Below are 71357 nucleotides of genomic sequence, written 5' to 3'. Positions count from 1 at the left end.
TCCTAAAAACAACTAAAGGTAAATAATAATCTAACTTTGAACAAGTTAAAAGATTTCCAAGTTCAAGACTCAGTCTTGATCAGTCAGCTAACGTATATAGGATTTAAAGTGAATAACTCATTCACGCAATATAGATTCAAGAATTACATTCTAAAGAAGAGATGGTTCTAGAAAAGAACAAATTATATCACTGTACAAGCAACAAACTAATGAGACAAGTTATGATTAAATCAGAAGTACTATGGAGAAATGTGATAATAATTACTCAACTTTTCGACCACTTTTCTTTTCCACCCTTTCACACAATTTAATTGGATTTGCATTTTTGCCTTTCACCACCACTTTACTGGCCTTGTAATCCGTCCATTACTCCTACTCCTGTCCATTAAGAGATATTTACAGCTATGTAATGCTAGCTTCAATTTAATACTGATAATATAAAATTATTTTCTATTTTCAATGTATATAACTTAAAATCGTAAAAATTATACCTAGAAAAGCATCAATGTACACCACATAAAGACTTTATTTGTGGAGGCATCCTTCTACGATAGACTAGTGGCACAGTAATTACAAAAGCCACATACGTCGTTTGACAACGAGGAATTTGTCTTGCATCGCGTCACTGCTGGAAGATTGGAATGACTCAATGGAAATAAAAATCATGTTCTACTTTCTTCACTCTTCGTCGTTAATTTTCTACTCTTTATGATTTATGAAATTCAGTTTTTATAAATGTTAGGGTAGACGTTTATTATTTAATGATCTCAAAAATGTATTCTATTTGTATGCCATAAAATTACATTAGGTGGTATACAATTTGGTGGCATGCATGAGATATGTGGAAAATTATTTTCAAGGTAGTAAGATACTTGAAAATTATTCTTGAGATCATGAAAATATATGTATATAGCAATTTGAAAAATATATATATATATATATATACGGGTTACAAAAGGGTCAGTTAAAAGACCTTTTATATGTATATGTTATTTACTTTCTATGTTGGGAAAGAGTTCCGTGAAGTGTTGCTTGCGGTGGTACCTTCAAATAATTAAGATGAAATTATTTCTGGAAACATATGCATCATTTGAATTGAGAATTTGGAAAAGAAGGTACTGTATGTGTCTAGCCCTTCCGTATTTTGTTTGTGGGAGACTAAATCCTAGTGATTTCTATTTCCGTTTTGGAGACTAAATTCTACGAATTTGCCACTTCGCTGTTGAGATTAAAGTCTTCGTGACTTTCTACTCATTTTTTATTCGGTTTGAAGATATAAAAACTTCACCGAGTAAATGTATTTGGCTTGAAGATATGAAATTTTCGCTGTGTTAAAGTCTGGCTACGGGAATAGAGAGATAAAAAAAAAAAAAAATACTCTTTTCAAGAGATAAAAAGTTACTCTTTTCAAAAAGAAAAAGTACCCTTTTTGGAGACTAAAATCTTTGTGGTTTTCTACTCCACAGTTTGGAGATTAAAATCTGTGTGATTCTCTACACCTAAGTTACTACTCGATTCAAAGAATATAAAAACTTTATCAAGTTAGTAAATTTGGTTTAAAGATTATCAAAACTTTAAATTGTGTTGGTTTGAAGAAATAAAATCTCGCTGGTTCTCATCGTATATAAAAGTATTTTTTTCCAGAAATAAAAGTACTTTTTCCTGAGATAAAGAAAAAACCTACTTTTTCAGGAACAAAAAGTATTTTTTAGGAGACTAAAATCTTCGGATTTTCAACTCTAGTTTTGAGATTAAAGTTTTGGTAACTTTCTACTCATTTGATTACTCGATTTGAAGATATAAAAACTTAGTCGAGTATATATAAATTTCTGCATTCGGTTTGAATATATTAAAACTTCACCGATTTATTAAATTTGTTTGTGTCAGAAATTATTCGGTTTGAAGATATAAAAACTTCAATGTTTTAATCTCTGGTTAAGAGAAGAGAAAGATTATGATCGTAAGGATGTTCATTGCACGGGAACTAAGCGCATACATGTTTAATGATGATGTTGCACTGTGAAGGAACGATTTGACATAGATGGTAAATACTTTGTTAATAAGTTCTTGTTTATCCCAAAAATGTGAGGGGAGATGCTATCCTTACAGCGAGCCGAATACTTAATGAGTGCCCTATAGGAAAAGAGCAACCTATTCCATATGAAAAATGGAAAGGAAGAAAGTTTATTTTGGAATACTTCAAAGTCTGGGGGTGTTTGGCCGAAGCGCAGGTTCCTAAACCCAAAGGGGTAAAAATAGGACCTAAAACCATTGATTGTGTGTTTCATAGGATATGCCACAAATAGTAAAGCATATCGATTTCTAGTTCACAAATCAAAAAATCCCGACATTCATACCAACACGATAATAGAATCAGATAATGCCGAATTTTTGAAACTATTTATCCGTATAACGGTAAATGTGAGTCATCGGGCGAAGGATCTAAACGATCTCGGGAAGAATCAAAGGAAAATATATTAAGTAATGAAAATCCCAGGCATAGTAAACGTCAAAGGACGTCTACATCCTTTGGATCAGATTTTTTGACATTTTTGTTGGAAAATGAGCCTCAAAATTTCAAAGAAGCTATGACTTCTTCGGAAGCTCAATATTGGAAAGAGGCAGTCAATAATGAAAATGAATCCATATTAAACAACCATATATAGGAGTTGATTGACCTTCCACCCGGGAACAAACTTTTAGGTTTCAAATGGATATTCAAAAGGAAGATGAATGATGATGGTACTATTGACAAATATAAGGGAAGATTTGTTGTCAAAGGATTCAGACAACGAGAAGCTCTAGATTATTTTGACACATACTCACCAGTAACAAGAATAACATCTATTCGAGTGTTAATAGCTTTAGCTGCTGTTGGTGTTGACACCCGATTTTGTCCCGTCTTCCCTAAATATTTATTTACATTTCTACTATTCTTGGTAATTTAAGCAGCAATTATTTATATTTTTGCTATAATTATTAGCTTTTATTAATACTGGCGTTCATTATCCTTTTGCAGTCACTATTGTTATTTTATTACTGTCACTAATGTTACTATTATCGTTGTTATCATTATTGCCATTTTTTTTACCAGTATTATCATTATCATCATTATTATTATTATTGTTATTTTTATTACCGGTATTATTATAACCCGCATTATAATCATTTTAGCATTTTACCAGCTTATGCACGCACATCGCATTTATCTTCGCGTATTTTAATAATAGTATTTACTTACTATTAAATTTTAAATATATATTATCGCACGATCATTACGACATCATTTTATAATCTTATCCGGGATCGATAATTACATAGGCTTTAATATTTTAACACACGTTAGCATATTATTAATTTAAATGGTCTTTTATTTAAATTCAGGAGCTAAGTTGCTCAGCCCACATTTTAATTCATCATCCCAACCATTTTATATTCACTCAACCCAGCCAAAAAATGAACTCAGCAGCCCATTATCCACTACCCGCCCCAATTAATTCCCCAACGTTCGGACCAGTCCGTTTAACAATTAGCCCATCACCCATTTTAATACCCAACCCAACATTTTATTCACTACCCAGCCCATACCCGCAACCCGACCCGAGTCCTTAAACATTAATGAAACATTAGGTTTTCCTCCTCCTCTTCAGCGCCGCGCCTCCCTTCCCTTGCCTCTCTCTCCCGCCCCATCGTCTCTCTCCCTCTCTCTTTCCCCTTCCTTCCATTTCCGACTAAGTCCACCATCCCTTTAACGAAGACAGTTTTGACCGTTCCTTTTTCGTGTAAGATTCGTTTGTCATGAACTCCAACAGACCCGTCATTTTTGCTCAACAAATATAGCAAATCGCAGAGCGTCTTTCGATTCTACAGGCCATGCGTGGCCATTTGAGGAAAAGATATTAATGCTCTGTACTCCCTCGTCAGTGTTTTCAATCGTTGACGAGTTGAGGCTTTTGTTGGTTTCCTTTCTCCTCTGCTTCGATCTGAAAACCTTTTAATGGTTTTCGTCGATTTGTGAGGTAGGTTTTTTCTCTTATCAGCTGCTTTTCGTCTTGCAAGTACCAATGTTTAATGGGTTCTGTCTCTTCATCTGTGGTTTCTGGTTGAAGGCAGAAAAAGCCTAATGTTGATTTGAAAAAAAGGGGGTGTTGACTTAGAAAAACCCCGCCCAAATTTTCGTTTCAAACCCTAGAGAAACCCTAATTCATCCCTATAAATAATCGTTAGGGAGTCATTGAAAGGCAGTGCTTTTGGCGGCAGAAATCCCCTCTTTTAGCCACTGAAAAATTCCTTAAAAAGCTTAGTTTGCAGTAGTCATATATTGCGGGTTATCGATAAAACATATACTAAATCATTTCTGTCTTTTTTTAATTCTGGGTATTGGTTTGAATCGATACGAACTCGGATTTTGGTAGTGTTCGAGTGGACGTCGAAACCCCCGTACCCACTTCGCTGCACCCGAAGCAGGTGATTTCCCCTTTTCCTTTTATTGTGCATTTATGTGTCTAATTCACGATAATTAGTTGTTGTGTAGTTTGTTTAACTCGTCATGTCTAGCTTCTGTTTGCTTGGGCTCATGTTTGTATGACATATCATTGTCTATGGTGACTGATTTTCTTGTTTTATGATGCTTAGTCCATGGAAGTCAGTTCCTTAATCTTGCTTAGCTTGTCATGTTTAGATTATGGTAGTTGGTTTCCTGTTTTTGGTTAAGTTTATAATGTGCAAGTTATGGTAGTTACTTCCCTGTTCGTTCAGTTTATTATGATAGGCTTCTGGCATTCGCTTCTTATTTGGCTTAGTTTAACATGCTTTAGTTTGGTTGTACCATTTGTGGTTCAATAGATTTGAAGAGATTAGTTTTCTTTGGTTTGACTGACTGATGTTAAGGCTTTACTGGTTGATGTTAATCTCTATCCTAATCAAATATAAATGGCTGCAAGGCTTGTGTAAAATAGGAGGACTAGTTCAATTCGGTTAACCAAACAGCTGCTTATCCAATTTGTCCCCTGTGTGAGTGAACTGACCCAGTCAATCACATTCATGCATTAATTCAGTTTTGTTAATGCTTTGGATAAAGTTTAGGTAGTTGAGTTAAAATGATAGCATGGTCTCTTTTGTCACATATGCGTGTTCTGTGTCTTGTTCTGACGCATTTGTAAACCAAATAAGGGCATGTCATCGAAGGCTGCCATAATTGAAATGAGGGCATGATTAACATGTTAGTTCCTTTTCTATTATGCTGTGAGATTAGCTTAGGACGTGCCAATTTATAAATGTCTTGGGGTTTAAATTGTTTGTTTGCTGTCTATTATATCCTGATCGTTTTAAACCTTGAAGAATAGCCAGCTTTAGCTTGAATGATTTCTTCTCAAACTCATTTAAGCTTCGGGTCTCTCTTTGAATTAATAAAGTGGTAAATTGATGGAACAAATCCGACCTAAAGTTAGTAAATCGTATTTGTATTATTAGTGTTTAGTGTGATGTATGAATCTGTGATTTATGTAAGATTAAAAAATGCCATTTGTAGTTTTAGTCGAGTAGAATCGCAAGCTACTAGTATTGATGATATTTTGCCATAATTATTAGTATTTTGTTTTGTTAATATGAAAAAAATGAGAATTAAAAAAGTGCCTTGCAATACTTCAAGCGCCTACCTGCTTGCATTTTGAGAAATCTGTCCGTGCTTTGCATGCCCAATCATCATGCCTTATCATGATATAAAACTCTATTGTTGTTCAAGCAGTGAAGTCATATACCTATATACATGAGATATACTCGAATATATAATATATATACATAATCCATCGAATTGCCTTAAGTTTACATTTTTAATCTTTCATTGATTAGCTACTAATCCTTTTCTTATTTTTTTATGCATGACCACCGCGGGTGAGTCCGAGGGACTCGCTCTCCTCCTGTATTCGGTGTTGGGTTAAAAGCCCAACATAATCCCATCGGGTCATCTTCCATGTCCAGCCCATCCGCAGCAATGCATAAAATCTCTGCTGGGCCGAGGCCCAACAGCCGCAAAAAAAACAGATCCGCAGCAGCCTTTTAAAAAATGGGCTGAACCCATTCCAACAGCAACATGACTAACAGTTCGAAAATGGGCTGAGCCCATTTAACAGCATTTGCCCTCTAATTTATTTTTATGCCTTAAATTTTGTATTGCACAATTGATACTTTACTTTGTTTCCTTAGATAAAATGAACCTTAGCAAAATTAGTGGGTTAGCTTTAGCATAACGGGTAGTTAATATAAGAGAGAAATTCATCATTAGTCCCCTAAGTTTCTTTTTTATATTTACGGCATATAAAGTATTTATTTTTATTGGAATAATTGATTTGCAAAATAGCATGCCTACATATTTTGGGTTAAAGAAATTATTTTTATTCTTACTATCTTAGGAATTTCAGAATTTCACTAATACGCAAATATATTTTATAAGTAACTCTTTAAGTTTTGAGTCAATTAAGCATATCTTTAAGTATAGTTAATAAAAGGATAAAGAAAGCTCACATTGGCTGTTTTTATTTTTATTTTTGTTTAGGCTCTTAAATCGCAAAATCAATTAATATCTCACCATTTGAGTTGTCTCAAATACTTATTAAAACACTGCACAAACCCGCGTTTTCTTCTACTTATTTCATGCAAATCTTATTTAAATAGCATTATTATTTAAAGTCTTTGCAACATTTATAAGTTTATTTTAAATGGCATTTGAAGTTTCCTTTTATGCAAATTATTATATTTTTTACAAATCTCATTCTAAATAGCATTTTTTATTTAAAGTCTTATCAACTTTATAAGTTTTATTTGAAATGACATTTAAAATCTTCTTTTATGCAAATTATTATATTTTTCTCTAAATCTTATTTTGAGCAACATTCTTATATTTTCTTAAAAAACCTTAGCAACATTTCTTAGCTTTTTTTAAAATTTAAGCACTATATTTAGCTCTAATTAATTAACCTAAGTTTGGTCGTGCTTAGTAAGTTAACGGATCCTAGAGGATGCCTAACCCCTTCCCTTTAGGATAATTAGAACCCTTACCTAGAATCACTAATTAAGCAGACCATTAGCGGAGGTTTAGTTTAGGCTTTACCTTAGTTAATAAATTAGGTGCCCTAATTCACCTTAAAATCAATTAGGTGGCGACTCCTTAAAATAAGCAACATAGGAATCTCCAATATGTTGTACTCTACTTTAACCAGTTTAAAATGGGGTATAACACTGTGTATGGCCTTGAAATCTATCAAATTGACGTTAAGACAACTTTCTTAAATGGAGAGTTAGATGAAGAAATCTACATGGAACAACCCGAAGGGTTTGAAGTTTCCGGGAAAGAAAAGAAAGTATGTCGACTTGTTAAGTCTCTGTATGGACTAAAACAAGCACCCAAACAATGACATGCAAAATTTGACCAAACGATGTTGGCCAATGGATTCAAGATTAATGAATGTGATAAATGTGTTTACATTAAGAATACTCCGAATCATATAATCATTGTTTGTTTGTATGTTGATGATATGTTGATAATGAGTAAAGATATTGCTGATATAAATGTCACTAAGCGTATGCTAGCTAGCAAATTTGATATGAAAGACTTAGGAGTTCCCGACTTAATTTTATATCAAGATCCATAAGACTCCTCAAGTTTAGCACTGTCTCAGTCTCATTATATTGAAAGATTACTTGAGAACTTCAAGTATTTAAATTTCAAAACTGCAAAAACTCCAACTGACGTAAACCTTGCTCTTGTAAAGAACAAAGGTGAAAGTGAGTGTCAATTGGACTATGCTAGGGTATTGGGAAATTTAATGTATATCATGAATTGTACGCGACCAGATATAGCTTGTGCTATAAGTAAACTAAGCCGATACACGAGTAATCTCAATCAAACGCATTGGACGGCAATGGAAAAATGAGTTCTTGGATATTTAAAACATATCCAAAACTTTGCCTTGCATTACAATAAATATCCCGCAGTTATTGAAGGATACAGTGATGCAAATTGGATCACCGGATCAATAGAATCCAAATCCACAAGTGGATATGTATTCACAATTGGTGGAGGAGCGGTGTCATAGAAGTCGTCCAAACTGACATGTCTTGCTCGCTCTACAATGGAGTTTGAGTTCATAGCTTTAGATAAAGACGGTGAAGAAGCTGAATGGCTCCAGAATTTCTTAGAAGATATTTCTTTCTGCCCCAAACCTGTGCAGCTATATGCATACATTGTGATAGTCAAGCGGCAATAGGAATAGCAAAGAGCGTTATGTATAACTGTAAATCTCATCACATACGATGGAGACATACCGTTCGACAACTACTCTCTAGTGGAGCTATCACAATTGACTACGTAAAGTCAAGAGATAACGTGTCGGATCCACTTACAAAAGGCCTAACTAGAGAGGCGGTTGAAAAATCATCGAGGGGAGTGGGTTTAAGGCCTAGGATAAGTCATTATGGCGGTAACTCTACCTAGTAGACTGGAGATCCCAAGAGCTAAGTTCAAAGAGATCAAACAAAGTTATGAATGATGGTTCAACATTGTCAAATAACTAGACCTATTCTCATGATGAAGACAATGTTCAGAAATAAGGATAAAACATTAAGGCTTTTTAACGAGTTAATAAAGCTTAAGTTTTTAATGGTTTCTAAGTTTGGCAGGTATGACCAGATAGTGTATCTACGGGATGACACGTTTAGGAATCACCTATGTGAGTGTGAAGTTTAAGCCGCTTCAAGAAGTATGTTAGGTAAAGGCCCATGCTCTACGCACTCATGAAACCAGGCGGTGTTCATGGCTGAAACGAACACAACAGTGAGAACCAAAGACAGTTAAAGGGTTAATTGTGTGACATGTGGTTGTCTAGGTATACACCAAAGCTCGACGGTTCAAAGACATCAAATCTACCGATTGACTGAATATATCCGACATATGTTCACTACGGAAAGTTCAAAGGGAAACCTACTTATCCAGATGCAATTAATTCTTACTTACGAATCACACATTTTTTATGCATGTTTTAATCATAGAGTCATTCCCCATTCATGTGGGGGATTGTTGGGATTTTGAGTTGTGAATGAGAAATGAGAAAAGGTACCTTTTGGAGTGCACCCCAAAGGCGCCTTTTGGATTGCACTTATCCATCTCGCCCTTTCATTGTCTATAAATTCAAAGGCTTGGCCTCAGATTTAAAACACCAAAAATCTGATTTTTTTCTCCTCTCTAAATTGTTCTCCGCATTTGTTTTCTATACAAAATAATAGTAAAGTCGTGTGATTTGTTGCCAAATTTGTGTTCGACGAAGTTGGTGGGGTTTGAGGTACCGCTACGCCATCAACAGGTATATCTGTTTTATCCTGGGAGGAAGTAATCCGTAACCTCGGGTACAGTGAGGGGATTAAATTTCTTAAGGACACACAGTAAATTCTGTGGACTCGGATATTTTCAATTTTATGCATTTTACGTTTTTTAAGATTAATTCATGTTTCTGGTTTATTGGCTTTGAACACAGTTTTGGACAACAAAACTTTCATCAAAAGGTACTTATAAATTATCTCTTAAACTTTAGTTGTAACACAAAAGATAACTGAAGTTACTACTTTATTCACTAAATTCTTCATCAATGGAAAATTTTGATGCAACTTTTTCTTTTTGCTATTCCATTTTTCTCGTTGTTTACATTTGTGGTATGTATGCAATTATAATTGCTACTCCTATTTACTTTTCGACTTGGACATACAATGTTTGTTCCATGTCAAGCATATCTTTTTTATTTTCTTGTTTTATTTGTTAATGATATTTGTGATAAAGAATAGGTAAGCAACAGGAAGAGTCAATATTTTTTGTATTTACATTTTGTACTAATTTTTTCTTAAATACCACTCAATCGTCAATAAAGTAGAATAAAATTATATCAAAAAAATTGGGTTTAAATCTTACTGGAGATAAAAGGCGTTGTGTAATTTGTTCACATATATTTAAGTTTTGATGGATAGAATTGTATATTCGGATAACGAGTGAACAAACCCAAACAACACACTTATGACACCAAAATAAAGAAAATAAATAAATGTATGTGGGTAAATACCAATTATTGTAAGAGAATACATTTAATCCATAATCATGTTCTCTTATTAAGACCCACTTATGAGCATGAATTATTCGACAAAATTTGATGTCATTTTTGCATTTCTGTCTTACAATTTCTGAATTATAAAAATTCTATATACTTTTATAACACTTTTGTATTGCTTTATTTGTAGCCATGTTGGTAATGACTCAAGTTCTCCCAACAAATGGATTATGTGAATCGCTAGTTCGTGGCCCGTGTAATCCAACAAATCCATTTTGTGAAGGTCCTTGTCTGATTCTGCATGGACCAAATCTTATTAAGACAGAGTGTGTGCAAAATATAAATCACGTTGTTTTTTGTGCGTGCTTCTACCAGAGTGATGAACCATGCCCACCTCTAAAGATTCAGTAGAATTTGCATTACTTTCCGAAATGATGTTATGCAAATAAATATTTTTTTTAATTCCTATCTGATGATATTATCGAGTATGAATGAAAATATTTCAGCAAATGTGGGCTTTTGATTTTGCACCCATGGGTTCACGATATTAAACAATACTCATGTTAGGTTATATAAAAATTTATGTATTTACTTAGGATAGAATATGGACTAGGAATACATTATCGTTTGCCAAAAAACAAGAAAGAAAGAGAATAAACTAAGGGTCAAATTGTAATACATAAAAGAATATAGTGAAGATTACAAAATAATGTATATACTAGATTGCAAAATGCAAATTAAGAGCTCTGATGGCAAATGAATAACCATTCAATGAGCGTGATGCAATTTTATTCTGAACCATTTTGCACGAAAGTATATTGGCATAGCCAATTGTTTTGAGTCCGGAGCCAAAAGGGTATAAAAAATACACGGTATAAGCTAAAAGGGGACAGCCAAAAATTTATATACCAAAAGGGGTATAACATGGATCAGCCCACGTTATACCCCAACCTTTTTTTTTTCATTTGTCAGATTCACCAAACCGAAAAAAAAATAAAAAAAATTTGCGTATAACGTGGACGGATCCACGTTTTACAAATATATTTTGTAAAACGTGGATCCGTCCACGTTATACGTTTCATTAATTTTTTCCCCACCGTTTTACAAATAGTTTGTAAGACGTTGCCTCTATTTAAATCATATTCGGCTATGTTTTTAATAAAAAAAATTTATTGATTTTTTTAATTTTTAAAGCATATAGTTAATTTTAGTGAATAACTCAAATAAATATTTTAACACATGCAATAATTAAATATGTGTTATATATGCGAACAGAAATAAAAAATAAAATATAAGTTAAATAAATGTCACACATTAACTAAGTAATAAATGTTAAATTACATGGTAACTATTAAACGGCACAAGACATGTTTATATATTCTTGGAAGATTACATAAGGAAACAACAATCGTACAAGTTAAGAAAAAACATAAAAACCAACAAGCAACAACAACTACTGATTTCTGTCGGGGCAGCGATTCTTGTTATGACCTGTTTGCTTGCACGTACTACACTTTCTAGCCATACGAGCAGGAGCTATATCCATTTCATTCCTCCTTCTAGTTGTAGTCCGCGTTCCTGAAGTTCGCTCGTATTCAGTGTTTGCAATTAAACTGAAGGGAGAAGGTGGCCAATATGCCTATCACCCAATCCAAGTGAAAAATTTTCACCGTACGTTTGCTTGTAAAACACCGCAGAATCGTAGTACTTGCTAACATAGTCCTTTGATTGAATTAGCGGATATCACAAAATTTAATTGCATGTGAACATGGCATATGGTAGTTTCTCCACTTCCCACACGAACACTTTTTCCCCGGCGGAGACTTTATAGATATTTCTTCCCTTACCTTCGTGTGCAAATGTCGAAATCTCAAAGACCCTTCGATTGCATTGTATTCTTTGCGTGTCGATGCTTTAGGGACCTCTCCCAGTATTCATCAAACTTCTTTTCAACAGCGCGAGGCCAAAACTTTTTATCCGCAATCAACAAATCAGCAAGGGTGCTTCTCTCAACAAATCGATCAACAAGATTTTTAAATATATAACGGACCATGGCAGTAACGGGCAGTCCACGAGCTTTCTTCAATAAACCGTTGTAAGACTCGGAGACATTCGTTGTCATAGCCCCCCACCTATGACCGTTGTCCTTATGCCATGTCCATTTCTCCTTCGGAAGAGATTTTAACCACAGATACGGCTGAGGTGACATTGTTTTGATTTGTTCCATCCTCATTTTATATTTCTTCTTCGGTGCTACGTAGCCGTCAACCACATTAGGTTCTCAAGGTCAAATCGTTGAGGAACTTTTTATTGAATTGCTTTTCAAATGCCGAACGCAAAACCTATGGTGTGTGGATGGTGGTTGTAACCAATCATGTGTTTGGACACATTGCGAAGATTCACGATGACGGTCGAGAAATAAGTCCAATTCCTTGTCTCTCACGAACAATATGTCTCCACAACAACACAAGGAACCACGTCCAGGACTCAAAGCTCTCACGTGCAACAATAGCATATGCAAGTGGAAAAATGTTATTGTTCGCATCAATTCCAACAACAATTAGCAGTTTCATCTCATACTTACCATACATATGAGTACCGTCTATTGAGATGACAGGCCTGCAACTTTTGAATCCATCGATGCTTGGTTTATAAGCCCAGAAAAGAAACTTGAAGATGTGTTCACCTTGCGTTGTAGTTGATTGGTGCTCCCACTCAACAACGGTCCCAGTTGAAATATTTTAAGGCGACCATGTATCGGGGCAATGTCTTGAAAGAGGTTTCAAAATCACCAAATACCATTTCAATAGCTTTCTTACGCCCGCTTTTGTGCTTTTCTATAACTAGGAGTAAACAAATGCAATCCTTTTATTTTTTTCTGAACCGACTTAATACTTGATGTATGGATCGACCATAATATATGGTATCAACGTAGTAGCAATTAGGTATTTGTTCAAATTGAAATGATCCTTTCGTAATCATCCGTGAGACAACCGTGGTGGAGATCCGCTTTGCCCTTCCACATACCACTTGAAATTTCTCTAAAACGGATCATCCACTCACATCCCAACATATGACGCTTGCAAATAACCCTCCAAAATTTACCTTTGGACCGATCACAAATGAACTCTTTCTTTTCTTTGAGACAATATTGTCTCGCTGCGCCTTTCATTTCTGCTTGTTACGAAATAACATACCTAATTGCATAATACAAGGAAAATTATCAACCCCTAAAAATGGGCCAACAAATAAAAAGAATATTCATTGTCACCATACTAACTTTGATATGATAAATTCGGGTTTTTTTACAATCCCAAAGTGCGGGATCGAACCGGACCGTCATCTCTCGTGAAAGCAAAATCATCCGGGCCTTCTTCCGTGTTATCCAAATATGGAATCGCATTAGAATGGTAGCTAACGTTACCATCACTTCGAGCAGTAATGTCTTCATAAGAATGACCATCATCATCAGATGAGTGATCATCTTCTGTTTCTGTGTGATCTAATGGGATATCACTATCTCACTCACCGGAGTGATCAGTAGCTACATCATTATTGCTAACAATTTGTGTGAGCTGAGTTAATACGGGATTTTCTTCAAAATCGTTACACCTACAAACATAGGAAAATTCAAGGGGTTCAAATCTCAGAAACAATTAGTTAGAAGTCTCCTAGTTTAAGCGAAAAAAACATCGTTATATCTACCTTTCTGTAAATGACTCTACTTGAGTAGGGCGATATCGAACTATACTCCCGCCACCTAATTCACTTGTATCAGGAGCACTACTCGGTCCAGGAATATCACAGCTCTGCATAGTCCAACCAAAGTTATGTGATTGGCTACCAACTCCTACCATTGTTTCTTGTTGAAGTGTACCTCTTTGAAGCCCAATATTCATAGCGGGAAGATACGTAGTATCCCGAATATCAAACTCATCGTCAGTGGGTGTGAACATTAGTAGAGCGTTCAACGGTTGCATACATGTCAAGTGTCGCTATCTTGATATGATTGCTAAATATAGCGAGGACTTCGAAAAAATAACGATAAGTAGTCATCGTCCGAAATAAGAGTTTCCTCGTTTTACAAATATATTTTGTAAAACGTGGATCCCTCCACGTTATACGTAATTTTTTTTTTCTTTTTCGGTTTGGTGAATCTGACAAATTAAAAAAAAAATTGGGGTATTATACCCCTTTTGGTATATAAATTTTTGGCCGCCCCCTTTTAGTTTATACCGTGTATTTTTATACCCTTTTGGCTCCGGACTCCAATTGTTTTGCTACAAATGAAATACATTACGTAGACTATTCGCTATTTTTTTGTTGTCTACATATTTTTTAGCAGCGTCTATTTATTGATTGATACTTTAATGAGAACCAATGCTTGAATGGCTTGAAAATTAGATAAATAACTTTTTGTCAATTATGTGCTATATATAAAAAGAGCGAAATCAAATTTTGGTTGATGGAAGTATTTATCTATTGAATTTATATACGAGCAAATTGTATTAGAGTTGTGCTAAGAAAATTAATGAAGCATTCGTGACACAAATCTCTGTATATAAATAAGCCAAACTAATAGATTGGTCTTCTCCTTATGCAAGTAAAACCGAAATTTAATATCGGTAGCGGCGTGAAGATTCAAATTGCAGGTGCGGTTTTTGGAGAATTGTTTAGCAAAAACCAAGAAAAGTTGATATTGAGATAATAGCGCAAGATGAAATCTACTTCAAGTCTAATTACATATTCGTGGAGCATCAACCAAGATCTCAAATTAGCAAAATAAGGGGTTCAAAAAATTCAGGAGTCGTTTGGTAGTTGGTTAGAGTTATGCGGATATTAGTAATATAAAGATTAATTAGTTATCAGAGAATCTATGTATTTATTTTATAGAGAGATTAGTTATGTAGAGTTTAATTATTTATATATTAGTTATTTCACCTTTTATAATGCATAAAATAATACGTACATTCTTCCATAACTTAGAGACATATAATAGTTAATTATGCGGGTTTCTAAATTATAAATCAAACACTTTATGAATTTTATACATGAATAACATATCACCTAACTAGCTAACAAATGTAATATTACTTGTGTTATGAATTTTATACATGAATAACATATCACCTAATTAGTTAACAAATGTGATATTACTTGTGAAAGATTTAACACATGCATAACTCACCTCCAAACAACTACCAAATGACCCCTCAAAATGTTGACAGACTGCCTATCAAACTTACCGAAAGAGGAGTCGTCCTCTTAGGGCTATTCTTGAAAATCTTAGATATTTACTAGCAAAAAATAAAGTCAATATCGATACACATACCAAGAGAGACAAACCAACGTGTCGATTTTTTAATAGAATGAAGGCCACAAACCTGAAGAAAATTTACTAATGACGCCTCAAGTAAATGGAGTTAATCCTCCTCGCATTCTTAAGTTATAACTTACGAAAGATACTACTCCCTCCCTCTATTCCATATTAGTTATCTTGGTTCGATTTTCGAGAGTTCAGTTGAGTAATCTTCGAAATTAAATTTAATTAGATCAATTTAATATTTTAAAATTATAATTTAGATATTTAAAAACTACATGAGAAATACTATCAGTTGCAATTCTTTTCATATTAATTTGGTGAAAAAATATATCTCAAATATTAATTAAATTTTATATAGTTTTTTTTTTTTTTTTTTTAAATGAGCAAGTAATGTGAGACGGAGAGAGTGGTAAGAATTTCTTTTTATTTTTTTCATTTTCAATGTACCATAAATAAGAGTAAACTTAATAATTTATTTAAACAATCCATTTAAAGTCATTTGATTAGGACTAATGCTTGACAATTTGACATTACGTACCTCTCATCCAAACTAGTTTCAAGATTCCGCATAAATTCCCTCTCTTTCTAAACTATTCTTCGTTCCCAACAGTCCAAATTCATAAACCACCGCTTTCTTCCACCATTATCGCTTTTGTTAATAACCCTTAATCCATAATCCAATAATTTATCTTCTTAATTATTCTTCTCTACAAACAATTAACTCAACCAAATTATGCTTCGAATTCTTTGCAGAACAAGTCGCCGGTGTTGTATACGCCGTCGTTCCCTCTCTTCATCTTCTTCTTCAAATTCAAATCATAATAATCCCAAGAATATCCCTAACAATATCAATAATCCCCATATTGTCCCTTCCCCAATTAAACAACCCTACATATTTGCTCTATCTGCAACTCTTTTATCAGCCATTATTGCTTCTTGTGCTGTAATTTCAACACGAGATGACGATGATATTCGAATTTACGATGAAATTGAGAATGTGGTTGAGAAATCGAACGATTCGTTTAAGAAAGTAGTGTATAGGATGAAGAAAACTGGGGCAGCAGCTTCTGTATTATGGAAATCGTTAAGGTCAGTTATGTCATCGGCTAATCACGAAGTTCGGGTCGGGTTTGAGCTTCGGGTTGCGGCTTTGTTAGCCGACATTGCAGCCGCTAGTGAGAGCCGGAGGGCGGCGCTGGTGGCTGCAGGGGGCGGCGCGGTGGTTGATTGGTTGTTAGAGACAGCTGCGATGACGACGACAGGAGAGAATTGTTGGACACAAGCTGAGTCAGCTAGGGCTTTGGCTTATTTGATTGCTGATCCTAATGTTTGTGAGTATGTTTTAGGAAGACCTCATGCTGTTCCGTATCTTTTGAGGTTTATTTTCTCTGCTCAGCCTCGGAGATCGAAAAAGGTGAGGTGTTTTTCGTGGTTTTTTTAATTTTGTTTTTTCGTTATGATTGAAAGGGAGGGGTAAGGTCTGCGTACACACTGGTTGTGTATTTGATTGATAAGTAGAGGGGAGATATATGGACATACTGCCCTCACCGGACCCCACTTGTGGATTACATTGGAATGTTGTTGTTTTGTGATTGAAAAGTAGGGGTAAGATATCTGGACATACCACCCTCCACGGACCCCACTTGTGGATTACACTGAAATGTTGGTGTTATTGTATTATGATTGAAAGGTAGGGGTAAGATCTCTGAGCACACCATCCTCCCCGGACCCCACTTGTGGATTACACTGAAATGTTGTTGTTGTGGGATTATGATTGAAAGGGATCCAAATAGAGTAGAATGGACATTGAGTTGAGGATTTATATGGCCGACATGCTAGATTGGGATTCAAGCACAATACTAGGTTCTTTTTCATCAGTGTTTAAATGCAAAGCTCCATTGAAATGTGGGATTGAAGGAAAATGACAGAAATGAAGGGTGTGTCTGGTATGGAGGAAAATGTTTTCTTGGAAAACAAGTGGGTTTCTCACTCATTTTCTAGTTTTTGATAACTAAGCAAAACAAAAACTATTCCAAAGCATTTATATGTAATCTAGCGAAACAGTATGGGGGTAGAATGGAATGGGGTGGGGAGTGGGGAGTGGGGAGTGGGGTTCGGGGGTGGGATGGTTAAGGGGTGGGGTCGGGGGCATTGGATGGGTGGGGAGAACACAATGAATTTGGAATCACTTATAGAACCTGTTTTCCCTACTTCGTGAGGAAGTCATTTTCTCATTTTAAGGAACTTGTTTTCCATTTAGAGCTGTTTGGATGGGCTTAAAATAATGACTTTTATAAGTGGGAAGTTGGGGTAGGCATTATTTTTTTTACCTCATTTGTTTTCACTATAAGTTTTCTGATAAGTCAAATGAAAATGTTTTCCAAGATATTTAACTTATAAGCCAATCCAAACGGGCTCTTAGACTGACCAAACATGAAAAGATGTTTTCCTCGATACCAAACACACCCCAAGAGAAAGAAAATCTATATGTGTGACTAGAGAATAAGGCTGAACAATAATGATATGGAATTAACTAAAAAATAGTTATCTATATGCGCAACACATATTATTTATCTATTAGTTAAAATTTAGTGAAATATTTATCTATATGCACGATACATATAAAGTTCTTTGTGACCAGGCAATTAAAATTTATTGAACTGTTATCTCATTTTATAGTTTTGGTGTTTGATGTGGAAATGTTTAATTTTGTTGGAAGCAGCATACAAGACGTAGTTCATTCGATCTTTCTGATTCTTTGAAAGGTAGGAGCATGCTGGTTGCAGCAATTATGGATATCGTCACTTCCCATTGTGATAGTGCAGACAAGGTTTCATTCAAGCCTACACTACCCAAAGATGCTGAGATGAGAGATATTGCTGCAGCTATTGAAGTAATTGAGGAAGGTGGTATGCACTGGGATGAGCCACATGGGGAGGATGATGATGATGGTGGAGAAGGGATGAAGGGTATTGGGATGAAAATTCTTGAAGGCACGACTGCTGTAGGACTTTCAAGAACTAATGGGCTTGTAGAGATGGGGCCTCCTGACACTAGCCAGACAGTCAAATATACGCCTAGTAATATCTTGTTTAACAAAATAACTGATAGTTCATCAGCACGATCAAATTTGTCTTCTGCTGTGGTTCCTGGCCTTTGGGATGATTTGCATTCTGAACAAGTTGCCGTTCCTTTTGCTGCGTGGGCATTAGCAAATTGGGCAATGGCTTCGGAAGTTAATAGGTATCATATTCAAGAATTGGATCAAGAGGGGCATGCGGTCATGGCTGCTTTAGTGGCACCTGAGAGATCTGTGAAATGGCATGGAAGTTTGATGGTTAAACTGCTTTTAGAAGACCACAATCTGCCGCTAAGTACTTCTGTTTCTGATTGGACTTCTAGTCTTCTGTCTACTGTTTCACATGCAAGTAAAACTCAAGACATCCCCCTAGCTCAGATAGCGTTGTCTGCATTTTTGGTTTCTCTTGAGCGAAGCCCTTCGGCACAGGAGGTAGTAGCGGAAAAGGGTCTTCATTTGATGAGAGAGGCTGCTAAACAGACCACAAAGCATTCTTCGGTGCAAGAAGCATTGGCTAAGGCGTTGGAGTTACTCTGTGCTAGGGAATGGCATATGTCCCTGGAAGAAAGCCAGCATTGGTCTGGAGTTCTGCTCCCTTGGGTCTTTGGACAGCTATCCTCTGATGCATTACGATCTTCAGCAATAAGTATCCTTTCACGCATTCTTGAAGATTATGGACCCTCATCCATACCAATTTCTCAAGGATGGTTAACTGTTATGCTAAGTGATGTTCTGGAATCCAAGAAAACAGCATTAAGCAAAGGAAATAACCAACCAAAAAGTGATAAAGTGAAGGTTTGTCACATTGATCTTTTTTTTTTTTTTTTTGTTTTTTGTTTGTTTGTTTGTTTCAGGACGGTGTGAGAGTATTCTCTTTTACTTGTAAGTATAAACATCTCGTGTCTCATTGGTTTCTCTGTGGTTCATGAATATTCTTAATTTTTTGCAGACCCAAATTGATCAAGCAAATGTAGTTTTGGCCACACAGATTTCTAATCAGTTGGCAGGAGCAGTTGTCAATTTAGTAGGAATGCAACTAGGAAGAGTTGCCAATGCTGATGATACACATCCCTTGGCAGATCTTCTATCCCTGGAACCTTTTGCTGGGCCACTAAAAAATCTTAAGAAAGACAAATTGCCTAAGATCAATGTTGCAGATTCTGCAGTGGCCACACTGAAAGGGATCAAAGCGCTGACAGAAATATGTGCTGAAGATACTCTTTTTCTGAACAAAATAGCTGATTTTGGAGTCCTTTGTTTGCTTAGGCGCTTGTTATTGGATGATGATTATGAACAACTGGCTGCAATCGAAGCATATGATGCGTCGCGAGCATCGGAGGGACAGGATCGGGTGCCCACTGTTCCTGGTGAAGCTTCTACTACTGCGAATTCCAATGATGCATCCAGTCTACGTGTTCCACCTACTGGTCATATTCGGAAGCATGCAGCACGGTTGCTAACTGTACTTTCGGTTCTTCCAAAAGTCAAGAAAGGACTAGTTGGAGATAAAGAGTGGTGTGAATGGCTTGAAGAATGTGCTAATGGAAGGATTCCTGGTTGCAATGACCCTAAAGTTCGAAGTTATGCGAGGGCAACACTGTTGAACATATTCTGTGATGATGAAGCTGGTGAAGATTCTGTAAATGGTGATGTTCTTCATGGAAATCTTTCCAACAATGCACATACTTGCCCTCGTTACGCTGATATGATACTCCTGATAAATCCTGAATTACCGCACTGGAAATGTATGGAAAAGATAATGCCAAAATCATTGGATGGGTCACCTCCAGGTGCCAATGATTCTGCTGGGAGTGAGTGTACAACAGATGAAGATATCAATAATGATATATCATCGACATCTGCAAGTGAATCAGAGAGTATCTCACGATCTGAAGTACCTTTAGTTGATGTTGTCTTTATTCATGGCTTGCGTGGGGGACCCTTCAAAACGTGGCGTTTGTCAGATGACAAGTCTTCGACCAAATCTGGCCTGGTTGAGAAAATTGATGAAGAGGCTGGAAGGGAAGGAACATTTTGGCCTGGTGAATGGCTTCCATCTGATTTACCTCATGCCCGTCTGTTTAGTGTCAAGTACAAGGTTGGTGCATAATCTGTCTATCCTTTTGAAGTTTATCAAAAAAAGTTTGCCTTGTTTTCTGACTTCAAACATGGAGTTTTATGCAGACAAATCTAACCCAGTGGTCTGGAGCAAGCCTACCTCTTCAGGTTAGTATACATTTTAAATTTTGTCAAATTATCTTGTGTGTTGAGGTTGTGCTCATTGCATCATGCAAAACAGATTTTTATGCTAAGCCATTATTTTGCTCAGCCCTAGCTTTTTTCACTTTTCCATCTCTAATACTTCTGTTCAAAAATTATATTTTTGGGTGGAAGAAACACTGGCTTTCTCCCCTCATGCTCTCAGTTGTTTATATGGCTGGCTATTACTAGATGTAACAAGGATACAGAATTGATACCCTAGGCAAGGGGAGGTGGGCCATATTGAAATTGTAATGCAAATCTGATGAGTATATACCGGCTTTTCCATGTTTCACTTGTAAAATCCGTCCAGTTGAAGTGTTGCACATGGCCTCTGTTTCCTGAAAAAGAAGGAACTAATGCTTAGTATGCTAATAAGTGAATAGAAATTCTATGCAATTCTTTCTGTGAGAAAATTTTGACATCTTTTTTTATGTCATTTATGACATTTTTTTAAACCCAAAAAAAGAAGCCGTAATGATATTTTTCTTTTCAGTTTAAAAAAAATGTCATTCACACTTTTGGGCTGCAAGGTGCCGGATACATGTTTAAACATCATTTTGAGACCTGTAACCGACAGTGCTATAATTCATAAAGGTAGTTGATTTCTGAAATGTAAAAACGAAGGTAGGTAATAATAAAACTACAAACTTTCCATGTAAGGTGAATACTAGGACAGTTTGGAAAAAATATCTTAATTGCTAGAACAGGTTTCTTCATCTTGAAGAGTTCTGTTGGTGCAGAACCCCTTGCATGTTTTGTTGTTCAATTGGTTCTTTAATCTGTTGTGCATGCAATTCAGTGGCATCAGATGTATTATGCATTTAATTTTCTTAAACTCGCAGGAAGTAAGTGCCATGCTGTTGGAAAAGCTTGTTGATGCAGGCATTGGCAATCGACCAGTTGTATTCATTTCGCATAGGTTGGTCCTAATCAAACTGCGTACTCTAAGCTGTTAGATTACTTGGAGCTTGTGATTATCTGTACACTCTTAATTGGAACTCCTTTCATTATACTTTCTGTTTTTGGGCTGCGTTAAATTTATCACCTCCCATTGGAGGGATGTTTTAGTTCATGCTATACAGCACCTCTGCTGCTTTTTTCAAGAAACTTTCCTTTTGTATCCAACACTTAGGATTGCACAATTTTTTTTGTCTGGCCTGCACATGTTCGATCTAGCTCATAGTACACATTGTTAACTATTATCTTAATAATGGTATCATAACTATTTTATCCTCCTAATAGTGCAAATTCAAACTAAACCAGTTATTTTTCAAACTTAGTAATGGCATCTGAACCTTTTTGCATCATTTTCTTAAATCAATTTTAAGCATCTAGTCAAGCTGATATCCTGTAGCTATATATATGTTTATTGACACAAAAACACTTTTGGTTGCAATTGGCAGCATGGGCGGCCTAGTTGTCAAGCAGATGCTGTATCAAGCAAAAGCAGAAAAGAAGGATGACTTTGTCAAGAATACAATTGGAGTCGTATGTTTGCTGCTTCCTATCAGATGATGAATTACAAGTCATTCTACCAATTTTATATATTTGTTGAATTCGTTTATTCATTGATTTTTTTAAAAATAATTGGGTCAGGTATTCTACAGTTGTCCTCATTTTGGCAGCAAACTTGCAGACATGCCCTGGAAAATGGGTCTTGTTTTCCGCCCTGCACCCACTGTTAGTAAAACTTTCATGCTCCCTTTATTTACCTTGTTATCTTATTTCTCTCTTAAAGTTACCTTTTTTCCAAGAGTACTTCAGTTTCTTATTTAGAAATATGCACATGAGATTTGAGATTCTTGTTGCGGGTGCATGTGGTTGTGAAATTTTACTACTTCTTGCCATTACTAGATTGGGGAGCTGAGAAGTGGATCTCCAAGATTGGTTGAGCTAAATGATTTCATGCGGCAGCTTCATAAGAAAGGGATGCTTGAGGTCCTCAGTTTCTGTGAGGTACTAATATTTTTCAGTCATTGAATTCGCTTAGAAAAATTTCACTTCTGTGGTTGCCATTCCAATATTGACTGATGATTATTTTGTAGACAAAGGTAACTCCAATTGTTGAAGGCTATGGAGGCTGGGCTTTTCGAATGGAAATTGTACCATTAGAGTCCGCATATCCTGGATTTGGAGAATTAGTTGTAAGTTGCTCAAAGATGATTACCAGATACCTAAATTTGTTACAATAGTTTGATATTATCATTATAATTGTTTGCACGGTGTGGTAAAGTATATCGGACCATATTAGTGTTCTTTAAAAAATTTGATGAGGCAGATCATATTATTTAAGTCTTTTCGCTGTTTTCTTGTGTCTAATGAATTTTTTGACTGCTGTATATAAATAAATATGGTAAAGGGAATGTGGAGTTAATTATCATCTTTAATGGAGATTAGCTGACACACTCTTTGAAGTGGTTGTCGCTTTAATTGTTTCTCAGGTTACTAAAAATTTTGTGGCTGAATGGAAGTGAAGCTTTTTGAAAAGGTTTTCATTGTAGGTAGCAAACAGAACCTGAATTAATGGAGAATGGGATTTGATCTTCTTATGCTTGGCTTTAATTGTGAATTTTGATGGCAAGAGGGCCCTGTTTAAAAGCATGCATCCTCCTTAGCTATTGCACAATTTTATCCATTCTTCTGGAGTTATGTAGACAATGTGATGTTTTGATTTAACTGTCATTGAACTTTATTTTCTGTGCCTCATCTTTGTCCACATTTTGGTGCAGGTTTTGGAGTCAACTGATCATATTAATTCCTGCAAGCCTTTGAGCCGCAGCGATCCCTCTTATAAAGAGACACTAGAGTTTTTGCATAAATTGAAAGCTCTTAGTAGACGATGATAGCTGTACATATACGGGAAATTAAGGATGATAGAGATTTGACATTCGATTTTCCTCCATGATTCACATGCAAATAGTGTAAGTAGTCGATATACTAGGGACTTGGAAGCTCTCGTGACCTTGATTAGTTAGGTAAGGCTCACATGGAGGTACCAGTATCATAGGTTGAGTTCAGAGATTACTTGTATAGTGATAGTTTCTACTAGGATGTACGTTAGGGAGAGCTAACAACAGTATACTAACCATTGATTTCTGCTAGCAGATTACTCTTACGTAAATCATTCTTGAGAGAATGTTGTATTACAATTTCTTCTGTAAAAGTTGTATCATTCACTGTTATGTAGTATAATATTTTACCCCAAATGATGACTTTCCTTTCTTTGAGTACATCCACTGTTATATATATAATTTTTTACCCCAAATGATGACTTTCCTTTCTTTGAGTACATCACTGAAATATATTGTTTGTCCCGTATCGAAACGATAAGTACATCCTCTGTTTATTGGTACTTGTTTAATAAGCTGTAAAGATTATTTTCCTTCTTTTTTCGATGTCTGTTCTCCATTCTCCATTTTTATTTCATTTTTCATTATCTATAGCATTACGTCTTACTATATGGTTAATGGTTCTGCTCTTCTGCAGATGTACGTTTATCTAGTTTTGACTGAACCAATCAGTTGAATATAATTCTTTTGTTGGGTCGATTTTCCGTATTGATTTTAAATAATTAATGTGGTATGGTTTGAAAAAGGGATACTCTTCCAACAAGCAATTAATCCATAATATCATTCATTGTCGGTATTATTAATTATTTTGAATTTTCTTATGTTTTTAATTTAAAGGAACAGAGAAGGGGAAATGAGTTAACATGCCTCTACAATGTATTTTTAGATCTCTTATAAAAGAGACGTATAATTAAAAATAAATTTATAAAAGGCTAAAGGCTACAAAATCAGTTATCTCGCAGTTAAAGTTGTTGACAACATTTCTGATTTCTCAGTGCTAAAGGCCAAAGGCTACAAAAATTATCATAATTTTTACTCGCATTATTTTTCAGCCCAAACTAATAAATTTTTTTTTTTTTTTTGATCCATATTATTTTTGATTTTTTTTTTTTTTGGGTCGGATTGAGTTATTTTAGTGGGTAAAAAAATTATTTCTCAGTTGAGCGCAAAAAGATAACGAAGGGTGCATTTTTTATTTCTTGCTTATAAATATTTATAAATTTATCATAATTATCAATTATTCTACCACCTAATTAGTCTTGTGATATGTTAAATTTGTATTATTAGAGTTGTATAATAGTCACTTATAACATATTTTCTTCATAAAAAAATTAACATATTTCAATTAATTAAAAATAAATATGTTACGCAATATATCACATTAAAAACAGAATGTATCAATAACTTTAAACAAAAAATGCTACTATTATCCCCGATGCTTTGGTGTAATCCTGAAGGCATTGGTGTGTGCCTCATTTATTTGAACAGAATAACAATGGCAGCAACAAAGCTAAACCCTTGACAGACAAAAACACTTCACAAAAATGGCAACACTGACATGCTACTCCTCATGTACTTCACCTCCAGTACCAAAACCCATCTCAAAATCTTCACTTCCTTTGCTCCTTAACATCCCAAATCCACAAATTTATACTAAACATTCCTCTACCCTATCAATTTCCTCAAACCAAAAATGGATACACAGACCTCCCATTAATCTTCAATGTTCAAACTTCAACACAGCTTCCTCCTTTACATTTCAAGAATCAGAATTAGAAACCGAAAACGAAACTGAAACTGAAAAAGATGAAGAAGGAGATGACGGGGTTACATCAATTTCCAAGATTCCAGTGAAGAGGAAAAGGAGGAGGTATAGGAAGCAATACCCAGGTGAGAAAAAGGGTATTACTGAAGAGATGAGATTTGTTGCAATGAAACTTCGTAATTCTAAAGGCAAAAAAATATCAGAGAGTGATGATGAAATGAAAGATAGTGATGGGTATGAGTCAGAAGAGAATGATGAGGATGATAATGGTGGTGGTGGGGAGACTTGGGAGCCAAGTATGGAAGGGTTTATTAAGTATCTTGTTGATAGTAAGCTTGTTTTTAGTACAATTGAGCGAATTGTTGATGAGTCCAGTGATGTTTCTTGTAAGTTGTTTTAAACTCTAAATTCTCTATGATTTCTCTGTTTATTATGTTACATCAACCATAAAGTCTTCAACTTTCAGTTTGTTCCTTTCCCTGTCCAAAAAAAAAAAGACTAAGGGTGTGTTTGGTTTGAAGGAAAATGTTTTCTTGGAAAACATGTGAGTTTCTTACTTAATTTCTAGTGTTTCGTAATCAGTAAGCACAAAAAATAAAAAAATAAAAAAAATTATCCGACAATATTTATATGTAATCTAGCAAAACACCATGGGGTTGGGATGGGTGGGGAGTGGGGATTCGGGGTTGGGATGGTCTGGGGCATTGGGTGGGTGGGGTGAGATAATGAACTTGGAATGTTACTTATGGAACTGGTTTTTCCTACTTCCATTACGGAAGTCATTTTCCTCATTTTTAAGAAACTTGTTTTCCTAGAGAAAATATTTTGCCAACCAAATATGGAAAAATTGAAAAACATTTTCTCATACCAAACATACCCTTAATTTTGGCTATTTTATTCTTTAGATTCTTCGCATCATGTAAAATCTTGTTAGGACTTCTTGGTCTTTGAATCTCATTTTCATGACAGAGGAAAAACAAAGTGTAATATGTTTGTGAAGGTTTGATTTTATTTTTGGTTGAAAAAAGAAAAAGAAACACGATAAAAGCCATTAGGACATATTGCTTGTTGAATTGCAAATGATGTTATAAAGTTTGCTATTTGTTTAACCTAGATGCCTACTTCAGACGGACTGGATTGGAGCGAGCAGAATGTATATCCAAAGACCTAGAATGGTTTACCCAACAGGGTCATGAAATTCCTGAACCGAGCAATGCTGGAGTCAGTTATGCCAATTATCTGGAGGAACTGGCAGAAAAGACTCCTCGTTTATTTCTATCCCATTTCTACAACATTTATTTCTCGCACATAGCAGGAGGTCAAGTCATAGCCAAAAAGGTACAACTTCCTTCTCTGTTTGTCATTATCCTCTGAATGTTTTTGTGGAGTTTTCATTTTTCCTGAAAATGATGAAACGAAGTAATAAAATGTCTTCAATCAATTTCTTTGTGAAATCTCCAGTGAAGGGTTTATTCATGTTGGACCGGAGAGCTCTATGGTAGACTCATTTGTGAGCTGAAAATATTTGGCCCATTGTGATTTCTGAGCTTTATTTTAGTGTCATATCATGTTGCGTCGTGCTGAGCTTCTTTGTATAACATACGTTCCCATTGATACATAGAAAATGAAGACCTTGCTCAGGAAATTACAATTGAAGCAAACAATTTATGAGCTAAGAAAATTTGGGAAGGAGCACAACTCAATGCATCTTTTTTCCACCAGTAGATGCCTAGAATCTTAACTCATTGAATTCCAGCTTGAGCCTAATCTTTACTTCATTAAAACCATTTCTTTTGAAGAACACATGGTATCTCTGACATGTTTGAATATTACTCAGGGATATATACGTCTTATTGAATGAACCAGACTATTTCTTCTCTTTTAGGAGGGGAGAAGTGACTTGTTATTGTTAGTCAGTTCATGCTTAGTAATTATTTTATGTGGTTCTAATTTTTTTTCTTGTCTAGGCAATGCTGAAGCTCAGAATAGTACTAGTGTATGACTTAGGTAGGACTCTAAATATAAGGATGCAAATTGAAATTAAAGAGTAATCTAGACTGGCAAATGCAAATTCGTTGTTTCTTCTCCTCTGCTTCCATCAACTCTAATCTGGAAATGACTCAAACTAAGATGGAATTTGGTCCAGATAGTCTCTTAAGCTAGGTTTGGAAATAAATAAAATTACTCCTAGAAGTTAAATGAACCAATTTGCAACTGTACATCTGTATAGTGAAGAGTTTGGAATAGCTGCTCGGTTTTTGAACAAATGCTGAATAGCATCTGATTTTGTTTGACATATTTTTCTTGATAAAAAAAAGCATCTGATTTTGATTTAGTTTTCTAGATTTTATATTTCAAATTTTTTATATGAGTATATCTACGTAAGTATATACTTGATCAAAATATATGCAATAGAATCTTTATTGTATTGTGATTTTTCTAGTTTAAAATTTAGGTAAATCTCTTATTTTGTGTACCATCTCGAATCTTTGGTTTCTCACATGACTTATCCAAAATATAATAGTAATAACATTAAAGAAAGAAAACAAGCTTTGGCATGTTCTCTAAATTTTCTATTTGATAAGTTTTAGCTTGTTATATAATGATTGACCACTTCCCAGGGAAGAGAAAGTTATCCAGGAAGAAATGCTTGAAATTAAAGGGGTTGGCATTTTTAAATACTGAAATTTATTGCACTTTTCTTTTCCTAATTTGCTTAATGAATTACTTTGAATTACCGGTTTGTCAATTCATGTCGTCATATGGTGGCTCTGACTTCTAACATGCAAGTTAACTCCTTTAACTCAGTATTTATATGTTTGGTTATCTATATTTACTGAATTAATGTTATTAGGCCTTTGAGAAACTCTTAGAGGAAAAAGAATTGGAATTCTACAAGTGGGAGGGGGATGAACAAGAGTTGTTGCGAAGTGTGCGTGAAAGTTTTAACATGCTGGCAAAGGTAAATGCCTAATATTTTTGCGTCATTGACTTTGTTTCAGTATTTCAAAAGCACCACTAACTGCTTCTCGTACTCTTATCAATTGCATCTTTATTGCAGCATTGGTCTAGAGATGACAAGAATAAGTGCCTGAGAGAAGTAACCAAGGCATTCCGGTTTATGGGTCAGATTGTTCGGCTAATTATCATCCTGTAAACCATCCCAGTTCAAAGGTTTAACTTGGTTTCTAAATGTTGAGGCCACTTCAATCCTAAACTAACTGCTTTTCTAATGCAATGTTTATTTCATTCCATATAACATGTCATGTGAATATGTTCTATCAGTAGGAGCTGATTAGTATGCCGAGAAAGTGATTTAAATATTCATTATTTCTTCATTTTGTTGCTCTATGTTTTGGTTTGATTATCTTTTAATGGTACTGGTACATCCTGATTGTCATCTCTAGTGGAATGAATATGTTATTAATGGAAATCATTGTTTCTCTTATTAGTATCGATTTGGGTATTATTTTCTGCCAATTTAGAAGGGGCAGTGATATCAGTGAGAGCTACAGCATGTCCTTCAAGGGAATGGGGCGTACTTTGAACTTATATGCAATTCCCTCTCGCTGCTCCTATTTTTATGCACTCTAATTTTTTTTAGCCTTTTAATCCTTTTCCATGTTTTCATAGCTGCTGGAAAGCACGTGCTTTGGTTGGCTGATCCTCTTCCTAAGCTACTATAATTCTATTTCTCAACTTACTTTGTTCCTAATGGACATCTATCTCCTTTCATGGCAAATGGGCAGCTGGCTCACAAGTTGCATGGTCACGAATAACTTTTGCATTTTTGTGCATCAAATTGGATAGATTGACAACTGAGAGGAAAATCGTTGATCACGTTCATCAAGCTGCAGACGGGTGTATATGGCCCCATCTTTCCCTGGTCTTCTGGTTTTCATTTGCAGAGTTCTCGGGAGCATTCTAAACTTGGAGATATGTTACTTCTCTAGAATCTCTTTATTTTCCTTTAGAAGAGGTCCATATGGGAGTTGGGTGGAATGAATTTTATGGTATGTATATTGAAAAAGGTGTGCAGAATCCAGCCATGGAAGTATTTCAATGGGGAAACAGGAGAGAACCAATAGTTAATATATGTGCTTCAAGGAGGTGGAAATCAAAATCCAGGATGTAACCAATTTAGAGCCATTTATTTGGCAAATGCAATATTTGGGATTTGATACGGAGGAAGAGTAATTGTAATTGTGTTTCCTTTTACACGGCTAAGTGTTCACATAGTCTCTGCGAATGCAATATTACAAGGTCTTGGAATACTTTGGGTACAAGAATTGCTATTATGCATATTCCAATCAAATTGTTAATATTGATGTGTCACTCAGGGATTTACAAGCTTCTTTAAGAACCAAAAAGAGGAAAAAGATATATTTTAGTTACTGAAAACAGAAAATACAATGACAACCATTTTGTCCATGGTCACTTTGAAGCAAAATAACGGAGAAAAGCAAAATATTTAGTTCAATCTGCAAAAGACCATACTAAATCGGAATAGAATTAGATGCATAAAATTGTGTCTTCTCTTATTCATCAATGCTGCTTGTTGTCTATAATCTTGGGTGCTTCAAAACACCACACACTTATAATTCTTGGACATTGTCATCAACCTTATTTTTTTCTTGATGTCTTAACACTAATATTATTATTCATATTGGGCAATCCCATATAAACTTATGCCTTCTTTTCCCATACAGCATAGTCTAACCCTGATGTTGCAAATTGAAAATTAGACGGAACAAGTTTTCCAACATTGCCAGGTCCAATTTTTACTATGAGTTTGTCATCAATGTTTGCCACATACAGATCACTTTGGCCAAAATCCTCACTTTGCTCGTTGATGAAATCCCATTCCTCTTCCTAACTGCATACAAATCCTTAATTGGTTTCCTCATCCCTTGGAACAGGAAGAAATGGTCATAGAACTGCACAACACAAAAGAATAATTGTGCTCTTCAGTTAAGAGAGAAAATATAGATGGTTGTTCTCTCATCCAATATAATCAATCAATTTCGCCATAATCCTAAACTAGTTGCAGGGGTGATATGACTTCTATGTAGCCTGTCCTGTTCGAGCCCATTTTATGTTATATGAAAATTTATCATAATTTGAACATATTTACCTTAACCGTCAACGTATCACACCCCTTTTTATTTATTCGGACAACAAACCAACTATGTGGAGCTGACGAAAGTGAGTTCACAAAATTGGACCTAAGGTTCTTCTCTATTAGATGTAACAAGCAACCCATCCTGCCTGAAAAACTAATGCATGATTGATAACTAGATGGATTTTACTTATATAATGACAAAACTAACAGTGACTTTTAACCCGTGACAGCAAGTTACCCTTTTTACCAAGTACATATTGTTGTCATAAAGATTTACTTGTAATTACCTATAAGTGATTTGATCTTGTAATATTGCAAGCTAGTGCATTGAACTTAAGCTCTATATGGATACACACCTAATCTCACTTTTAAGTTATTCTTAATGAATTGGTTATGCTTTAATCTAAATCCTAGCATGTTTTGTCCCTTTCTATCAACTTGTATAGAAAAAATGCTTTAGCTGTAATAGATTAAAGAAACAATATTCATACCACTGATGGAATGCCAGGATGAGTTAAAACGTAAGCATATCCCTGAGTAACTTTATCATTTGGATCATCAGGGAATGGCCATTGCCGCTGTGAGTAAGTATCATGATTATCAATAAAAGTCACAGCATTTTGAGGCAAAAGACCAATCATTCCTGGAGGATTTCCCTTAGAATCTTTCAACAAATCAAACCTCTTATCGCCAACAGCAGTACCAAGAATCCCTTTTGTTGTAAAATCAAACGTTGTCACAACTCCACCTGCATTCCGAACCCAATGAACTAAATCATTCCTGTGCTGATCATAGTCTGGCTTCCCATCCGGTTTGTTATTAAATTTCAAGAAGAACTCTCCGACAGCAAAATCCGGTTTAGTATTATCCATGTAGATTTTAGTGAACCTAGGTGCATATCCTAGGACCATGTCAAATCTCCAGCCATCAAAACCAATTTCAGTCTTGAGCCAATTCATCCATTCTGATAAATCTTTTTGTACTTGTGGATTCACATGATCAATATCCGGTGCAGCGCCCCAATCTAAACCGGTGTCCGTGTTTCCTTTGCCATCAGAAAATACAGTGTCATTGCCACAAATGAAACTTGGACCCCAATCCAGCTTATCATCAGGGGTGCCACCTTCAAATAAACAATTGATTCCTCTGCTATCTTTGTTTTCAGCCCATCTGTGGTTTATAACTATATCAGCAAGACATTTGATCCCTTTATCATGAAAGGCCTTAATTAAGGCTTTAAGTTCTCGCGAATTGCCATAATGTGATGTATCCAAATCATACAATCTTGATGGCATATACCCTGTCAATTTGATAAAATCAAGTCCTCGGCCACTTACAGGTTGTAACTATTCGTAATAAGTAGAACTAGTTACGTGGAAATAAACTAGGCATCTTGCTATAACATGTTAAATTATATTGATAGTGTAAAATTTCTTGCACGGTATGTAAGTTAAAACCATTGAAGTAGTAGTAGTAGTAAAAAAAAAAAAAAAAAATTGTTAAAAAGTGAAAGTGGAAACAAATAAGTAGGAAATATGTAAGAGTACCTTGGGAGTGATTTACAAGGGAGTTAGAGGGTGGGGGAAGCCAAACATGAGTGAAACCAGCATCAGCCAAATCTGGGACTAATTTGATAAGATGGTTCCACCATCCTCCATCTTGCCCTGAAGAACCCCAGTTAAATCCCTGTTTTATTAAAAAAAAAAAAAAAAAAAAAGAATACATATCATAGTGGAATTTATATGACAACTGCCAAATAATACCATGGTACAGGTTCATTTTCACATGATTAGACTACAAAAATATGTCTGCAAAATAAAGGGATTTGTCTTATATAATCTCTCCGTTCTATTTTATGTATCTTAGTTTGATTGTGCTTGGAGTTTACGATAGTAAACGAGATTTTTAAATCTTGTGGTTTTAAAATATAGTATAATGTACCAATATATCCTTTTGAATCTTGTTATTTCAAACACACTAAAAAAAATTAAGACACATAAATTAAACGAATGGACAATCTATACCTGAAATAAGAAAGTTGAAGATGCAAATGCTGGCAAAAGAATCAGCAGAAGGCACACAGAGAAATTGGGGTTTAAGTTTGCGTTGGTTTTCATTTTTTCTGTTTGTTGTACACACTAATGAATTCTGAACTGAGATGTTTATATATATGGGGTGGTGCGTAGCCTATATGGTAGACTTTTCCAATATAGTACTGAGTAGAAGCATTCACTTTCAATATTGACTAAATCGACAAATCGGTAGAGGCTGCTATAGATTTTATTTTAAGGGCTAAATACTTCTTATCTAATTATCCTTTTGTGTTGAAAATTATTTCTACTACTATCCTCCTTGAAGTACTGGGAACTACAAACATCGGGCAAATACATACAGTATTTAACAAAGTGATAGATGCGTACTTTTCAAAGAGATCATGGACAAGGAAAACACGTAGCTTAAGAAATGTAAATTTGACTTGATGATGAAGTTTCTGGTGTAATTAAAATTTATGTTGCCCACTGATTTAGAGGTTCAGAGTGTAAGGAGATGTTTAACTTCCAGTATTTTTTTTCAAATGATTTAAGTTATATACATTAAGGGGATGTTTGGTTGCCGGTTAGAGAAGGGTTATCCGTGTATTAAAACTGACATAATCTTTTTGAAACTTATAGTCTTTCACATGTCGTAACATTTGTGTGGCCATAAAAGTTTATCATTAAGCTTAAAATGAAAGTTGCTAGAACGGAGAGAGTAACAAGTCAAATTACATAATGATTTAAGATTCATTGTTCCAAAAAAAAAAATCGTCGTTTCTGTTTCTTCATAATACTAGAAAATGAAAATATTATTCAGACTAATATAAGCATTTGGTTTGATCAAATTAGGTCATGTGATGGAGGTTCTAGATTTTACCAACCACAAGATACTTCTACTATCTCATAATGTGAAATGACTAGGTAGTAGACAAATTTGCCTGAAAGAGAATAGTGTTACATTTAAAATAAAGTATAATGACTGACCAGGATTTTCCTCTTTTCTTAATTATGATCCCAATTGATGTTTGATTTGCCTTTTACAATCCTGTTTCTATCCCAGAAAACTGCCTATATATCAACTACCATCTAAGTACTTTAACCAACAACTCTGTACAAAATGACACTATTTAGTAATCAAACAAGTCATTGGTTAAGTGACCCCTTCGATAGTTCTGAATCAGGTTTTTCTCTGTTCAATGACAAAGTGATAAATAATTCGCATGGTATTTACAGGGTCCTGACGAAGGGCATTAGCCCTTAGCTCTCCATTTGCAGGGAACTTCTGGAGATAACTTGGTTCTTGTGGGCCTGTGGCTGTTTTGACTGCCCATCCCAATTTGGATCCAATTTCCACTCTTTTGGAACATGCAAAATCATACATTAAATGTAAATAGCTCATGTTCAATTCCCTAAAGTAGTTGTTCTCTAACAGAGAGCTTCAAGAATCGATCAATAATGAGCTACCCCTCAATCTCAATAAGTTATTATTGGCTATATAAAAGCGTTCCAGAATTGGAAGCTTTTCCGGACAAGAATAGTAGAAATCAGAATGAATCGAAGCCTAACAATCTTTAAGAATCATAATTATATCCGTCAGTTTATTACCTTTCCTGAACTGGCAACCTTTCCGTTTTGTAGGCACAAAAAAATTTCACTTTCTTAAACCAAATTATTACTGTTATTCAGTAACCTTAGCCTAGTTAGTCCCACTTTTGGTAGCCTTAATGGGAATCAAAATAAATCAGAAACAAGAATATATCGAATAGAAAGAGAACACACAAGTACTATGAAAAAAATAACAAAGTCAATTGTACCGAAAATTCCAAAACATTAAACTTTGCTAATCCTATAATACTACCCTAGACTATCTCCTTTGCGGTCTTCCCTTGTGGCTTGGATTCTGCATTGTCAACATCATCCACGTACGTCTTCCTGTGCCAATGCTCTCTCCAGACAAGGGACATCTCTTCAATGGGTATATTCTTGGTTTCGGACACGTATAAGAAAACAAACAGAGTCATTATAAACACAAACGCCGCGAAGAAGATGAACGGACCGAACTTCATCCACCAGAGCATCTTCAAGAAAATCTGAGCCACACCAAACGTGAAAAACATGTTCATGGAGACGGTAACACACTGTGCTGCAGATCGAACTTCGAGTGGAGATATCTCACTTGGAACCAACTATCCCAATGGACCCCATGAAAATGCCAAAGCAGCCACGAATACACAAATGCAGAGAACCGCTAATATTGCATACCACTGAGGCTAAACTGTTGCGCCCCCCGATATTCCGAATTTCCATCCAATAAGAAATGCCACTAATCCCTGGAATACCCACATTTGTAAGCCAGCCAAGAGGAGCAGTACCCTCCTACCGTACCTTACGTACCTATCTGTACAATAGACTGAAACAAAAGTTGCACCAACGTTGACAGCGCCGGTGATGACAGCGGACATTAGGGAAGCATTACTCTTAAAGCCTAGAGTTTGGAAAAGCACCGGAGCATAGAACATGACCACGTTAATTCCCGTGAGCTGCTGGAAGGACAGAATTAGAGTCGATAAAATCAACTGGGGTCTGTACTTTCGGACTTTCAGAAGGTTTTTCCACGGCTTTTCTACTTTCTTGGATGCTTTGCTCGCCTCCACAAGGTCATCGAATTCAGCCTTGACATTATCTACTCCCCTGATCTTTTTCAAAAGTTGTTCTGCCTCCTTTGCCTTTCCCCTATCTATCAACGAACTTGGACTATCGGAGAGAAACATGGACGAAAACAAGATGACTTGTGCTGGCACGGCTGCACCTCCTAAGCTGACGTACCAGCCCCAACCGCCAGAGATCTTGTTCGTTAGGAAATTGAATATATTGGCTATCAAGAGATGGCCAATTGGAACAAGACGTTGAAAGTACCCCTGTACTTGTAGGGGGAAATCTCGGACAAATAAATAGGGACAGACTGATTAGAAAACCCGACACCAACACCAAGAAGGATCCGACCCAAGACGAGCATGGTAAAGTGGACAGCAGCAGCGTTGAGAACGGCGCCAATCAAGAAGAAGAGACCTCCAAGGAACAGAGTCAGTTTCCTGACGTGTTTATTACTAACGTGAGAAGCCACAACCTAGGCGACCAGGGCAGCCACATAGACGGAAGAGGTAAAATGGGCGAGCAACTGGCTATCGAACTTGCAGTACTGGTTGGTGGATGTGTTGAGTGCCTCTTTTCTTTTCGATAAACAGACATGAAGAAGCGTTGGAGAAAGGAGTCATAGAAGTAACTCCGCCAGAAATACCAATGTCATAACCAAATATCAACCCTCCCATGGCTGCCATGATACAAGTAATCGCCACGTAACGTGTTAGCTTCCCTGGGTACTCGCCACCCTCGGGGTCGATAAAGTTCCCACCAGCCATGATAAATCAATTGTTTGAACAGAGAAGAAAGATTTATTTATTTCTTTAATTAAGAGAAGATGATCAAGTGTTAGAGATTAGATGGGTATATATAGATGTCAAAAACTGATAGAAAAGGTTTAGAATTACTACTTGGCTTACGATTTACGTTACACTTCCTAAATTCTGTAGGATTATGATGGTCTTTCTTTTCATGTCGTACATAATGCGGCATTAATATCCCTGTTATTGTCTAATCAGGATAACTTATGTCATGACTATTTATTTAATATAAATATAATATATCTTAAAGAGGAAATCAGAATTAAGGTACATTAAGGATGTAATTATTAAGTGTCTTTCTCTAGCTTCCTCTATTTCTCTAGTTTCCTCTAATTTTATGAAATTTATGTTCGTTATTAGTGATATTGCAATATACACGAGTATTCCCCTGTGTTTATTCTCTTTCTCACATTTCATCAAATCAAATATACAACAACAATAACAACATACCCAGTGTAATCCCACAAGTGCAGTCTAGCCGTCTGGGGAGGGTAGGATGTACGCAAACCTTACCTTTACCTTTGCGGGGTAGATATGTTATTTCCGATAGACGCTCGGCTCAAAGAAACATAGTCAAATCAAATATACAACAACTTTATATTTTTTGTTTTGATTTGTCTTTAATTAGTCCATTTTAGTATATTTAGTTTCATATATAGTCTATATTTTTCGAATCTAAACACTTAATGCCCTCGTAAACCTAAAATATTATTCAAGCTTATTGTGTAATATTTCCTCAATACAGGAGTGTACTTGTTTGATTTTAAGATATAGGAAGAAAATTTGTAGTTAAGTAATAATATAAGAATGTTTAATACTATTTACCCTATTTCCCCGATAAACTTTATAGTGGAACAAGGTCATGATATACATTTGGTTTTATCAAAGGTAAAACCTCAATTTCTTTCTTTATTTTGCGAAAGAACAGAATAACATTGCAGTGAAATAAGTGCCATATTAAACTTCTCCAGAAGCTTGAACCTGGAAAATATTTGACCCTATGATCTAAAGAAATCATCACTAGTAACAAGGTAGTTGTTGAATTGGCATTTTGCATTAATACGCTTCATTTCTATGAGGGGCACAAAAAGAAAACAATTTTGATAGTAGTTACCAACACAAAGCCAAACCATCCAGTGTAATGACGATTTCAGCACTGGTTCTGAACTTCTCGTGCATACTGACGTTTCCTCGTATGCTTTGCCTCAATAATCCGCGAGGAAAGCACATAGGTGAAGAATGACAAAAGTGGAGTTAAACTATGAACAGACAACTCGATCCGCGAGGAAAGCACATAGGTGAAGAATGACAAAAGTGGAGTTAAACTATGAACAGACAACTCGATCTTTAACAAGTTTCAATTAAGTCATGTGATGCAGGTTCTTGATTTCACCAGCCACAAGATACTACTACTATCTCATAATGTGAAATTACAAGACAATAGACAAAATTGCCTACAAAGATAATAGTGGTACATGTAAAAGAAAGTATTATGACTGACCAGGATTTTCCTCTCCTCTTTTTTCATTTTCCCAACTATGATCCCAATGGGTCTTGGATTTGCCTTTTACAATCCTGTTTCTATCCAGCCAACTTCCTATATATCAACTACCATCTAAGTACTTTAACCTACAACATCTGTACAAAATGACATTTTAGTAATCAAGCAAGTCATTGGTTAAGTGACCCGTTCGATAGTTCTGAATCAGATTTTTCTTTCTGTTCAATAACAAAGCGATCAATAATTCGCACACTATTTACAGGGTCCTGATGAAGGGCCTTAGCTCTCCATTTGCTAGGGAACTTCTGGAGATAACTTGGTTCTTTTGACTCCCCGTCCCAATTTGGATCCAATTTCCATTCTTTTGGAACCTGCAAAATCATACATCAAGTGTAAATAGCTGATGTTTGATTCACCTACAAGTAGTTGTTCTCTTCAAAAAAGCTTCAAAAATCAGTTAACAGTGAACTATGCCTCAATCCCAATAAGTTGAGATCGGCTATATAAAAGTTTGTCCAGAAACTTGATTGGACAATTTTTGTCAGGAAGATTACTTTTTCGGAAGCTTTTGCAGAAAAGGATAGTGGAAAACAGACCCAAATAGACAAAGTGGCTTTGATAGTATCTACCACCTGGCAAAAACTATTCCTTATAAAGTTACACGCTTCATTATAATTAGGAAAAATAAATCAGGAAATGTTGGCAATTGGCTAAATGTTCAACTGCCATAGATTGGGATGGCGATATCTCACCTTATCGACTGCAAGGGTGAAAACTTCAAGATCGCCTTTGCTATTGATATGGAACCGTGTAAATGCCTTGTAATTTGCAATGCGGAGTGATGAAAATGCTTCATCGAAATGCATGTGAAGCCAATTAATGGAAATGTATAGGTAGCTTCCAAGTATCAACGAAACCACCGGAGTTGATAAGACCCAAAAATAAAGGAAGACCGATGCATAATAGATTACAGCACTCCCTCGGGAGAGAGAATCCATCCCATTTTTGCAAATATTACTCCTGGTAACGGCCATTACCTGAAAATTGCATGCATGAGATTAGAGGAAGACGGAATATAACAGATCAACAAAATTGTCATGGAGCAACATCGTCTATCATATGATTTCTTACCTCGGGAACATCAAAACCAGACATGAGATACTTAATACATGCTGGATAAAGGCCAAATGTCCATTGTTCTATACGTGCCCTAAGGCCAGTTGGATCCGGAAAATGCTCACTCTCAACAGACCGGTACCATTGATATAAAGTGTGATAACCTGGATTACAAAGTTTAGAAGTTCAACATAAAGCAATATGAATCAAAGAAACATGAAACAAGGAATCAGGGCTGAGTTCAGTAAATTCCATTTAACAAGTTACCCAGAGAAGCTATCTATCAAGAAACAATCAAAGAATTAAAAGGCATAATATCAATGAGCTTATATAAAGAATCAGAACTGGGACAACAACTGATAACATTGAAGTTAAGAAAAAGAAAAGGAAAAGCACTTGAATAAATTTAAAAAAAGAACTATGTGGACCAAAGAGTAAACAGATCGACTGAATCACACATAGACAATATACAAAACCTCACCTGAAGTGGCAAGTAAATTATGCCGAATACAAGTCTCAACAGCTAACTCCATCAAGAGCATGAGAATTAAGGCAGCAGCCAAGTGCGCAGACACATGAAGAATCCCAATTAGTAGTCTCTTTTTCCAAGACACCTTAGAAGGCACAAAGACTATTGCAATTGTTAAAAGTAATATAGCACCAGCTGCTGATACATATGAGCATCCTAACATATACATAAAAGCATCCCACACTGTGCCGAAGAAAGTTCCCAAGCGTCCCGAGAAGGTGTCGTCTTTTAAAATGTGATCTAGCTGACACTAGAAGCAGATGGGAAATGATTAGAAAAGTTGAATACAATATAATGCTCACAAAGACTTCAAATTAACATGCCACGGTCTAAGGAGGCATGAGGCAGCGAGGGAACTGATGCTTAGAACAAATCTAAAAGAATAGATCAAAAATCTGAAAAACAAATTACCTGTGGAAACATAGAAAAGACCAACATGAAATATATCATGCCACCAATAACATCAAATTGCCAGTTTTTCTTCCTAAATTTCAATATATTGCCCAACGCAATCTGCAAATGTTAATAAGCTTGTAAGCACCCAAATAATATATCCGACCAGAAATTTCTCTTTTGATAGGATATTTTAAATTCCATACCCTGCTTGAATCTTCAAAAGTTGGGTAAGAAGCTTTGGTCTCATATGAAGTTCCATATATCTCGTTGAAATTCTTGAAGACATGCGTAGGGTGCAAAAAAGCACCGCCACAACCATTAACAAGTAAATGTTGGACAAAAACAGGCTTATTTGATGGAACATATGAATGTCGCATATAGTGATGCACATCTCCAGCAATCCGTAGTCTACACCTTCCTTTTAAATGGTCTCGTATCAAGTAGGTAATATTCTTTCCAGTCTTTTGATTAAAGTAGCAATCAAGAAGCCAGTTAGGCTCATGCGTCATAATGATCACAGAATCATTCTCCCCGACCTGAACAAAGCATCCATTAAGCAAGAATTAAAACCTTAAAAAGCTGTGGGTCATTAAGTGCACTATAAGCTCGATAATCTTCATTTCATATTAAATTAGTAGCTTGAAGTACAACCTGAAGGAGTAAATACATGAATCCTGAACTAAGAAGCACTAACAATTTAGTCAAGGTCTTGTTCACTTTTTAATTGACAGCTATCATTCACAAACTAGCAAAGTATTTTCCAGGTCTGATCACCAAGAAAAAACTGTATGGAGTTACAATCCCTAAGAGATGTAAGTGTAACTTAGAACTACTATTGAGAAACCACCCTCCTGAAATTACAGGTTACAAGCATTCTCACATTATTCTCATGGAAAAGTTGGAAATCTGGGGGGTAACATCTTTCTCCTTTATATTTGAATGATAAAAAGTTTGAGGGTAACAAGGCAATTCTAGATCTTCCCATCATAAGAGAAGTGTATAAATCAATAAAAACAACTAAAACACATCCCATGATTTTGAAGTCCCACTAAAGAACAAGTATCTCACTAGTAGGATTACACTGAGTTTGTTGTTGTTGTTGTTGTCTAGAGAACAAGTATCTCAATTAAACTATACCATGGACTTTCATACTTTCATCAACTTATATTGCTTTGGTCTTTTGGCTTTAACCCAGTGGTGAACTATACCTCTTTCAAGACACCATTTCCTCAACACAAACAATCTACGGTTTCGTTTGTATTTATTATGATTAAGATGTCTGAATTTTAATAAATATATGATTACTAAGATGTTGCCTCCAAATCTGAACGCTGAGTAATTAGAGACTGTTTGTTATAAATCATCTGACTGTGTATAATTTGACTTATCTAAAAACTAACAAATACAGACTTTTAAAAAAGTAACAGTTAATAATATATCAACAAAATATTAGAGAAACCTTAATTGATTTGGTGTTGCAAAATCTGTTTGTATCAATAAAGAAACTATGATCTTTGAACAACCAGGAAATGTTCCAATATTCAGCAATAGAGATAGAAGGGAAAATCAACATGACGACTATGCTCATAGCATAGAGGAGATACCTTATCCCTTACTAATTCTGAGAAGAACTTGAATTGGTATATGTCAATATCACAATGGAGAGCAAGATCAAGACCAAATACCCACCACCTACTGGGGAGCTGCAGCGCAAAATAGCTTTTCTTTTGAGGCATAAACCAACCACCCAACCAGCTCTTGTGACAAATGTACCTCATATACGTCTGAAGCCCATCAAACCAGTCTGCAATTCAAGAATGGACTTCGATTATGATAAAGAATATCAAGCTTAAACAAGCCATCCTGCTTTACTGAAACTAATAGCATGTTTGGCCAAGCTTCTAAAATCAGCTTATTTTGGAAAGTGCTTTTCGAAAAAAGTACTTTTGGTGAAACTGCTTGGCTAATCAATTTGAAAAACAGTTTTAAGCAGCAATTAGTGTTTGGCCAAGCTTTTAAAAAATACTTCTAAGTGATTTTATCAAAAGTGCTTTTCAAAAAATACTTCTGGGGAGAAACCGCTTTTTTTCAGTTTCTCAAAAACAACTTCTGCTTCTACTCAAAAGCACTTTTTCTTCCCCTAAAAGCTTGGCCATTCACCTCAACTTTGAAAGAAAACACTTTTTAAAAAATAAAAGCACTTTTGGCCTTGGAGAAGCTTGGCCAAAGATGTTGTAAGGAAGTAAAAAAAAATCAGGAGGTACAGGCTAAGAAACTATACTGACCATGGTTTCCAGGGATGACAAAACACTGAGGTCCATCATACTGCCTAAGTTCATCCACCTCTGGAGGCAATTCAGGCTTACTTACAGCAATATGCTCTTCCTTATACCACATAGGAGGCTGAAGAGCATATTCAAAGGGACGAAAAAGACGCTTCTCATATGTAAATGATGATGGATTAGGATACCTATACAACATGAGAAAAAAGAAATAATTATTAGTTTAACAATTTCAACAGCATTCTGTCGTCCTGTTGTTAGTTCTAAATGAAGTAAAGAGGCAGAACAGTTTTTCTTTTTTATGAATAAAGAGGCAAAACATATTGAGTTCTCTAGCACAAAAAGTATGAGTATTGGCGTCACGGATAGCTTGCTTGGTAATATGCCCAAAACTTAGTGGATTCAACATTTATGCATTTAAATGCTGAAGAAATGAAATTGCTTCCATACCAATTTACTTGATCAAGTAGATGCATAATTACAGGGGCGTAATTACAGATAGGCAAAAAAACAAAAGAGAATTGCAGGCCCCTATACATTGATTCCTTCTAAAGTTAGAGTACTAATAAAATCTAAGAAATGTTCAGTATTAGATACTGGGGACAACATTGTCCAGCAAAAAAGATTAACTAAGCATTTGGCTTTAAGAGCTTGAATAGGAATTGAGGTATCATGAAAACATCTCTTGTTCCTCTCAGTCCAAATACACCAAAAAATTGCAGCAGGAATCATATTCTATTTACTTCTACTTATCTGAAATCAATTGAATAGGAATTGAGGTATATGAAATCATCTCTTCTTACTTCTACTTATCTTAAAATTAGGACTTTTATCATTACTAATTTCTCTATTTATTTAATTATAATAGTATCTTTTCATTATTGTACGATATATGATAGAATATACTTCTACTTATCTTAAAATTAGGACTTTTATCATTATTAATTTCTCTATTTATTTATTTATTTATAATAGTATCTTTTCATTATTGTACCATAAATGATAATCAATCTGACTAGACAAGCCTCACAAAAATACCATATCCTGTAAAGATCTCCTCAGCCTGCAATTGATGCAAGGATAAATAAAAGTATGTATCGTGTAGTCATTATATGTTATCATTAGATGGATCAGAGGCTGCATTAAATAGATAGAAAAACTAGTTTTGGCGACTAACTTCATAAAATAAACATCATGAATCTTTATCTTTGTCTAAAATGAGAAACTTCTACGCGTAACTTGGCAAATTAACAGAATAAGTAAATAACAAAAGCTGCTCCAGGAAACATAAAATGTACTAGCAGAATATACATAGTGCCAAACACATTATTACTCCAGGTAAATGACATGGGTGCAAACTTGGTCAGTGTAATTAATTGGTCAGTTTTAAGACATAAGACGAGGCTATCAGAATGTCTCAGTATTATGCAAAAGACCAACTAATGGTACAGAGAGAAGTAGGATCTTACGCAAGGTCACCCCCAATAAGAAGCATGTCTCCACGTGGCAGTTTAAGCATTGAACCATTGACTTGGAGACGGAGTGAAGGTTGAGCAAGAAGCCGAGCCACACTGTAGGAAGAATTTCCACCATCTCCTGTATCTGCCATGAAGTCAAACCACAGACCATCCTTTTCACTAAACTGATCATACAACAGATCCTCCTGCTTAGCCCCATCTTCAACCCTGCTCATGGCCGCCTAACCATCGGAGAATTTTAGGACAATGAAAGGTCAACCAAACTATATCAATTATAAGCACAAGGAGAAATTAGCAAGATCAATTAAATTCATGGAAACATCTTTTCATTCCATTTTTAGTAAAATAATGAAGGGCATTCCATTAGTAATGAAAAGGGGTGGAGGGGGTCCGTATATGTTGTTCAGGTCAATTAGAAGGTGCAGAAATAACTAGAACTGAATGCGGAAAGTATGGAAAAACATCTCGTAATGTATTTAACCAAAAAATATAATATGCTCCTGCGGAAGTATCTACTCGATACGGAATCTCAGGTGTCAAAGAGTGTTGGATTTCAAATAGTAAAAAAAAAAAAAAAAAATTGGGGGGGGGGGGGGGGGGGGTGCTGTATCCGGAACGTCCAAAATATAGTAAATATTGTAAAGGCAGATGTAGTAGGGGCCGCAAACCATAGTAGTTGCCTTGTATCATCAAAAATACAAATCCATTGTACACTCATCATTTCATTAACATGGGACCGCAAACCATAGTTGATTTGCTTATCAAGTCCATTGTGTTGCCTTGTATCATCAAAAATACAAATCCATTGTACACTCATCATTTCATTAACATGTGAAATGAATTTTTATCAAAAGGAGGAAACATTTTGATACTTGATCATTCTAAAATCTTAAAAATAAAAATGGCAGCATCTCGTAAGTTGTCGCAATAGGAAATTCACTCTGAAAGTTGAATATATTTTGAAGGAATTTAGAACATCATATATGTTACCTGCATCATTCGCATATCAAAGCGTCCAACAAACAAAGTTACGGATACCAGCAGGTCAAACATTGTCTTGAATAAATCGGCAGATGTCCTGCAACTCAGCGTGTTCTATTAAGAAGATTGATAAAGCTTTTTTTCACTACAGAATACTGGCCCCGCAGATGGAAGGGGAAACGTAAGAGGTATAACGAAAGAACATACCCTGAATACCAAGGAACCATATCCAAGAACTCAGGTTTCGTTTGCTTTTTCTTCAATTTCTCGAACTCTTTGAGTGACAAAGGACGCGAGAGAGCCCATCTGTTAATCATTATAGGCTGAACTGTTAGCAGACAAGTAAATCTAGCATAATGGTTCTTACAATTCACTCCAAGCAGGCAAGATTTCAGATTAAAGTCGGCAAATAAAATTATTATCATAATTTACTCAAGATTTCCTTTTATATTAAAAGCTTTCTGATTTTGAATAGGCTGATGTGCCTTATCGAACCAACCAGGTAGCATTAGTCATAATTGCAACCAGAATATGGGTGACTTGCTTTTCTATAATGACACAGTAATACATTTGCCCTCATAAGAAAAGTATAGAAGCTCTTCATCTTTAAATGACTTTATTATGTGAACAAATATTCGAGCTACTCACCCTGATGACCTTTCCACAACGTAATTTGCAATGTAGAGGCCTATAAAAGTGGCCCACAACGAATATAACGGAGAAATTTCATTTGACGATTCTGCACATGAGCCGTTGCAAGTTAACTGAAAGGTAAAAGTTCAGAAGAAAAAAAAAAAGGCCACAGCATAAGATCCTCCATTATATCAAGTGAAAAAAAAATGAGAAACAGAACTATGTGAGACAAATACCTCTCCATAGATGACCCACTTGGACAAAAAGGGGTAATCACTGGCCGACCCAACTGGAGCAAACCAAGATTTGCAAACTTGATCTTTCAACTCAGTCATGCCTATGAGTTTTGTAAGCCAAGTGTTCCGCTCTTCCTTGTTCCACAAGGAAAACCAACCAGAATTCCTCCGGTCAAATGTCTTTTCCCTCACTACAGCAAGGTTACCACAGTGACTATAAAACACACAGCATGCTATGCTTAAAACCTACAGAGATGATGAAAAATAAGTCAAAAGGCCCCAGTTACTTTATACTCCCTCAGTCCCTCTGTTTCAATTTATGTGTCTTAGTTTGAATGGGCATGAAGTTTAAGAAAGTAAAGAAGATTTTTAAATCTTGTGATCTTAAACAAAGATATGTATAATGTACCAAAATGCTCTATAATCTTGTGGTCTTAAACATGCAATGTGAGATATTAAAATTAAGGAGTTGCAAAATTAGGAAACAGGCATTCTTTTTGAAATAGACTAAAAAGGAAAGTAAGACAAACAAATTAAAATAGAGGGAGTATCATCTTACAAAGTTTTCCAGAAACTTACAGCACAATTTTGCATAATTGTCAGGATCTCAGGCCTCTTTCCAGCCACACGAGCAACAAGGCCAAGATACCAAAGTCCAAGAAATATAACATGGAAAACGAGAAGAAACAAAATGGACGAGACAAATAAGGTAAGAAACAAAGACAGGTTCATCCTGAGATCAACTCCCATAGATTGAAAACTGGGAAGATGATAGAGAGCAGCGACAAGTATCCAAGCTATATACCTGCAAAAAGGCAATTCTCTCATTACCATTTTCATCAATTTATTTACTAATTATTAAGCCAGATATAGAAAGAAAAGACTTACCAACGACTAAAATTTGAATAACTTGGTTTGATTGTCTTCCCTATAAATGGAGATGAAAAGAAGTAAAAGAATCCAAGCAGACAGGCGTACATTGACCACCACTTGACATTGCTATCTAACTTCTGAATAAGTGTATGAATGTTATCTGATGATATAAAAAATAAGCATCCCACAAACACTGCGATGAACAAATGCCGCGAATGCTCGTGTGGATAAGGATAAGAGTGAGTTAAGATTGTCCTAACTCTCTCCATTTTTAAAGTATCAAGCAGACCACTGGACTGCTTATCAGACCCCATTCAGCTAGCAGTAATATTAGATCCCCGCCACTTTGTTGGATCAAAGTTCTTCCCAGTGAATTCTACTTCACATGAACCAACTGCAAAGAAGAGAAAATACAATATATGTTAAATTTTAGCCCCAAATTTAATCAACTTAACACTGAAAACTCTATTAAAAGTACAAGCATTGGGTGCACAATCTTCTAAAAGAACCAAATTTAACTACTCATTGTAACTAAGAAAGAAACTACTCAGGGAAGTGCTGATTTTTGAAGTAGTCTCATACTAGCAGCCACTAATAAGGATTCAAAATTTAGCAAAAAGGTACAATAATTCAATGAAAAGCTGATTCCTAGTTTCAAGAAAGGCACAAAACTTAGGGCAAGCGGGAAAAAAAAAAAAAAAAACAACTGCAAGGAAGAGAAAATACATTACATCTTAGATTTTAGTCAATAATCATGATTGAAGCATGTATCTAGCCCCCATAAGTAATCAACACAGAAAACTATATCAAAAGTACAAGCTTCGCAGATGCAGAATCTTCCAAAGAGAAACCAAATTTAACTCCTCAATGTAACTAAAAAGGGAACTACATAGTAAATCACAAACCAACCAATGGCTGGTACCAAATATCGCATTGATTTGAAGTAGTCCAAAAGTAGCAGCCAATGATAAAGATTCAAAATTTAGCAAGAAGGGACAATAATAATTCAATGAAAAACTGATTCCTATTTTCGACAACAAAAATTAGGGCATGCTGGCAAAAAAGAATTCTTTAAAACAGAAATGGACATATATATAACTCGTGAAACAGAATGACAATCTAACAGTAACATCAATATAACTGTCAACAACTACTTCATACTGTCTTCAAGAACTGAAAAAAAAAAAAAAAAAAAAAAAAAAAAAAAAACACAATTATATCAAATATCAACACTAAAAAGAAGAAAAAGTTACCTGATTGAAGAAAGAGCCAAAGGAGAGAGCAAAATGCCTATAGGGTCTGCCTTTATATATGCAATGGTCACAATTCAGTATAGTACATATAACAAGATTCTCAGATTAAAGAACCGACATCAGCATATTATCTGAAACTGTAAGGAACCATTTTCTAGCAAGAAGCATATTCCTTTATTAATCTAAAGACCAAAAAAAAAAACCCCACTAGCCCTGTCACTCTAAATGTCCTGTCTTTAACGACTTTTTGTTACAGAGACAGAGCCAAAATGGCAAGTACGAGAGATTGAAAATTCTATTTCTAGGACTGTAAAATTATAACCACTGTCTTATGTGATGTCACCAAAAAAAGATTGTTTTTTGATTGGCAACTTGGGCAGCCAAACAATCCAACGGCGATTTTGGTTTTTTTTTTTTTTTTTGATGTTCCTTTTTTCTTTTCAGACTTGTGCTTTTTCAGACCTTGTTGGATTGTAGCATGCCACGTAGTTCAACACGAGGTTCAAAGACCAGTAGGGCATTGGACACGTGTTTCCTCTGCTGTATTTTGTTGACTATCTTTTGTATATTTGTAGTCTAGTCACTCTCCATTTGTTTTCTCGCATAACTGCACCTTAAACTTCACTTTTAAGTTACAAAACTCCTCAAAAAAAAAAAAAAAAAAAAAGAAAGAAGGACCCCACTTAGTTATGTCTGATTAAACATTATAAATTGAGGATTAAACAATCATAATTTGTACTAACGTAGATAGTTGAGTAATGAATGAAAAGGGTCCATTCATGAAACATGACAGTGACAGAAGATTTATATAATTATTGTTGTTATTGAAGATTGAGATATAGTGTGTGTTCAGTATGCGGGAAAATGTTTTCTTGAAAGATGTGTTCTTGAAAAATACGTGAATGTTTACTTTTTTTTCTCATATTCGGTAGGGTAGTGAAAAATAAGCGAATTTCTTACTTATTTTCTCATGTTCGATTGGCTAGTAAAAACATTTTTCAGAATTAGCCACCCAAGCCCTACCAACCCTACCACCCACTACCCATCCCACCTACCCCCGAACCAAATCCCACACCACCACCCTCGAACGCACTTCATCTTCACCCACCCTACCCCTAACCACAACCACCCACCCCCACACCAAATTTAACCGCACAAGCTTTTTTATTTCTTTTTGTAAAAGTAAAATAAAATATATAAAGTTTCGTGAGGAGGGGTGGAGGTGGGGCGTGTGGTGTAGAAAATCAAAAAAATAAATAGAGGGGTGTTGCGTCCGGGAGGTGTTGCTTGTTTGCTATAAAAAAAACCCCAAAAAAAAAAAAAAACGGAGGGGGTGTGGTTGGGGGGTGGGGAGGTTGGTGGAATGTCATTTGTGAGACTTGTTTTTCCTACTTTCATTAGGAAAGTCATTTTGCTCATTTTTAAGAAATTTATTTTCCTAAAGAAAATATTTTCCAAAGTTTTTGACCAAACTAACATGAGAAAATTGGAAAATGTTTTCCTCCATACTGAGACACCCATAGTCTATGTCTATTTGGAGAGAATATTTACTCAAAATGGCCCATATTTCTAATATTACTCGAAATGACCCTTATATACATTATTATACACTTTTATACAAGGTTGATTCATTGTTTACACTAAGTGTATAACGTTGTATATCGTGTGTATAAATACTGTTGTAAAAAAACGAAAAGTTGGCTATGCGGTTGTAAATTAAAAATATGACTACATGAGTGTAATATTTTATGCTAAATTTTATATTATTGAAATTATTCCTCATATTATTCTCCATTTCTTGTTTATTATGTGTGAAAAATAAGAAACATCAAACTCATGTCATAGTAGTGCATACCAGTAACAAGCAATGAAATAAATGCAAATTTTTATAATTTAGGCGAAATAAAATTATAGACTTTAATCATAACATAGGAGAATGATGGTAATGGCTGATAGTAATGAGAAATGCACATATAGCCGATTTCAAGATTCTTATTTAAGTGTAGTCAATTTTTTTTAATTTTTTGTCATTTAATCACTTTTAAAATAACTTCAGGCACGCGAATATAATTAATCCGATGATGGTAGATGTAGGCTTGTAGCAATAATGGAAGAGAAAGGGGAGTAATGATGTCAAAGAGGCAACTACTAAAGTTTAAAATTCCCTCAACATGGTAGGTACGCTTCATCTTTTGCCTGAAATTTTTAAATCTGCATGCCGTATGTAACTAGTACTAATTTTAAAGCATTAATAAGCATCTGTGCCAAGATAAAGGGACAACATGACATATATCTCAATATAAAAGGTCATAAAGTAAATTCTACATTTGACAAATCTAGCTGCATTTTCCAATCAAACGTTGATTCTTTACATGCAACTTGCAATTAGTAAACACTACAATAAAGTACAGAAATGACAATAATTCTTTGGCAACAAAAATAATATTATTGGCAAAATTCAATATTTGACAATAATTTAGTTTTATTATTGGCATATATGATGAAACTTTTAAAAATGAACTTTTTTTTTGTTGCCAAACAATTTAATTGTGCTGTCATATATTGACTATTGTTGCAAAAAGTACTTTTGGCAACATCAAAAGAGTTGTTGCACGTCGTTGGAATAACAGCTGATGGAAAAGTTTATGCAATAACAAAAAAATATTGTTGTCAAAAGTACTTTTTACAACAAAAGTCAATACTATGGCAACAAAAAAATTTATTGGCAAATATCTTCTTTCTTGTAGTGAAATAAGAAGAATCGCCGAAGGTTATGGTGGAGTATAGTTAATGAAAGTCTCGAGTTCGAAATCTAGGCATGAAATCGTCTTTAATAGGGAGCGTTTTACCCTTAAAGTAAAATTTTCAGAGATGAGTGCGTATTAGCCGTACCCGAAATAAATATCAAACACCACGTGGGAAATAAAAAGAAAGTAAATGAGAGGAAAATGTATTGATCAATGCTTGGAACCCCTTCTACTATTATCATCCCTCTCCTTAATCGCTACTTAAAGTATCCTAATTTGCTTTAATTTTGATGGTCAATACCAATTTTGAGGTGAACTTCGACTTCAATCTTAAAAATTGAAGAAAATCACGTGTAAAGTATATTATTCGTGTCAAAGTAGGATAGAGATGTAGTTTTCCATAAGATTAACTTTTGTTTACAAAAGGCACTAACAATATTAAGAGTAATTCTAAGTCAAACTTGACAATTTTGACTATCTAAATTAACTTAGTTGATTTGATTAAAATAACTGTAAAAGACTAGGAAGCTCCTCTAAATTTTGATTAGAAAAATAAATTAGGAAACTTCCATTAATAGAAAAACCAACATTACAGATATGCATATCCAGGAATGGAGAAAGATTAGTTGTGTAAGAACAACTTTACATTCAAAACACCCATTAATTAAACAGCAATGGCATCACGAACGTACCCCATCATTCATAGAAACTAGAAAGCTTATACTCAAAAGATATAACGTGAACCTTTGATACTCAGAGACTTCATCAACACACTATGAGCCCGTTTGGATTAGCTGAAAAAAGTGGGCTTTTAAGCATAAGTGCTTAAAGTATTTTTTAAGTCTTGAAAGTTATTTTATAAATAAGCGATTCGTGTTTGGATAAAAGTGCTTAAAGGATTTTTTGAAGTAAGGGTAGTATTGGAATTAACAGAAAATATAATGGATAAAAGGGTAAAGTTGTTGGTCAAAACCAAAATGGCTTTTAAGCCAAAAAAAAAAAATAAAAAATTGGGGTTGAGCAACATCTTGGTTTTGGCTTATTTTAAGCACCTTTTAACTTAATTTAAGCTGTTTTCTATTTTTCTCAAACACCCAAATAAGTTAAAAATGGCTTTTAAGCTGATTTAACCAACTTATAAGTCAATCCAAACGTGCTTTATATTAAACATATCCTCCATTTATGTATGTCACCTGCATTTATACTGATCAGCCAGCCACTAAAATGATCCAAAAATAAAGTTAAAACTTATCTGCACTCGATGTTTATATGAACTCAATGAATATATGACACATGTCTTCATATTCCTTAATTTTTATCATTTAATTTAACCGCAGTTAATTAAACACATTTTCACCTTAATTTAGGGTGAAAATCATTTACACCCCCAACTATGCTTTAAAAATCAAACTCCCCCTCAACTTTGAACGATAGACATTCTCCCCCATTTATCCTAATTGACTTTTTTAAATGCCTATTTTACCCTTACATTATCAACTTTGGTCTTCTGTTTTTTACTTCTTTAAAATTATGATATCTTTCATTTTTTTAATTTATGTAACAAATTTCTTATAAAAATAAATATTATCTTTTAGGCAAAGAAAAAAGTGAAAAATATTAATTGAGTATATAAATTAATAATATTCTATAATAAAATAAATTAGCAGAATAAATAAAAAATTATTTTTTATTAAAAATAATCAAAACTTTAATACTCCAACACGCCTGCTTGTGTTGTGTGCTTATTCAAAATGCTTTGTTCAATTCTTTTTTCATTTTTTTATTTTTGGGACATCAGGCTCGGCGCACATCAGCAATCTCTGTTTTGTGATCGCCACGTTTTGCTTATGTGGACCCTCTATTTTCTTCACTTTTTAGACCAATTTGGTTCATCGCCACAAAGTAGGCTTAACCTTTTCTTTTTCTTGCCGTGTAAACGAATTTTCCACATTTGTTTAATACTTCCTCCGTTTCAATTTATGTGAATCTATTTAACTGGACATGATATTTTAAAAAAAGTGAAAAATTTTAAAACTTATGATTCAAAATAAGTCTTGAATATTTGTGGGGTTGCAAATCATTTCATAAAGTGAATTTGTTTCTAAATTAGGAAAGAGGTCATTCATTTTGGCACGAATTAAAAAGGAAATAGATTCACATAAATTGAAACAGTGAGAGTAGTAAGAACCAATCAACTCAACATGTAAAACAGAGGGAGTAGTAAGAACCAATCAACTCAACATGTAATATTAATTAGTTTGCATATTATCATACCTATAAGCTGAACATGTAATATTGATGTATTTTAAGGAAAATTTCACACTTTGCTCTCTGTTGATTTACTTGTGTTGACTGCAAAATTATTTTTACAAAGATATAAATAGCTGGAAATACTAATAGAGTAAAAATTTGTTTCTTGATGAATAATAGCACTCTCAAAATTTATACTTCAATAATATCAAATAAAAGTTGCTTATATATCAAATCCAATATTCATAAAAAAAAGTTAACCATCAATTTTAACATTTTCACCTGCGCTTGGGCCTGTGCACAACACGGGTTTTTATAACTAGTTTATTTATACAAGTGAAAAATAACAAACCATAATAACTTTATAAATATATTTCTATACAGGTAATGCAAATGCAATTTTAAAATAGAGGCAAATTTTTAAAATGATTTATTTATACTGTAAATGAATTTTATTACTATAATTTAAGAAATATTCCGTTAGTGACAACCAAAACTTGTTCATTTATACAAACAATAGAGAATATATGAGAAGTGCAATTTAAATTTACACACATGCATTTACAAATTACATACATATATACATACTTACTGCATATAATAATGAAATAACAATCATAAGAAATAGCATTAGATTTTGTTACAAATTCATAAAAGTATTATTCTACTTATAATGTTAATGAACTTAAATAAAAATCGATAAATACCTAGATTAAATAAATAAATATTATATATAATATAAAAATTTATTACATAAATGGAAGATTGAAAAAACCAAGGATGAAATAGTCATTGCATAAGATAACGGGAGAAGAATGTCTATTGTTCAAAGTTGAGGGGGAAGTTTAATTTTTAAAGCATGCATTAAATATTATAAGTTTGTGTAAGTAGTTGTAAACGTCAGGTGCAGATGTAAATTTTTGCCCAAAAATAATTTTTTAAAATAAAGTACTCTGCAAGAAACATATTTTCGTCTATACCTAACTTACCGACCAAACTGAATGAACCACTTTACGTGTTAAATTTTGATTTTTGAATGTGATTAGCCAAAAGCCGTATTCAACTTTTTAACCAATGATTTGATGTATATTTGACCGGTACTCCTTTGTCGTAATTGGTACGGCTTAATTAGCATGAGTATCTAAGCTACTAACGTTTTGTTATTCGATCACGTTAATATCATTGCATTAAAATGCTAGTGACGTATTCTGCGGTTGACATATAGCATAGTTCTATATGTGAAAGTCAAAGTTCTTACATTGGGATCAATAAAGATCCTTTTTTAGCTTGTGTTGGGGCGTAGAGGTGCTATTAGTGTTTGAAATTGGTTAAACCGTTTCATTTGAAAAACAAAAGTACACAGATTTTTTTTTCAGTGTGTTGTCTTTATTTATTTGGCAGCAACTATATTAAGTATAAGGCATTCGGGGTAACCTACTACATTTGATGAAAAAGTTGAGTATAAGTCTATAATGTGTAAAGTAACTCATTCCTTCAACGTACATATATATGTTGACATAAACGTGAAGGCGATTTAAGAATTCGTTGATGTTTTTATATGGGTTAAAATCACTATTTGCTTTAGTGAGAAAAGGTGAATTCAATTTAATAAAGATAAAAAATTAATGAATATTTGAAGTTAACTGTTTGCAGTGCAACCATAACTTGGTTGGAATTGGTTTCGACGTAAAAGTAAGAGAACCTCCAATAGCAATAGGAGTGATTTTTTCAACAATTGATCCCATTTTTTCGCATACAATATCTTTTATTTTAAGAAATAACTAACTCTGTTTTGCGAACTTTGAAATCGGGATTAATTTAATCCAATCCTGTTTTATAATATACTTGAAGTTGATTTAGTTCAAGTTAATTTGCACTTTGAGCTTTGTTTGATGAAAAAGTTTTTAGTAATTTACGTTCTGCAAAACAGAAACTTTGGGCCTGTAGAAAAGGAAGAACTTTTGGGCCTGTAGAAAAATAGAACTTTGGGCCTGTAGAAAAGAAGAAATTTTGGGCCTGGTCCGTTAAAGATGTACACATAAAACCATTGGTCCTTTCGGTGATTGGGCTTACGGAATGAGTCCACTGTATCAACATTTTTTTGCGTGGATTGTACTTCGAAAGCGCTGGTCTTTAATTTTTGTCCTTCACTTTAAAAATTAGAAAATACTCCTAATGGGCATACTTTTAATGGAACTTTTTATCTTAAATCATCGCGTTAAACCCCCTTACGCTCAGTTTATACAAAAAAAAAAAAAAAATCGCAATGGCTTTCGCGGAACCTCTGCCTTAAGGCCTAACATTTGCTCAAAATTAGGCCTATTCGGGTAAAAGTTATGCCTTAAGGCCTAATTTAGGAAATTTTTTGCCTTAAGGCCTAACTTTTTCTATAAACCTCTGCCTTGCGATTTTTTTTTTTTTTTAACTGAGTTTATACAAAAAAAAAAAAAAATCGGGTTCGCACCTTAACCTTGAGTTATTAGGGAAATGACAAAAATTAAAGACCAGCAATTTGAGGGCCAAAAATTAAAGACCACCCCCGAATAAGGGAAATCGTGCAATTGATTAGGATTCACTAAACATTGGAACCGGTCCATATTTGTCTCGACCTGGTATACTGCAGTTGTTTTTCTTTCATTTTTTTTGTACGGATTGTCCTTCTTTTAGGTGGTTTTAATTTTACCCCTCAAATTGATGGTCTTTAATTTTTGCTCTTGGCTTAAAAGGTGGCCGAAAATACCCCGAGATTCTGGGTTCGAACCCCCGCTAGGCATAACTAAAAGTCTGCCTTAAAAGGCAAAGTTTGTCATCTCCCGCGGACTTTTAGTTATGCCTTAAGGCAAAGTCTGCCGTCTCCGGCCGACTTTTAGTTATGCCTTAAGGCAAAGTCTGCCGCATAAGACAAACTTTTTGCAAAGCCTTGCGTTGCGATTTTTTGAAATTTTTATGACTAAGCCGGGGTTCGAACCCAAAACCTCGGGGTATTTTAGAAGAAGGGCAAAAATTAAAGACCAGCAATTTGAGGGGCAAAAATTAAAGAGCACCCCGAACAAAGGGTAATGGTGCAAATTGCCCCTTTTATTTTCTTTTCTTTTTTTCTCACCAAAAGCAAAGCTCTCCTTGGAGGACCACATCGGTACTGCTTGAAGCTCCTATCGGAAATAAATCAGTAGGGCCATGTACGAACGATTGAATGTGCGTTAGAAAGGGGGAAAGACCATACCTGAATGAGAAAAAATTTCTTTTTGCTTGTCACTACAATATCAAAAACTGCTAGAAATAAAGCCACATCCTGATTGTGACTTGCAGAAGCTGAACCCGAACCAAATAACAAAGTGCTTTATGGTCTTATGGGACTTTATTTAGTCATAAAAAATTAATTAAATGAATATAAATAATAAATTTCGAACCTAATAAATTAAACAAAATATAATAGAATTTCAAATTCATAAAGTTCAAATCATCTTTGCACTTAGCTCGAAAGAGCATTGAAAGGAAAATTCTTTCACTTGTTTGTTAGGTATATCCAAAAGAGAATATTACTCATTCCGAAACTATTTAGTCTCTAATGAATATCAAGGGACAGAAGTCTTGAAACTGAAAGATAATAAGTAACCTTTGAGTAAACTAGTACGCAACCATCCAAAGTGCTTCTACATGGGACTTAATTATTTTTTCTTCAAAAAATTCAACTTAACCTAACTCCCACACCATGGGCGGACTAGGGTGCGCAAAGGATTCATCCAAATCCCTCTCGTCGGGAAATTATATTGTATATATAAAATTAAAATTAATTTTGCTTATATACAATAAACGTTAAATCCCATAAATTTTTCATCTCTTTTTTTATTTTTATTTTATATTTTGAATACCTTAAAGAAAATTCTAGATCCGTCACTACCATTGCCGTATACAAAATTCAATTCCTTCCCAGGAAGGAAAAGAAAAAAAAAAGGGCAACTTGAGAGCATGTAACATTTGACCTAAGTGAGTACCATGCTACCTAGGAAGGTGCATATCCTTGTCAAAAAAAATCATGATGAAAACAGAAAAGATTGAACGAATGTCAGATACCCAAAGGCATAAATGGAGAAAAAGTGTCCATTGTTTATGGGATTCAGCAGTTGAATTAATTGGATTTTTGTTGTTTGAGTGTCGAATCAACTTCCCCAACTTTGGGAGCCAACTAGGCAAGATCCATTTCTCTTGAAGAATCTTCCTTTAAGTGGAAATAAATAAACACTAAAATTATAAAGCTTGAAACTAGTAGGAATCTTTGAGAAAATATTGAACTCAACTAGAAAATTTTCCAATCCCGTTGAGATACGTGACCAGTTTGTGATGATCTCCTAGTATCCACTATGAATTATTCCACTCAGAAAGTACAATTTGATGCTCCCACTTCAATTCACTACTTAAAATAGAGCCAATTCCGAGAAAAACCCGATCGAACGCCATTGGTTTTAAAGGATTACCGACCAAAAATTGGTCAGTTGTTCGAAAATTATTTAACCGATCGAACACGGTGAATATATCACAAATTACAATTAAATTATACTTGAAAAATAAAGTGAACAAAATGAATAAAAATAAGTATTCTTCATGTTGAAGTGCAGATATCTCGCTTTCTTTTAGGAGATTCAATCCCACTGCAAAGATAATCTTCACCGATTCAGCAATAACCCTCTTTACTTGTCCCCTCCAGGATACAACAATGAATCATCAACGTCTACGTACAAATAACTCCCATTGAAGAAGAAATTAAACCAATAAAAACACCTTCCTTCAACATAAAAATACTCTCTTTTGTAGTGACTAAGTTGGAAACTTGGAATATTTTTCTCTCTCAACTCTCTCTTTCACTACACCAACCTCACAATATTTACCCACACTTCTCATATTTCTCATTCACAATACAATATTTCTCATTACACAACTCATGGAAGAAAAACACCTCCTTATATAGGTGTAGAAATCATCCATAGAGTAAATTAGAAAGTCATCGGTAATTAAGTGAGGAAGAAGATGGAGGTTGTGGTTACAAGAGTTATGCCTTAGTGGGGTAATTAGTAGGATAAATTACACCACCACTTTCTTGTCAATTTATGGCCACTAACATGACAAGATACAATTCATTTTAATATATTTATTTTTAATATGAATATGCACAAACTCCAACAATTTGTACACAGTGTTCTAATAGTGTGATCAAAATCATTTTTTGCAGGTCAATAAGTATTTAAGACAAGCTTTTGTTGGTTGCATGGTAACCTATTTGATAGACATAATTTTATTGGGCTTTAATTCTATGTATTGAAAGTGTAGAAGATGATTATAATTAGTCATTTAAAAGGTAATTACAGTTATTTAATAATATCTATTGGTGAAATAGAAAAATCCTGTTATAACATGCTAAATTGCCATGATGGTATAAGAAAATTATTATATTGTAAACTAATAAGAATAATAATAATAATAATAATAATAATATAATATAATATAACTTAAATCCAGTTTATGTTATCGTCTGACTTTTTTGTTACCTTACTAATTATGTCGGATGCCAAAATCATGAAATATATTTGGGCATTATTATTTGATTAATATCTAGAATATGATTTTGTTAAGTCCTTTCGCACAGTCTCACTATTGTTTATTTCCTTTTATAAGTTAGATTTCTACTTAGTGAGTTACTAAAATATCTTCCGAAAGGACAAATGATCACATTAAAAAGACATTAAAAATAATACACACTTTAAAGGACCTTTGACTCGTGGGTGCATGAACCAAGTTGAGTAGTTGATTACATGAGCACATGGAAAAATTATAGTACTAAGTATGGTGGACATACTATTTGTGCAGACAAAATTTTATATATTGGACTGGTACCAGAAATGTCTCTCTCAGTACTAGTTAGTGGGAGTTCCTAGTATTAGTAAGCTCCACACTAACGTACCGTCTAAAACTTGAACAAGTTGATAAAAAAACACGAAACTCCTATTACATGTTATCAACAAAAAAAATATAACACTCTTTTTCATCCTATGTGCTAAAAATGTCTAAATTTTTGCACTCCCACAATGGCATTATCGCATGGGTCTTAAGAAAAGGCAATATGATCTCAATAATTGAACATAATTACTACTAGTAGAAAATTTCTTTATGGCACAACATTATTCTGTTTAATAAGTGTTTCTTTGGGGTGGGGGTGGTGGGGGGGGGGGGGGGGGTTAGTATTGCTCCAAGTTGGACGGCGGGCATGCAATGTGGTTAAATAACTCAAGTAAGGTAGCTTGCACATGTAAAATTAGTACAAGGAAGGTTGATAACATATATCTTTCGGTACATTTGAAATCAATAGCGGAGCTACACTTGTCGAAGGATAGTCAATTGACAGCCTTTCATTGAAACATTATGCGTACTGTCTATATAGGTTAAAAAAAACTTTGATCTTATGAGTGTGTATATTATATTTTGAATTTTCTTACTGAAAATTCTGACTCCATTACTGGTCAACGATTAAATAACTTTCTTAAAACCTTCCATAAGTTTCTTCAATTTGTCAAGAGAATAAGCTCCATTTCTTCGACCGCATCTTCCCAAAGTATTAGCAAATCTTCATGTTTATACCCTCCATTTGCCAGAAAAGTGGCTAATTATGTATGACTTGTTAATTGTTATTGACCCAAATGCATCTTAAGTCAACCCATTTTGAATTAAGCTAACTTTGACGAATAAGTCTTTAATTCATTTATTGATTTGACCCATTTTCACTAGCTTAAACTTTGACCCAATCTATTTGCCCCATCTATTCATAAGTACTTTTTAAAAAGGTCTTTGTCCCTTAAACTATAGCCTCCTGCCTCTATATATACCTCAAAGGAGTATCAACTTCCAGAATCATACATACCACCAACCCGCGTACAAAGAGAGAGACAGAGAGAGAGTTAGCACTACAATTGGCTTTCCTTAGGAAATGGCTGAACCAACAATAGTGTGCACTTGTGCTTTTTTCCTAACATTGATCTTGTTCTCAAATGGTATTTTATTGAGTGAGGGAAGGGTCTTGAAGAAAGAGAAGAACAACAAAACAATAATAAGCCATGGAGAAAATAGCCAAAGAAAAGTAGTGGCAGAGAACTACTTCAAATTTGGTCATGATAATGATCATAACATGCATGGCAATGTTAATGTTTCAGAAGATGGAGGTCCAGGCCACAGCCCTGGTGTTGGTCATGCAGGTGGACCTCCATGATGAAAAGAATATACATAAGCCCCCATCAATTGATTGATTATAACTGCTATATATTGTACTTGAATTTATTGGATTAGGAAGTTGGATATACATAGTATATCTATAGTTAATGATACCCTTTGACCCGCATCCTAAAAAGGGAAGTGCTTCGGATGAAAAGTTCTCCATTCCATCACACTCCTCGGTAATATTAGTCGTATTATTTTCCTTTCTGCCACCTAGTTTAGCATGTAGATATATCTAAAATAGGGACATGCGTCTCTATTGTGATTTATCAGTATGTAATTAAACTACTATGTAATGGTTTGTATCTTACTTTATTATTAGTCTGTAAAGTGTGAATTGTTATGTATTTAAGTTTTTGTTTAATTATTTTAACTTCAATTCGTACTATATATAAAGCAAATGGGATGAAACATATCCATGTTTAAAAGGAACTAACCTGTGCATGAATTAATTAAGGAAATTAATTACGATTTTGCAAATTAATTTGAAATCTTAATTAGGAAAGACAACGTCTGAGTTTTGTATCTAAAATTTTGAATGATGATTTAGAAACTAAATTGGAAATTGCCACTGTACAATCTTAAAAAAGAAAATCCTACAATTTTGTTATAAGCATGGTTTACATAAGATCTAGATACGCATTAAGAAATAATCTTGTTAACTTTAATTATTTAACAAATCTTTGATATGCCTTGATCTTGAAACACTGGGGCATAAAAATCTGAATACAGTAGTTATTTTAAGGGAAAAGGGTCAAAAATACCCCTCTACTTTGGGAAAAGGGCTAAAAATATTCTCCATTGTAAATTTGGGTCAAAAATACCCCTCCCGTCATGAAAGTTTTCAAATATACTCCAGTTTTAACGGAAACCCCCAACATAACCCGATTTCATTTTTATACACGCTCCATTTAAACCTGACCCAACTAAATAAAAAACCAATACGGGTTACCCGCTCCTGTGCCTAGTGGCTCCAGATGTAGTACTCGGGAACAAGTTGGTCGCATATGGGTTTTTTATGTAGTTGGATCGGGTTTAAATGGAGCGGGTTTAAAAGTGAAATCGGGTTATGTTGGGGATTTCAGTTAAGACAGGGGTATATTTTAAGTTTTTGTTTAATTATTTAAACTTCAATTCATACTATATATAAAGCAAATGGGATGAAGCATATCCATGATTAAAAGGAACTAACCTGAGCATGAATTAATTAAGGAAATTAATTACGATTTTGCAAATTAATTTGAAATCTTAATTAGGAAAGATAACTGAGTTTTATATCTAAAATTTTGAATGATGATTTAGAAACTAAATTGGAAATTGCCACTGTACAATCTTAAAAAAGAAAATCCTACAATTTTGTTATAAGCATGGTTTACATAAGATATGCATTAAGAAATAATCTTGTTAACTTTAATCATTTAACAAATCTTTGATATGCCTTGATCTTGAAACACTAGGGCATAAAAATCTGAACACAGTAGTTATTTTAAGGGAAAAGGGTCAAAAATACCCTCTTGAAGCCATGAAAGTTTTCAAATATCTTTCGCTTTTAACGAAACCCCTAACATAACCCGATTTCATTTTTATACGCTCATTTAAAACTCCCAAAACTAAATAAAAAACCAATATGGGTTACCCGCTCCTGTGCCTAGTGGCTCCAGATGTAGTACTCGGGAACAAGTTGGTCGCATATGGGTTTTTTATTTAGTTGGATCGGGTTTAAATGGAGCGGGTTTAAAAGTGAAATCAGGTTATGTTGGGGATTTCTGTTAAGACAGGGATATATTTGAAAACTTTCATTACGGGAGGATTTTTTTTTAATCTAAATTTGTAATGGAGGATATTTTTAGCCCTTTTCCCAAAATACAAGGCATTTTTGACCCTTTTCCCTTATTTTAAATGTTTGTATTGAAGTGGAGAACTTTTAAAAGGGATGTACTTTATTTATCACTCCCTAGTCCCTCCATTTCATAATAAGAGGTGTTTTTAGCTTGGGCACACCCCTTAAGAAAATTACTCACTCCTAAAAGGTAAGAAGTGTGTTTTTACTAACTTACCCTTAATTAAATGTCTTGAAGAAGAAGTATTCCGTCCGTCCCATTTTAAGTGTCTTACTTTCTTTTTTGGTCTGTCCCAAAAAGAGTGCATCTTTCTATATTTATTAGTAGGTTGACAATTCAAACATCCTACACAAAGAAGTTTATAACCACAAGATTCAAAGGATATTTTAGTTAATTACACACATCTTTAATTTAGAACCACAAGATTCAGAAATCTCTCTTTATTTCTTAAATGTTGTGCCTAATCAAACTAAGACACTTAAATTGTAACGGAGGGAGTAGCTTTTTAATGGTTTTTCGATTATGTAAATCTCCACTTATTTAAATAAAGATAAAATTGGAAGAAAAAATTAATACCTTTTGATTTTATGAAACACCACTTATTTTAAAATAAAATGAAAACACCACATAATAAATGGTGTATATAATTTACCAATGTACCCATATTAATTGATGCATATTTTTATTGAATTTGAAAAATGATTTAAAGTGAGTAATTAATACTATGGGTAAAACAGAAAAAAATAAATTATTTTCTCTTAATATTCTAAATGTGATAAGTAAAACTGAAAGTCTATTAATAGAATATTGAATAAGTAAAAGTGAACGAAGGAAATACTCGTATTTATTTTGTGATTACAGTTTCATTTTTCATAAAAATTTGTGACGAACAGACAAAAAAAGACAAGGCTAACCATAGTTTCAAAAATAGCTGCGCATCTATCCCTATCTAATTTTGGTAACAATTAATGCTTGCACAAGACATGGCCTGAAATTGAATGATCAATCCAAGGATGAATTTATTACAACGTGCTCGTCTTTGTTAGCTCCTCCACTAGCTCGAAATTCCATACTACACATGGTGAAGCTCATATTGGAGACGTTCATGATTTCTCATTCAGTAGTACTTCACTACTCCCTCTGTTTACTCTTACTTGTCACTTTTAGCATATTAAGAAAAAATAATTTATTTTTTCTGTTTTACTCATTTATTAATGACTCATTTCAAATCATCTTTTAAATTCATTAAAAATATGCATCAATGAATATGTGTATCATCATAAATTAAGCACTTCATTTATTATTTATTAAAAAGTGTACAAAATCCATAGTAGACAAGTAAAAGTGAACGGAGAAAGTATATTTATTTGAAGCTAATTAATACTACTACTCTGTTTCTCAAATTATCTGTCGTGATTCCTAAAATAAATAGTATAGATCAAAATTAATTATCCACTGTACACCATAATCTAAGATCAAACAAGTTGTCATAAAATATATCGCAGTAAGACAAGCGATATTTATTTTAGGGTTGGTCCCTTAATTATTGAAAATTTTGCTTTTAATCCATATTTTATCTGACAAATCACATTAACCTTGAATTATTTTAAATGTGCACTTCTGATCCATGTATTGTAATTTATGCATTATACAAAATTAATCTTGATTTTAAATTTTTATGTACTTTGAAATACCTCCAAATCCTTTTAAAGTTTGAGAATTTTAAAAGGTTTAACTAAAAAGCTCAAACTATTTCTAAAATATTCGAGTTGTCTTATATTTGTCCTTTATCTATCTTTAATTTGATTCATGGGAGGCATACACCGTTAATTTATTTTATATTTCTCCTTCATCTAACTTTTAATTTGATTTATGAGAGTTATGCACCGTTTGTTTCGTCTCATATTTGACCTTTCCTTTTAACTTATGTCCAACTTGCTTGACATTTAACACGGTAAATCCATGTAGACAAATAAAAAGCCAAAATTTACCCCCTAATTTTCCAAATTAGTTTATACGTGCCCTACACAATTAATAATTTGATGCTTATATTTGAATAACTAAAAAGTTCTAACTTAATACACTTCTGAACAATCGAAAAAGGGTCCAAATTAAATAGACTTAGTTGTGATTTTTATTGTATCAACTAAATCAAATTAACTTTTTATAGTGAAAAATTATTAGTAAAAGGAATTATATTTAAAATGAAAGATAATAATGAGGCTCCTATGAACCGGAAAGTAAATTTGAGACATATTTTATACTCCTATAAGATAAATAGCAAAAAGTATGGCTATATTTGAACCAACTTCCACGAGAAGATATTAAGAATGGTCCCTTATGTTTGAAGGTACGTTCAAAATAGTCCCATAAGTATGCACGTAATGGTTTTGATTCTTTAAACTTTTCAAAAGTTAATACCTTTAGTCTTTATCAAATATTTTTTGAACTCTGTCTGTTTAACGTGACCGTAGCTATGAAAAAAAAAAAAAAAGGAAATTAGCTTGAACTCACATTTAGAGGTACAATTTCTTTTGTTTTGCCATGTTAAGTTATTTCTAGAGTCTGGTGTAACTTTTTGCGGTATTTTTCTTATATTTTTTAGTGTCTAGTGCAGATTTTTGTGTTGCAGATTTAAAATTTGATGAGACTTTCTTGGTGTTTATAGTTATATCTATTTTTTAATTATTTTCATTAAAAATATACCGGACTAAGTTCAGTAAACATTTCACGGAGATTAAAAGTGTTAAATTTCCACAAACTTACAGGACCAAAATTATTAAATGCATACTTAAGAAACTATTTTGAATCTAACTTAAAAAATTTAGGATAATTTTTTGTCATTTTCTCAACTTTCCACATGTACAATCAAAAAAAGGAGAAATAGTAACGTGACGGTACATGTCAAAGAATTGCCAAATCCAACAATACTACTGCTAGTACTATTGAGAATTTCTGTCACACGTCTATCACACTGTAAAACCCATCAGAGATAGGACGTAAAAAATTCTCACTTCAGTAACTGTAAAAAAACCTAAAGAGGTGCAAAAAGACAAAGTAAAAAAAACTGTAAAAATCCTAAAGAGGTGCAAAAAGACAAAGTAGCCGACCAAATTTATACGAACTAGGTAAAGACTTAGTAACTACTTTGGTACATATCCAAAACATCCTTAAAAATCAACGGTCGATATTAATAACCACCGTTTAATCTAACGGCTAATATATCATACAGGGCTTCACTGAACCCGTCATCCCTCCGCCATAAATCTTCCTGTACACCCATATCTATCTCTATATATAGTATATTTTTTTTAATTATAGTAAGTATATAAATATCAGTTTTTTACGTGAGTGTATGTGAGTTAGTTTACTCTCTAGGGTTTGTGTTTGAGGTAAAAGATGCAGAGTGAATCTCAAGAAACTAAGCCGCCAACAGGGCCGCCGCCAACGGAGGTGAGTGTAGCGGCGGCGCCACAGCAGCCATGGGTGGCGATGCAGTATCCAGCGGCGGCTATGGTAATGCAGCATCCAATGATGCCGGCGGCCCCACATTATGGGCCCCATTACATGCCTTATCATCCACATCATCATCACCAACACCACAACCACCATATCCTACACGCTCCTCACTCGCCGTCGCCACATCAGCAACAACAACAAGGTGGAGGAGGATCTAATAATAATGAGAATAGAACGATCTGGGTTGGTGACTTACATAATTGGATGGATGAGGATTATCTACGTAGCTGCTTTGCTTCCACTAACGAGGTTGTTTTTTTCTCTTTTCTTTTCCTCATTTTTATATAGATATATATATTGATAGATATGGTCGAGTAGGGGTAAGGGCTGCTTACATTTTGGGTTACACCGAGTATATTGTTGTTTGTTGCCAATATATATATGGTCGAGGTAGGGGTAAGATTTGTGTATAGTCTATCCAGACCCCACTTGTGAGATTACACTTGCTATGTTTGTTGTTGTTTGTTATTGCACATATATATACGGGGTCAAGGAAGAGGTAAGGCTTGTGTAAACTCTACCCCAGACTCCACTTGAGTGATTATTGATTATGGTACTCTGTTTTTTCAACACGTGATTCATGTTTCTGTAAAAGTAATGTCTTGGGTATTTATTATTTTCGGTGATTAATTACTGTTGCTGAGCTCTTGTAGTTTCTTCTTCTGCTATTATCTATTGTTTCATATATTTCGATTATAGTATTATTTTGTTGTAGTAACTGTTCTTTTTTTTTTTTTAAATAATGTTTTGTCATGCTATATTTAGTATTTTGTCGTACACACTACCCTATCCAGACCCCACTTGTGGGATTACATTGAGTGTGTTGTTGTTGTAATTACCGTTGCTGAGTGTGAATCTGGATTTGTTTTCTTATGTGGATTGAGTAGAATGATGGTAGCTACTATAGGTAGGAGCTGTCCCATGCACTTTCTTGAAGTAAAGTTCACTTTTTTTAATTAATTTTCTTGTATGTTTTAGTGACAGGTCCTCAAATGGAATAGTTTGCTTGATTAGTCCATGCTTCACTGGATATCTTGTTTTCCTTGCTTATTATTTAGGGGGGAAATTGCAGATTGTTCAAAGTTTATATGGTATTCCTTGTATGTTTTCTAGAGAAAATATTCTGTAAACGGGAAGTTACAGATTCTATTGTGAAATAGGCAAGGCAATAATTCTACTAGTTTAACTAGAGTGTAATAATTTTAGCATTTCATTGCCAATTAAGGAGACAATGTTGTCTCGCATTTCTGTATTCGAGTTAAGAGCTCAAGTTGGAAGCTTCTCTATGGCTGCAAGAGACTATTGTAAAAAATTATGTTCAAGATTGAAACTTTTGCTACTGAATCCAAATTTTAAGATGTGTAAAGCTCATGTCAGCCTTAAGTTTTCCACATTAAATATCGTAACAGCTTTGGAAGTTACTAAAAAGGTATAAGCTTGACCTTTTGGTTAATATGGATTCATCATGCAATCTCCTTGTAACCTCTCTGCTACGGTAATCATTGTTGTTTGATATGACTAGACAATAATACAGATAAGAAGATAGTTACAAGGATAATATGGTACTGTCTAATGTTTCAAGGTAGTTGGAAGAATTCATGTTATAAAATCTTTAAGTACATCTTCTGAAGTTCTCGAATTTTGTGTATCAACTTCTCTGAACTCTCTAATTATGTAATCTGGAATTTTCTTAAAAGATATCGGAGTTGAGAGAAGATTACAATATAATATTCCTTAAATGTATGCTATTCTTTTACAGTCAGTGGGATTCTTTCAGTCTTGCTGGAGTATAGTTATCTTAATATTAAATTTCTAAGTCATGTTAATCTCTTCTCAATAAGCAAGCTTAATGAGGAGATAAATAAAGGCGTAAGGAAGTTTTTCCTGAAACATCTATTTTCTCTTCATTGTTTCCTTTTTGGTGTTTAGCAAATTTTGGATGACAACCATTAAAATTGCTAATATTATGTATCTATGATGTTATTGAGAACCTTCTGAGAAAGCACCTCGACCCTGCATTCTGTTGGTGCACAAGGCTACTCTGTACTAAGAACACAGTACACATTACTTGTGTTGTCGCCCATGTCAATGAGTATGGCAGGTCATGCCACAACCAAGTTGGTGAACATTAAGGCTCTCTAGTGCTCAAATTAAATGACAAGAGAAGACTAAGTAATTAATGACAGTATAAGGACTCCTGGTAGCAGTTTAACATATATTTATACCGGAAGCAAAGCAACTCTTGAAGATGAAAACCATTTTAAATTTCGGATGTTCTTGGAGATGGTCATATAGTGACTCATTGCTCCACCCAAAATTGACTTTGCTGTATGGGGAAAAAAGGAAGAAAGTGAAGTCTTTGGCTGCATGATTTTCTTGTCAGCTTATGTGGCTCTTGTTTATGCAGGTTGCCTCCATCAAGGTAATTCGCAATAAACAGACTGGTTTCTCTGAAGGATATGGTTTTGTGGAATTCTTCACACATGCAGCTGCAGAGAAAGTTCTGCTGACATATTCTATCATGACAATGCCTAATGTGGAACAACCTTTCCGTCTGAATTGGGCTACATTCAGCATGGGTGACAAGCGAGCAAACAACGGTTCTGATCTTTCCATCTTTGTAGGAGATTTAGCTGCAGATGTTACTGATACCTTACTGCATGAAACTTTTGTGAAAAAATATCCTTCTGTTAAAGCTGCTAAAGTTGTCATAGATGCCAACACTGGTCGTTCAAAAGGATATGGTTTTGTAAGGTTTGGAGATGATAATGAGAGGACTCAAGCTATGACTGAAATGAATGGTGTGTATTGTTCAAGCAGGCCTATGCGAATTGGTGCCGCCACACCACGGAAATCATCAGGATACCAACAGCAATATTCTTCTCAAGGTAATGAGCGATGTAATTTTAGATCTCTGTCTTTGTTGGCATTAGTTGTTGATATATCTCTCAAGTTTCTTTTAGACAAAAGAAAATAACACCCCTGTGGAAGGAAAGAAATTGAGTAGCCTAATTAGTAGTAATACCTTACAGCTTGATCCCTTAAAAAATTGGGGTCTAAGAACTTTATTTTCCCAGATTTTCCTTTCATGAATTCTGTTAAGTCGGTGAAAGGGTAGAGAGACTGGAAGAAAATCAATCTAATTGCAAAAACGTTTTTGAGCATATAAAGTCAAAATTAGTTCTTTCTTCTTTTTCTGATTTAGTAACTTCAAAAGAGCATCATTGAATCTGGTGCCACTATCATTTCTGCTATCAAGACAGATGCACATATTCCCCCACCCTGTAGCACGGTGATATTTTAGAGGAAATTAATCACTTGTGGACTTACTGATTTATATGCAGTATCATGGTATTCCCATCAATCGTATTTCCTCTTGTTACAGGGTGTTTAGAATTTTGTTTTTCCTTCCTAGAATTTTCTTTATCATGTTATGTTCGCATGTTTCTCTGACCATATGCCTTTCTTTTATGACCTTCCTTTAATCATTTTCATGCCTTGTTTTTGATATTTGTATACTCATTGAAGTGATGACTTGGACTAAAAAGTGGTAATTTCGTTCTTCAAGTCAACTTTATAGGATACCACCTTTCTCATTCAACTAGCAAATGGATTGCAGGCACCTAACCCGGTTGTTATGTAGCTTATTTCTTGAGGTTGTGTTTGTAACTGTCATCTTTGCTTGTAGCTGTTATCTTTAGGTGATATTTTCACAACATTAGTGATTGTTTTAGTTGCAACCAATATGTACCAGGTTGTTATTTGGCACCTAAAAGTGAAAGCATGAATGATATTTGTGTTAACTTTATAGGTCTTTATAATTGTCTAAAGCAGGAAAGTAAATTAATGTGCTTCCTTCCTTATTAACCATTAAGGTTTTGTTTCCAATTTCACTTCATTTGCAAGTAGTTGATTTTCTTTTGCAGTTTTTCTGTAGTTGCAGTGTACATCAAACATAATGGTTTGTTATTTCAAACAATTATTGTGGATGTTGTGGCAGTCAAATTGACAGTTTTAGTATTTAATACTTGCTTCTAAACTGCATTTGGTAGGTGGATACTCCAATGGTGGACCAGCTCAAGGATCACAACCTGATGCAGATTCTACAAATACCACAGTTTGTTAACTAACAATATTCTTTCCTTTCCTCTTTTTCTAATTTTTTAGTCTTTTTGGCTAATCAATATCATTATAGATTTTTGTTGGAGGTCTCGACCCCAATGTCAGTGATGAAGACCTTAGACAACCTTTTGCACAGTATGGTGAAATAGTTTCTGTAAAAATACCAGTTGGGAAAGGGTGTGGGTTTGTGCAATTTGCAAACAGGTAGTTCGTCGTTTGTGATTTTTAAGTCGTTAGGTATCTTATTAGACAGCAAATGTTCGTAACAAATCTTTATAATTTTTTGTGGCAGGAATGATGCAGAGGAAGCCTTACAGAAGTTGAATGGAACTGCTATTGGCAAGCAAACAGTGCGCCTTTCTTGGGGACGAAACCCTGCAAATAAACAGGTATTATCTGTTTCTTTCTCCATCACCTCTTTGGCCCTATTGTTGCTTCTTTGAAGTCTATGTCTTCGGGAAAAAAGAATCTCTAAGACAGGCGAACAATGCTTTGGACAAGTTATAAATTACTGGGTTAGCGTCTGTCAACGCATCTCATAGTTATTCTATTGTCCAACATTTGCTTGATTATGGAAACTCCTAGTTATGCTTGTTGGTATAAGTGGGAATATCTATCATCAAGCTGCATAAGCTACCTAGGAAGAATTAGTGTTTTTAAATATGGTTTTACTGCAAGACGATCAAAATAGCTGCTGCTTCCTCCCCCTCCGCTGAGGGTGGTAATAGTCTCTATTGGTATGCTGTCTCTGATAAATAGCATCTTGCTCCAATTAAGCTGTTAGACACCAGGTTCTTTTAACATGCTCTATTTGTAATTGTGTTGCATCAAGTCTCTGGCTGCTCTCTATTGCTTCTTTGAATTTTTATGTCTTTGGAGATAAAAAGAATCTCCAAGACAGATGGACTAATGCTTAGAACAAGTTATCACTGGTGGCTGGTGTCCGTCATGTTTCATAGTTATTCTTGTGTCCAACAGTTGCCTGACTTACAGAAACTCTTTAAGTTATGCTTCTTGGTAGAAGTGGGAATCTATTACACGCTGCATAAGCTATTGAGAAGACACAGGTGTGAAATAACTTTTGGTGGTTGGGACGGTATTGATATGTAATCTCTGATAAATTGCATCTGGCACCAACTAAGCTGTTACATGCCATATTCTTTAACATGTCTATTCTTTAACATGTCTCAATCTATGCTTGTATTTATCAATATCTACCTGTGGAATATTGCAGTCAAGATCTGATTTTGGGAACCAGTGGACTGGCAGCCCATACTATGGTGGACATTTCTATGATGGTTACGGGTATGCATTCCCACCACCACACGACCCAGGGATGTATGCTGCCGCCTATGGGGCTTATCCAGTGTATGGTACTCACCAGCAACAAGTGAGCTGAAAGTCTGCCACTGAGTTCCACTGCTTGAATAGTGAATGTGCTTAATCTATTTGTTTCAAGCTCGGAATGTAGAATTTAATCAAAATCCCTCCAAATGAGGAGTGGAACTGAATTTTGACTTGATGTGTTAGTCTCCTAGGGATTCTATTAAACATTTATTTAGAAGTTTGGACTTTAGACATGAAACTTCTTTAATGGAATAAATCATCCTACTGTGGTACATGTTGTGTACTTCAAAAAGTAAAATGTCGCTTGCAAAATGTTTTCGGATATGCTGGATGCAGATCTATCTTTCTGATATGATTTTTGTGTTTTTGTAATGGCAATGCGTGCAATGTTATCTGCAATTCCTACGAGCTATCTTCTGCTTTTGTGAAGAATAGGTCCTACTTGGATTACCAATTTTTCGGAATCTTGGTTTCGTTTCATGAATACTTATGTTTGAGCCGGAGTTCTCGGGGTTTAGTCTAGGGGTACGAGTGCATATGTGATGTGTTGGTTTTGCGCATATTATGGTTTTGAACCCTACTGCTAATAGAAAGCTTAGCAACTTCCTTATCCCAAAGGCGGATGCAATACTATAGCATCGAATTTATCTGAACTCAGTACTCTCAATATTTTTAACGTGGGATATAAATTTGTTTAAAAACTTATTGTCATTGCAACAAATAGCAGGTTTGAACTCAATACAGAAGAGTAGTTAGTCAAAAGTATGGATAATAAAATACATATCAACTTTAAACTTTATACACGTCTACATATAGGAATTTGCAAAAAATGGCAGATTTTAAAGATACTCATTGATTGGAGAAATAGTTGGTTTGAAATAATTTAAAGGAGGTAAATAATATTATTAATGTTGCTTTTATCATGGCAAGTATATCACTTATTATTGTCTTCATACATCTTCACTTATCAAATGCTTAGTCCTTGGTCACATGTTTAAAAGAGAGAAC

General features: G+C 34.5%; 4 protein-coding genes and 2 pseudogenes across 7 annotated transcripts; 3 read left to right on the top strand and 3 right to left on the bottom strand.

Moving 5' to 3' along the window:
- The first annotated feature begins 15930 nt into the window (after positions 1–15930).
- Positions 15931–23969, top strand: LOC132033343 (uncharacterized). Of its 3 annotated transcripts, none has more exons than XM_059423295.1 (10): positions 15931–16825; positions 18134–19285; positions 19440–20588; positions 20675–20716; positions 21595–21671; positions 22156–22240; positions 22349–22432; positions 22607–22708; positions 22798–22896; positions 23482–23969. In XM_059423295.1, the coding sequence occupies exons 1-10, from the start codon at positions 16145–16147 to the stop codon at positions 23593–23595; spliced, it is 3585 nt and encodes a 1194-aa protein (XP_059279278.1). In that variant the 5' UTR covers positions 15931–16144; the 3' UTR covers positions 23596–23969. The 3 variants fall into 3 exon arrangements, with proteins under 3 accessions (XP_059279278.1, XP_059279280.1, XP_059279279.1); XM_059423297.1 differs by having other exon boundaries at positions 16686–16825; positions 18181–19285; XM_059423296.1 differs by having other exon boundaries at positions 16687–16825; positions 18177–19285.
- Positions 23970–25031: 1062 nt separating this feature from the next.
- Positions 25032–29640, top strand: LOC132033342 (probable inactive heme oxygenase 2, chloroplastic). Of its 2 annotated transcripts, XM_059423294.1 has the most exons (5): positions 25032–25752; positions 26481–26704; positions 28221–28328; positions 28428–28561; positions 29000–29640. In XM_059423294.1, the coding sequence occupies exons 1-4, from the start codon at positions 25146–25148 to the stop codon at positions 28521–28523; spliced, it is 1035 nt and encodes a 344-aa protein (XP_059279277.1). In that variant the 5' UTR covers positions 25032–25145; the 3' UTR covers positions 28524–28561; positions 29000–29640. The 2 variants fall into 2 exon arrangements, with proteins under 2 accessions (XP_059279277.1, XP_059279276.1); XM_059423293.1 differs by having other exon boundaries at positions 28428–29640.
- A 220-nt stretch (positions 29641–29860) lies between these two features.
- LOC132033341 (alpha-amylase-like) lies at positions 29861–32791 on the bottom strand (annotated as a pseudogene).
- A 1449-nt stretch (positions 32792–34240) lies between these two features.
- Positions 34241–36499, bottom strand: LOC132033340 (sugar carrier protein C-like; annotated as a pseudogene).
- An 832-nt stretch (positions 36500–37331) lies between these two features.
- Positions 37332–47612, bottom strand: LOC132033339 (uncharacterized). The gene is made up of 16 exons (XM_059423291.1): positions 47264–47612; positions 46026–46404; positions 45717–45942; positions 45138–45383; positions 44917–45032; positions 44476–44574; positions 44278–44365; positions 43279–43508; positions 41813–41997; positions 41132–41331; positions 39731–40063; positions 39543–39644; positions 39084–39381; positions 38618–38766; positions 38239–38523; positions 37332–37857 (listed from the first exon to the last, which is right to left on the bottom strand). The coding sequence occupies exons 2-16, from the start codon at positions 46322–46324 to the stop codon at positions 37657–37659; spliced, it is 3057 nt and encodes a 1018-aa protein (XP_059279274.1). The 5' UTR covers positions 46325–46404; positions 47264–47612; the 3' UTR covers positions 37332–37656.
- Positions 47613–64671: 17059 nt separating this feature from the next.
- LOC132033338 (polyadenylate-binding protein RBP47-like) lies at positions 64672–70647 on the top strand. The gene is made up of 6 exons (XM_059423290.1): positions 64672–65129; positions 67288–67768; positions 68933–68997; positions 69076–69206; positions 69295–69391; positions 70237–70647. Exons 1-6 carry the CDS (start codon positions 64761–64763, stop codon positions 70399–70401), a joined length of 1308 nt encoding a protein of 435 aa, XP_059279273.1. The 5' UTR covers positions 64672–64760; the 3' UTR covers positions 70402–70647.
- Positions 70648–71357: the final 710 nt, after the last annotated feature.

This window comes from Lycium ferocissimum, chromosome 10 (genome assembly GCF_029784015.1).
Source record: "Lycium ferocissimum isolate CSIRO_LF1 chromosome 10, AGI_CSIRO_Lferr_CH_V1, whole genome shotgun sequence".
Classification (NCBI taxonomy): Eukaryota; Viridiplantae; Streptophyta; class Magnoliopsida; order Solanales; family Solanaceae; genus Lycium; species Lycium ferocissimum.
The sequence above is the reverse complement of the archived record's forward strand: the minus strand, read 5'-3'. Positions and strand labels throughout refer to the sequence as shown.

What these genes read in the sequence shown, in the direction of transcription:
- LOC132033343 (XM_059423295.1), top strand. Translation starts at nt 16,145, where the DNA reads ATGCTTCGAATTCTTTGCAGAACAAGTCGCCGGTGTTGTATACGCCGT. An exon ending in AGCCTCGGAGATCGAAAAAG is followed by an intron (nt 16,826 to 18,133) that starts GTGAGGTGTTTT and finishes TGTTGGAAGCAG; the next exon opens with CATACAAGACGTAGTTCATT. An exon ending in GAGCAAGCCTACCTCTTCAG is followed by an intron (nt 20,717 to 21,594) that starts GTTAGTATACAT and finishes TTAAACTCGCAG; the next exon opens with GAAGTAAGTGCCATGCTGTT.
- LOC132033342 (XM_059423294.1), top strand. Translation starts at nt 25,146, where the DNA reads ATGGCAACACTGACATGCTACTCCTCATGTACTTCACCTCCAGTACCA. An exon ending in GTCAAGTCATAGCCAAAAAG is followed by an intron (nt 26,705 to 28,220) that starts GTACAACTTCCT and finishes TAATGTTATTAG; the next exon opens with GCCTTTGAGAAACTCTTAGA. An exon ending in GTTTTAACATGCTGGCAAAG is followed by an intron (nt 28,329 to 28,427) that starts GTAAATGCCTAA and finishes TCTTTATTGCAG; the next exon opens with CATTGGTCTAGAGATGACAA.
- LOC132033338 (XM_059423290.1), top strand. Translation starts at nt 64,761, where the DNA reads ATGCAGAGTGAATCTCAAGAAACTAAGCCGCCAACAGGGCCGCCGCCA. An exon ending in TTTGTGCAATTTGCAAACAG is followed by an intron (nt 69,207 to 69,294) that starts GTAGTTCGTCGT and finishes TTTTTGTGGCAG; the next exon opens with GAATGATGCAGAGGAAGCCT. An exon ending in GAAACCCTGCAAATAAACAG is followed by an intron (nt 69,392 to 70,236) that starts GTATTATCTGTT and finishes GGAATATTGCAG; the next exon opens with TCAAGATCTGATTTTGGGAA.
- LOC132033339 (XM_059423291.1), bottom strand. Translation starts at nt 46,324, where the DNA reads ATGGGGTCTGATAAGCAGTCCAGTGGTCTGCTTGATACTTTAAAAATG. An exon ending in TTGATATGCGAATGATGCAG is followed by an intron (nt 43,509 to 44,277) that starts GTAACATATATG and finishes TCCGATGGTTAG; the next exon opens with GCGGCCATGAGCAGGGTTGA. An exon ending in CTTTTGAAGATTCAAGCAGG is followed by an intron (nt 39,645 to 39,730) that starts GTATGGAATTTA and finishes TAACATTTGCAG; the next exon opens with ATTGCGTTGGGCAATATATT.